This window comes from Abrus precatorius, unplaced genomic scaffold, assembly GCF_003935025.1.
Source record: "Abrus precatorius isolate BTA unplaced genomic scaffold, Abrus_2018 Scaffold3, whole genome shotgun sequence".
NCBI classification, from domain to species: domain Eukaryota; kingdom Viridiplantae; phylum Streptophyta; class Magnoliopsida; order Fabales; family Fabaceae; genus Abrus; species Abrus precatorius.
Window position 1 is genome coordinate 27,263,774 of NW_020874373.1, and position 72,089 is coordinate 27,335,862.

Consider the following 72,089-nt stretch of genomic DNA (forward strand, 5'->3'; position numbering starts at 1 on the left):
ACTTATTGTGAAATTTATTTATTTTAGAAATTAAATTTAAGGTATTACAATAAATCTCTAACAAAAGAGGCTTAGAACAACATTACAAATGAAGAAAGAAAAGTAAGAGATGAAAAAGAAGAGGAGTAGAAGAACATCTTTAAAAATCCAATCTTCAATCCGGTTCTTCAAGGATTGAAGCCTGAAAGTCGCTCCTAATCTCTCTCTCTCTCTAACTCTCCTAAGAAGTAAAAATGAATGAAAATGAAAAAATGGAAAAGGACTCCTCAATTCTGAACTGTAACTGTTTTTTATATTTTTCCTGCCTTTCTTGATGTTGACACTTTAAACACTTGAAGTGTTAACATAGAAGGCCTTCTAGAAGCTTCCTAGGCTGAATTGAGAACTTTAAACGCCTAAAGTGATTACTTGAAAGTGATTTTGCCAAGTCTGTTTGTGCGCATTAACACTTTGAACGCTTAAAGTGTTAACGTGCAAGCCTTCTTGCTGAATTATATCTAGGCGTTAACACTTTGAATGCTTGAAGTTTTAATGCGAAAGCCTTTTCGGGGATTTTGCCTTGCGCGTGTGTTCACTTTAAAACACTTGAAGTTGTGACACAAGCTCTTTTGATAAATCTTGCGTATGTTCACTTTAAACACTTGAAGTTGTAACGTGCAAGCTCCTTTTGGATTTAGCTGCTAAAGTGTTCACTTTGAATACTTGAAATTATAACACACAGGCTCCTCTTAGATTTTCTCCTCCAAAGTGTTAACTTTGAACACTTAAAGTGTTCACTTTAAACTCCAATCTTGCTAAGAACCTCCAAAGTGTTAACTTTATACGCTCAGAGTGATAACTTCCAGCATAAATCAACTGATTCTTCACTTTTTAGCCCATTCTTTCCCTTTCTTCATTTAATTCTCAACTACAAGACCTCCAGCTCAGACTTCTACACAAAATTAACTTTTTTAGTAGATTTATACCAGAATTTATGATAAAATCTAAAATTCTAAGCTATTCACACAACTTTGAATATAAATGCAATTTTTATGATATTTTTAGTGTTATTGAGTATTTAACTACTTATTTACTACTAAAAACTAAACTAAAATACTAGTAAAATGTAGATTTATTACATCTCTTTCAATGTAATTATTCTATTTAAATTTTTTGTCTTTTTCAATTAGACTTATCATTACTTACACATGAAATGAACTATTCAATTTGAGCCTTTTTCTCTCGTAATAAAATTTTTTAAATCTAACAACAATCAATAAAATTAGAAATTATATATTTTAAGTTAAATATTTTATTTATTTATTTGAATTTAAAGAACTTAATTATTAATTTATTCATACATAACAAAATAAAATCACCATGCTAATAATAAATAAATATTTTAATTATATATATATATATATATATATATATATATATTCTTTTAGTTAAATTATGCTATTTGTCTTTAAATCATAGAAAAAGTTACAAATTAGTTCCTGAAGACTTAAAACTTACAAATAGATTTTTGTTCTTTATGATATTATAATCAAGTCCTTCAGTTAAGTTTTCATTAATTGATCATTCTAAATTTTTGAAAATTATTAATAAGTCTTTAAATTTTATTTTATTTTTGTAATTATATCTTACCAATACTATGAATGATCTTTAATATATTCATTGGGCATTCACAAAAGTATTTCCAATGAGTTAAATAAATACTTGTTTATTTGAGTATAAGTAAATATTCACAAAATTTAATATATTATTAAAATTAAAGTTTTAGATAAATAATTTTGTTATAATTTTTAAATTTAATTGATATTTTATTGTATATTATTTGATTTTAGGTGAATAATTAAATTTATTTATTTTTATTTGAATATTTTTTTAAAATAATTTTATAATATTATTTTATTAGTTCATAAAAAAAAAGTATTAAAAGAAATTAAAAACAGACATGAGAATTTGAATACTTAGTAAATATAAAAACAAAGTACAAAGATCAAAGTTGTTATCTAGCCGTAATAGTATAAAGTTAAGTAAAAGTATTAAATTTTAATACTCTTTTCTAACAACATTTCTATATAGTTTAAGGATTGCTAGCATAATTAACTTAAAAATCAATTAATGAAGAGCTCAACACAAGAACTTAATTAATTATAAATGATTATAAAGTTTAAAAATTTATTTGCAAATTTTAAAAGTTCAAAAATTAATTAACAACTTTTTTTTATAATTTGAAAACTATTAATAATTTTTTTTAATACACAAAATTTCACTATTGCTTAACAATAACAATATTTTTAAGTTAAAATATTTTATTTTACAACTTCTTTAATAAATATTTAATTTCTTTATTTTAGTAAATGTTTACTTTAATTCTTGAAATGTACAATGTCGTTAAAATTAATTTTCTAAATTTTAAATTTTAAATCTTAGTCCATAAAATTAAAATTTATTAATTAGTTTTTTTTTGTCATAAAAAAATTAGAATTGAGTAATAAAGTAGATGTTTATTCTAATTTTTGTTGTATTTTACTAAAAATAATAAATCAAATGATAAATTTTTTATATGTATTCCTAAGTTATTTCTAAGAAAACTATAATATAATTGACTTTAATTTCATTCATATTTTTTTTTATAAAAGTATATCTAAATTTGCCAACTTAATATAAGAAATTTTAAATCCATAATATTTAAATACAATATTATAAGTGAAATTGTGTGATGTAATTGATTTTCTTATACGATTTTAACTTCCCTAATCAATCAATTATAAAGTTTTAATTTTACTTCTAAATTTTTTACCTACTTTTTTTTATTTTTTAATTCACTCTTCATTTTTTATTTGAAATTCAAACCTACAATTTTTTTAATTTACATCATTTCCTATAAAAATAACTAAATATAAATAATTTATTCTTTCTAAGATGTTGTGAATTTTAACTCTACAAACAAATGTACTCACTAAATATGGTAAATGGGAGTGTTTTAAACTCTCAATATCGTTCTCACATAGACTATATTGAAAGCACATAGAACTATTATCTTAAGCAAATTTTGAGAATATTTGAATTAAAATAAAATCTAGAATTAAAAAAATTAGAAAGTGAAAAAAATCACAAAGTTGATTCGATATAGATAAAAGTTTAGAGCTTTGGTTTCTTCTTATGATTACATGTATGCACTCTAATTCAATTCTATTAAATTGAGTTAGAGCAATTACCAATTATCTAATGAATTATACCAGTACTTAATGAACATAAAGTAACAATAGTCTCACTCTAGCTTCTTTTTCTCCTTTCTATCTTCATTTTCTTTTGACTCATTTCTATAGTTATTATTTGCATTCAAATGTTGCTTATATTGTAACACTATCATTTTTATTATTGCATATTTAGTTTATTTGTTACTTTATCTTTTTTAAAATAGCAAAATTTAAATTTTTTTAAAATTATAGGTGATCTCGCTCTAGCAAGATATACCTCGCTCAAGCAAGATTGGTCATTCTAGATCACTCACTATAAAGCATTCTTGCTCTAGTGAAAATGAATAATATCACCTTAACTATCTTCTTGCTCATACGAGAAGACATAGAAAAATGAGGAGTTTTCTAGATTAGGTCTCGCCCATGCGAGGAGTCATTTCGCTCAGGCGAGATTATTAAAAACTGAGTAAAATTTTCTATCTAATATTCTCGCTTAAAAGAGAATGGTCTCACTCAAGCAAGAATGCGCTCACTCAATTGAGAAGTTACGAGTGAGAATAATATATAAATAGTTTCAATGTTTTAAAAATTTAGAACCAAAAGCCAGTAACCCTTTCTCCTATCGCTCTCTATTCTCTTACTCCCTTCCCAAATAGAAAACTTCATTACTCTCCAAATCTCCCTTAAATTTGAGCAATCTCTCAATTTTATTTTTTCTTAAAGTTATTTTACTTTGTAATACTTAGGGAGATCTTAGTCTTTCGGACAATATTTTTCATCAAAATGTTGCATCTTTTCTTTGATCTTAAGAATAACTTGTTCTTAGAGGCATTATCCCAAACCCTAAGTCTTATTTATGTATTTTGACTTGAAAAACTCAACTACCTTGTTATGAATAACAAAGCTTAAAGGTTTTTTTTTGAAATTATGATGTTGAAAATAGATTCTTAAAGTATGAAAAATCTATATTTTATTTCCGAAATTACCTAGATACAATTTTATAGTAAAAGTTATGAGTAAAACAAGTTTTAAGAAGTTTTTATGATTTTGCTATTTATCACTATGTCTGTACAGTTAATGTTATAAATATTATTTTGTATAAGATATATACCGAAAATGAAAAATAGGAAATGTTAAACTTTATGATAGATGATTTTTATCAAGACCAAGATAGTGTGATTTTCGGCAATGTATCTATGGTATGTGATTTAATTTCAATGTATTTTTAAACTATACGATTAGGTTAAGTCTGAAGGTGTTAAACTTTCAGCATATTATATTAATTTGTATGATGTGAAATTGATTACATATAAAAGAAAATTATAGAAAGACTATTGGTGTGAATGTTTGAGAATGAGGATTTAAAGTTACTTATTGATGAATTGCTTATCATAGATTGCAAAAGATTTGTCAATAATCTTCATTAAAATATGCAAAAAAATTAATGTAGTCTATGATGCAAGCCTAGGTTATCTCTCAGTGACATTGGATGAAAAACATACATCAAACATGTTATAAACATTAACTCAGAAAGCAAGTAAAAGGGAAGGAGGTTTGTGATTTCAAGTTCAATATACTTAAGCAGAAAATTAAATTGTAAGTTCAATCAACGGAATATAGTAACTCCTAATTTGGCCATATAGATTCTATCCCAATTTTTCTTAAAATTTAATACTTTACCCTTTACCCTAAATTAAGTCAATTTAACAAGCAAAATTTAACCTTAAATTTTGATACTAAATTAAACAAATCAATGGGCTCCAATATCTAATCCTTAGGATTAAGCAACTTTAGAATTAATCCCGGAATTAAGCAAACTAAGTTCAGAACTTCCATTAAAAACAAATTAAAAGTTGATTAAGCAACACCCTCTCATGCAATTCTTAACTTAGTTCAAGAGATTAGTGAAAGAAGAAATTTTTAAAGAAGGATTTGTATTAACATTAAAGACCCAGGAATTCAAGAATTAATAGAACTCACTAGGGATTACAAGAAAATTAGCCCTCCATAAGGATAAGTATTACTATTGCAAGATGAGAATCATGCAATTCTTAACTTAGTTCAAGAGATTAAGGAAAGAAGAAATTTTTAAAGAAGGATTTGTATTAACATTAAAGACCCAGTAATTCAAGAATTAATAGAACTCACTAGGTATTACAAGAAAATTAGCCCTCCATAAGGATGAGTCTCACTATTGCAAGATGAGAATCAAGGAAAGTTAATGACATCAAGATAAAAATCAAAGAAAAGTAAGGAGAAATGAAAATTAAACCCTAAGTTGGACCCTTAGCTGTCACCCAAGGTTAACCTAACTCTGTAAAAGTATCCTAAAATAGTAAAAAAATCTATTTATAGTAAACTTGACACCCTTCATAGTAGTTACTATCATTCATAATAGTAATTACATACATGCAACATCCATAAAGTCCCCTCTCTCTGTAGTGATTACTATTGTAAATGAAAGTAATTACGCACAACGTGTAATCACTATGGTGGACAATAGTAAGCATGCGCAATTGCACCTCTCCTTGACTCTATAGTGATCAATATTGCTTCTGAAAGTAGTTGCTTTGGTCTATCTCTTGGAATTTACTTGCTGTAGTGATTACTATGGTGTCTGAAAGTAGTTGCTTTCACCTTATCTTTTTCTAAGAGCAAAAAATTCACAGAATAAGTCTGGAAATTCCTAGACAATTATTCAAGTAACCAAAATTTCAAAATATATTTACAGAAATTAGTGTAAATTAAACAAAAATTAAGAAAGCTATGATATTGTACCTAAATGAGATTTTTATGGTATTTACAATTTCTAAGTCTATTTTTCTATTAAAGAACAATAAAAAGATAAAAAAATTAATAAAATGTGGATTCATCACTTATATTACCAAATTGAAAAGAATTATTGAGATAACATGTGTTACGAAAGAATGACTGATATATGAGTGGAATAAAAGATTTTAGTATAAATTGTCACTGTCAAGTTTCTGTATGGATAATTACAAAGATATATTGAGGGTATAGAATAAAGAGTCAATTTTGGAAATCTGGAGAAAACGAGGGTGGTGAATGCTATTCATCGACGTGTACACGATTGAAAGCGAAAGTATCACATGGTCTCACACTCATTTTCTGACTAACACTCTTGACTATACCTTTGCTACAAGGTTATATAAGGCACATGTTGTATCTGTGTGTGGTAGCTGTCCAACAACTATCCATGTCGGCGTAAGTCCTTCATGACTAGGAAAAACATGTTGGCAGCAGTTTAGGGCTGTGAATATTGAAAGCACTAATAAATGATGGATCCATCAGAGTTGAAATGATTAAAGTGGTAAAAATTCAAAAATTATAATTATCGGATTTGGTTGAGTGTAAAAATTTAGTGTTTGAGTGACTTTTGGATAAAAATTTATAAATGAATTGTTCTTATTTTTGTGCATACTACATGAGATAATGTTTTCTATATTATTTAATTATTTTATAAAATAAAGATTTAGCGGGATAAAAAATACTCACCCTTATAATTATTTGTCAGGAAGTAAAAATAAAAAAATAAAAAAATATTCATCTGTCTTATGATCAAATTTTCAACTGTATTGTAAAGAATGATTTCTATTAAGATTTAATTTATTTTGAGAATTATAATAATTTGGATTAAATTTTCACTTAAAATTGATAAAATTATGTAAATATTTTAATATCAATTTTAAAATATATAATATTTTGATAAACCTTGTTGTAAATAATAAATTGAGATTTATTTATAATATTTAATAGGTTATTATTTAATTATAATATACATTTGACTTAGTTAAACTTTTGAACTACTAATATGAAGTTTTTGTTTATATTTTAAACTTTTATATATATATATATATATATATATATATATATATATATATAACATGAAGTAAGTTAATTATTTAAAAATGTAATTTCAATCTTTATTTTGATAAAAATTTATATTGCAGAGATTAACTTTTATCTCTTGTATGTAATATGATGAGACATATGTATAGAGTTTTAAATTTTTTATCAATTTCTATCATTTTGAGATTTACATAATTATAAATTTTATTTTATTGTTTTACAATTTGTACTTAATTCAACAAATTTTATTAAAACTTATTTATAAATAAAAGAAAAATAGTTAATAAATTAAGAGTGTTACATCTATCACTAAATTTTTTTTGTAATAGTAAATTTAATTTATATTAATATAATAAAATAAATAATTTAATTTAAAATTTTTAGATTTGTTAATTTTAAAATTTGAAAAATAAAAAATAAATATCACATAGGTAAGTACAAAATTAATAATAATACGAATACACATAATTTTGTTAAAAATTTTATAATAAGTACAATATAATATAATGAGAAATACTATTATTTCCTGTCTTTAGTTTAAAAATGATAATTTTACAAAGAATTTTTTTTTATACCTGATGCTCGTATATATAAAATAAACTTCTCTCTAATAAGTTTATTATTATCCATCATTTTTATTATTAATTTTTTAGATAAAGATATTCTATTAAAATTAAAGAAAAATTTTACCTTTCTAATCAATATCATGTTATTTACGGTGAAAAATGACAATTTGTAAAGAAATAATCTAAAGATCAATCTGGAGACTGGATTAGGTCCTCTTTGGATTCTTTTAAGTGTGTTATTAACGTAACAGTAAAATGAATGTTTCAGAATAAATAATTTAGCAAGAATAGTGAATATGAAAAGAGCAAAACTGAATCACAACATAGAGGTTCTTTGCAGTAAATGCTAAATATGAAACTAAATTACAGAAAGGAAATAAGCAACAAACTGGAATTAAAATGCGGAAGGGTAAATGTGCAGGAATGTAAATATGCTGAAATGTAAATGTACGACTCTTTACAACAGCGAACAACGGTCACCATGGGTCTCCTTGTAGCTGGTGTCTGCCGCGATGCAGAGTTTCAGCATTTCAGAGAATTTTGGTGCAGTGTCAGGGTGCAAAAAGTCGTCATCAGTAAAATGATGCTTTGGAGTATTTATAGACATGAAGACCACCACCTTTCTCCTCCTTTTGCGGCCACTTCTTAGTAACTACCTTCAACTGTTGATGCTCATTATCCACGATTGCTTGTGATCGTGTTGTTGGTTGGGGCTTCTTTCATAACCGCTATCGTCCACGATCTCCTTTGTGTAGTAGTGAATGTTGATAACTGGTGGTAACCGCTTTTGGATTTTGTAATGACTTGACCTATCAAGACTCTTGTTTTTCTATCTTTTGAGTATTTCTGGGAGAAACCTAAGAGACTCATTTAGTGCTATGGCCTTAAAATAGTTTCTTCTTGACTTCTCTTTTCAAGCCATTCTGGAGTTTTGAGAGCTTGTCTTGGTCTTGTGGACTTAGAATATTTTCTTTGCTCATTTATATTTCTCAAGCAATTTCTGGAGTTTTGAGAGCTTGTCTTGATCTTGTGGACTTAAAATCTTTTCTTTGCTCATTTCTATTTTTCGAGCAATTCTGGAGGGACTCTGAAGCTCAACTAGACTGGCAGACTTAGAATATTTTCTGACCACTTCTTGTTTTTTGAGCAGCTTTGGGTGTTAGGAACTTGGAAACTCCTCAAAACTCCTCGAAAAGGCCATCAGTTTTGTGGACTTAGAATATTTTCTGACCACGTTCTATTTTTCGAGTAGTTTTAGGTGTCAGGGACTTAGAGACTCCTCAAAACTCCTCGAAAAACCATTAGTTTTTTGTGGTCTTAGAATATTTTCTTGTCAGTCCTGTTTTTCGAGCAGTTTTGGATGTCAGTAACTTGGAAACTCCTCAAAACTCCTCGAAAAAGCCTTTAGTTTTGCGGACTTAGAATATTTTCTTGTCTTTCAAGCAGCTTTAGAGAAAAATCAACAATATGACAAAAATCTCCTAAAATAGCTCGAAATGTGTCTCTTTAAAGGTCTTAGATAATCTTTCAATATTCTCTTATGTTCAGGCTTATTTTTTGTCTCTTTCTTGACCCTCAAAACTTGTTGAAATGTAGTTTCCTTCAGGATGATTTTTAACTTAAAAATTTTTTCTTATCCCAAATACATGTTAATTTTAATTAAGTAATGAGTTTAAATTTGTTGTTAATAAGTTATAATCTAAAATGATGAAATAACTTTTTTATAAAATATATTATTAGATAATGCCTTCTAATTGTTATTCCATGACGAAGCATTGTAACAAATAATTCTACCGGTTGAGAAGGTATAGGGTTAAGGGTTTATTGTTATTATACCAGTCTATCGCGAGATTTAATAGCACATCCGGAGTTTCGCTGCGACCCTCTTCCTTCGACTTTTAAGGACTGTAACAAACACATTAACTTGAGTGATCACAGTCCCAAATAGGGCGACAAAATCACTTCCACTTTCTAACCCTTTCGTTCTAAAACGCCACCCTTTTCAGTGTTCTTTCAAGTTTTCGCCATAAAAAATGCTTCGCATCGCAGCAAAATTGTCATCAAGGGCTTCTTCAACTGCAAAGTCATTCCCCATTTCCTGCACCAGAATTTCCCCTCTTCCCTCTCCATCCTTCAGGTCATTCACCATTGGTTTGGAATTGGAAGCAAACATGGTAGTCCCAGATGCTATTAGAATGATCAACTACGCATTGAAACAAGCCAGAACTGAAAGATCACGTCAGAAAAATTATACCTCATTAAAATTGCTTCTTTTCTCGATGACCCTTTTGTGTTTTTTGTCCAAAGTTAACATCTTTTTGGTTTTTTGGTTGCGAACAGTTGGAGCGTACCGTATGGGTTTGACTGTGTTGAAGCACTGCATTACTACTGAGTTAACTGAAGGCAAAGACCCAGTGCGTGAGAATTCAAAAGGAATGGCCTTGCTTGCTATGTCCACCTTGTTATCTGAGAGGTTTCTTCTTTGTGATTATTTAGTGTTGTTGATTGTTCTTTTTTAATTCTGATGTGTTGGAGTTCAATTTTGTGGTTGATAGTTTAAACTCATTTGAGTTTGCTTTTATGTTAACTTTTTTTAGAGGAGAATACGGTGAAGCAATAGAGAAGCTCGATGGTGTTCAAGACTTAACCAATTCTTACTTGGGTGTTAGAGGTAATTAATTTTCTGCACCTCTTTGGTTAGTGCTTTTGTTGTGTTTACTATTTTCTTTTAACATGAATTTTTGTCAATGAGTTTGGGTTTCATTTTGGTTTCATGTTATAGTTGCTGCATTTGAAGCTCAGGCTGGCTTTCATCTAGAGTTGGGGAAGGTTGGTGTTTGTGCAATATGATCTCATTGTAAACTATTTTCCTGGCACCATTCGCTTTTATAAAGAGGAAAATTTGTATGTAGGATGATTTGGCATCGGTGGTGGCTGACAAATGCATTGATCTTGTGGAGAAGCAACCGCAAGCAAGAGATCATGAGGCTCAATATGTTCGTGCCAAAGCACTAAAAGGGCTGATTGAACTTGTCAATGGCAATATTGAGTCAGGTTGCGCCTAAGGTTTATTTGTTCATCACTGTTAGCCTGTTACTATTGATGAGTGCTTATTATATGCGTTGTGCAGCTGAAGCTTTCTTTGACAAATCTCTCTGTGACAAGCACGGCGATGGTATCTTTCTGTCTGTAGGTACTGTAGCTGGCATTCTTCGACACCAAATTGAAGTCTGGTTTTGTAGGTACTGCTGCTGTATCATATGCGGAATTCCTACAAATAAAACAGGACTATTCATTGGCAAGACAGGTTTACCGTAATGTCTTACAAGGTGCTATTGAAATAAAAAAGGCTGGGAGACCATACCTAGGAGCAGGTAACCTGAACTTGGAGGGTTTAACGATTGGGGCCATGTGTTCTTTAGGACAGCTTGAATCATATATGGGGTAGGCTTAATGATTTTTGTTTGGTTTTCCATAGACATGCTACAACCTTTTTTTTTCGCTTCCCTAGGTGATATATCACTAATAACTGTTGTTTCAGTAACTTCCGAAATGCAGAGATTTATTTGACACAGGCATTAGAGAAGGCAGAGGAAAACTATGGTGACTTATCGATTCTTTTTATCTGTTACCTAAACTCAATTTACTACCTTTATCACTATGCTTGGTAATGACATATGTTACTAATGTTTTGTGGCTCTATCTATTTGGTGAAGACCCTCATCATCCCAAGGTGGGGATTGTCTTAACAAGCATAGCTTTTATGTATGGGCGTAAAGCAATTCAGGAAGGCTCAAGTGCGCTCTTGATTCAAGAGGTTGTAACTCTAATTGCTGAATTGTTACCTGTAGAATTTGATTTTTGTAACTTATAGCAATGTCACATTTGTTTTATCATCTCTTTATTCCCATAATGAAAAAGAATAATCATTGGTTAAGTAATAAGTAAGATGCACCAAGCTGCCTTGTTTCTGGTTTAGTTCTCATTCTAAAGCTTTGGTGCTATGAAACTGATATTTTTTGCTGCAGCTTTTTATGCAAATAATATTTTTAACTTTCTTATGTTATGTAGAGAAGTGGACTCTGGATATAACAAATTGGTTTTCCATGCTTTATCTTATGTGATGTGCAAGTGACTTTTTTTTCTGTGAAAAAAATTTGAAATATTTTAGAATGAGCAGTGAGGCTACAATTTTAGATGTAGATATAACTTCCCTGACTAGTATAATCTGCCAATATATAACTTATTTACTGCTTAAATTGTTTAGCAATGCTTCACTTCTGTTTGATGCCTAATTGGTTACCAAAAATTGTTTTCGTAATTCAATAATTATAATAAGAAAATCATTGACATTGACAGGGTCTCTACAGAAAAGTGATTGATATTTTGAAGGTTCCACCAATGGAAACTAAGTCTGAGGAAGGTAATGATGTGTCATTTGATTCCACACTCCATTTATTGCCTATACAATATCTACCTACACATAATAAATGCATATTGAAACCAAACTTTAATGGTGTAGGTGCTGCACCATCGGTAGATAGAAGTGATATAGCGGCTTTTGCAAGAGGTATGACAGGTTCTTTGATCCATTATAGTTGATATATGATAGGGCAACCTGCTCAAGGAGTGTTGGGAGGATTAGAAAATACTAGTATTTTAAAAAGAATAAGTCTGACATTCCTAGGAGAAAAGTCCTTGAAGAGTAAGTTAACTTTTTGTATTGATCTTGTAGAGAGCTTGAGAGATAGATAGGCTTCCACATATAGGCTTGGGCAAAATGGCCTATATCACAAATCCAGTGGGTTTGCTCACATGTGCATGATACACTGGGCCTAGCAATCATTTTTGTTCGTGCTGAAATTATTTAATATTAAAATTCAATATTACCTTATCTAGTATTGTTTAATTTTGGCAGAGCATTGAAATTTTCTTATCTCATAGAGGTCCTTGTGTCTGGAATGCTGTCTTCCTCTTTCAAACAAATTCGATGATTGATAACTGATTTAGGTCCAATACACTTCTCTGATTTCCTTCCAGTATTGATGACGTGTTCTATGTCTACCTGTACATACTACATAATAACCTTCCCCCTCACTTTTCAGCATTTTGATTATAACATAACCTTCAAGGATACCATAGTTATTACTTATTGACAAGGCCAGGTCTCCCCTAATGTCATACAACACCCATATACCATTGCCTAAATGGTCAATTCTTTGAAATTAGCTTTAACTTCTTCAATGTCTTCTAGCTAGTCAAACCCCAAGCACTATATCTGCCCATGTTAGATCAAAGAAACACTTTGCACCCCTACCAATTCTGGCAAACTCAATTGGACCTGTCATTGCCAACACATTCCCGGCTTCTTATTCCGTTTCCCAGCTCAACTGATTACATAAGCTCCTCTGACTGTAACTTTGATTCTCCAACCAAATCATGTGTGATAAGTTATGAAAGCTCTAGAATGCATTAGCACAATAATCTGTTTTCCATTGATTGTGGCTCTTACTTCAGAGATTTCTTAGAAGTTATCCATGATATACTTTTGGTTCCCATGCCTATTAGCTTAACTGGAGTTTTAGATTCATTCTTCCATGTTTCTCACTCTCCATCCTTTTCCTTCTTCATGTCCGCATCAAGCCTAAAAATTAACAAATTAAAGCAACAATTTCAAAAAAACATGTCCAGGACCAAAGTATTTATTGCAGCAAAAGCAAAGCCTTGCTACAACTCCTCGTTGAGTAGGCAGTGGAATCCCACCAGTTCAATCTTTTTGTCTGCTCGAGTCAACAAATGATGGTGGTGATGTAAGAAAGGGTGTTGGTTGCGTTAATATGATGATGCACCCCTTGAACTCTAAATGTGTTGTTACATCCACAGCTGGGTTTGCCCTCAGTGTTATATTCCTGAGCCCCCCCATCAGAAGCAAGCCTATTCTTGTTGGGGCCAAGCCAACTCAAGCTGAAGGTTGCTCTGCAACCCAGCCCATTAAAGCTGTCAGTACCTCAACATGGCAGTGGTGCCAAGAGCAACTTACACCCACACTTCCCTCTGCTTAAGACCCATGAGAATTGCAGACATTCTTAGATGAGAAAATGTGAAATTGCTGCAACAAGGCTGCTTGAAGCATCCCCCATGAGATGTTCTTTATCCTGGCTTCTTACCATTGTAACTTATTGAGTCATTTCTTTTGAAGCAAACCGCAACAGCAATCAGTAATCACCCTCTTCCTCCTGGTACTTGATTGGTGTGGAAGTACATCTCCATTATAAGTTCAACTATAGTATAATGAATCTTGTCAGTGAAATATGAATTATGAAACTTCCAATCTCCTAAACCATGCATCTCCATGGTCTCCCCCCTTTGCCAGTCCAGTAGACCATCTCCATGGCCACTCTCAATTTGAATGCAATTGTCTCCATCCTCTCCTGACCAACTATTCTCAACAACTCGGCTAAGATGTCTTCAATCCTATGGAATTGTTCATTTGTCTCCTCCAGCCCCCTATCTATTGCCTCAACATTTCCTTCCTTCTGTGTTGATGATGATACCATTCAGGCTCCCATGATAATAAGCTCTAATAAAATTTGATAGGAACTGTATTGAATCTATTGATTGACTAGATAGGAAAATAGAGATAAGCACCTTATAACCTGTTAGAAACCAGAAAATGCACTGTATTGTTTAATGTCAGCAACAAGTGACAGTGATTACAATACCAGAGCCTAGGGTTCCTACAGAGATTCCTTACAAGAGAAATTCTGCTCTTAAGAAGAAAAGAAACAAACTCATTCCTGCCTTCTGCTCTACTACCATCCTTCCTGATATCCAGCTCTACTCTAACTAATGCCAAGAATTACACATTTTCCCCCTTACTTTTCTTCTTTCTCACATATACCCTCCATATTTTGGGCCTATCATTTGAGCCTAATAACTGATCCCCTTTTATAATATGCATAATATGTACACATGAAACACAGGGTGAACGCTTGAATTAGGAGGCAATTGGAGCTTATATGAACTTCCCATATTTCTCCAAAATCTGAAATGGTCTGTAGTAGCAAGGAGCTAACCTAGAATAAATTCTCTGAGATAGAAGATTGCCTATGGGGTTGCAGTTTAAGAAAAACCCAATGCCCCAGCATTATCTCCATATTCTTCCTCTTGTCTGCATAATGCTTCATTTGATCTTGTGCTTTCCTCAGGTTAAATTTTAATTGCTTCAATGCTTCATCCCTATTCTTGAGCTCCATAGCCACGGCTTCTACCTTGTTTCACCCTCTAAACCTCACCACTGATGGAGGTTTATGGCCACTCACTACTTTGAAAGGAGTGAACTCAGTAGGATGTAGTTATATGAAATGTGGTGTTATACCACAGCTCCATCCATGGTTATTAAATATACCAGTTTCTAGGCTGTCCTGATGCAAAACAGTGCCAGTATGACTCCAAAGACCTATTTACCTCTTCTGTTTGTCTATTTGATTCTGGATGATATGCTTTTCCCATCTTAAACACTGTCCCCTGTAGCTTAAAATGCTTTGTTCAGAATACACTAATAAAAATAGGATCCTATCACTAAGATTGACATAGGAATTCCATGGAGCTGCACCACCTCAGTCACAAGATTGCAGTGATGGTTTTTGCTGAATAAAGATACTTTATCAAGATAAAGTGTGCATATTTTGCTAGCCTGTCAACAACCACTAAAATAGCATGATACCCTATCAACAACCATGTGTCACCTTGTTACTTCTCCTGGAATATACCTTCCAAGGGTGGCATCTCAGTTTACTTGCTGATCCAATAGCTCCATTCTTGAGTTAGTAGTTTCACTGGTCTCCTCACTCGCCACCACTTGAGAAGCCATCTTGTCCTCAAGATTTAAGGAAGGAAATTGGTTGTGTATGAAAAACATCTCTTCCCAAGTAGCCTCCTCAGCTGGGCATCCTTTCCACTTTATTAATCATTGAGCTACTGAAATACCTTTATGCAATTTAGTTTGAGCATCAAGGACCGTTTCTGGTGCAATTAAATCAGATGAATCTCCTTCCAATCCAAGGGGCAAGGCAGATTCCAAGCTTGGTTGCCAATCACCTTCATCAACTGTGAAACATGAAAAACTGAGTGGATTTTCGATGCTCGAGGCAAAGCCAATTGATGTGCCATAGGGCCTATGCGCTTGATCACTATGAAAGGACCATAGAATTGAGCAAAAAGTTTTTGATTAATCCGTTGGGCCACAGGTTGTTCTCTATGGGGCCAGAGTTTAAGATAAACTTGCTGCCCGTCCTGAGTTTAAGATATCCCTCCGATGCAGATCCTCCTAAGCCTGAGACAAATGGTACTTGAGCTACTTTAAGGCCTCATCCCTCTCAGCCAACCCACTGCCTCCTCTCTTATCTTGTTGGGCATGAAACTCAATATAGTAGGTGGCTTTCTTCCATACACCACCTCAAATGGAGTCGTGTTAGTAGTTGCATGCCAAGTAGTATTATAACACAATTCAACCCAAGGTAATCAAAATGACCACTCTTTAGATTGCTCTCTTGCGAACCAGCTTAAATAGGTCTCGAGGCATCAATTCGTGACTTCTATTTGTCCATCTGATTGTGGATGGTAAGAAGAGCTCATCTTAAGTTTGGTGCCATAAAAGCTTGAATAACTCTATCCAGAAATGGCTCATAAAAATGGGGTCCCAGTCACTGACAATTGACTTTGGGATTCCATGAAACCTTACCACCTGCCTCACGAACACTTCAGCTACCCCTTCTTTAGGTGTATACAGATGTTTCAAGGGAACAAAATGAGCATACTTTGAAAGCCTATCTATCCAAAACCACAAATATGACTTCAATCCCCTTAGACTTGGAAAAGAGTTAATTAGGCTTAACTCGACCACTTCATCCCTCCTAGATAATGCATCTACAGTCATATTCTCCTTACCAGGCTTATACTTAACATCAAATTGATATTCCAACAGCTTTGCAATCCAACACTGTTGGTCAGTTGTAATCCTTTGTTGCAAGAGACATTTTAGACTTCTATGATCTGAATATACCACAAAGGGTCTACCTAAAAGGTAAGGGCGCCAATGTTGAATATCCAACACTGACACCATAATTTCCTTCTCATATGTAGATTTGGACAGACTGCTTTCAGTTAAGGCCTTGCTAAAGTAAGCAATAGGCTTTCAGTCTTGCATGAGCATGGCTCTCACCCCCCTGGCCAAAGCATCACATTCCACTTAAAACTTCTGAAAAATCTGGTAAAGCCAATTGAAAGTCTTGTGCTGTGATAGTCCATTTAAATCCCTCTTTTAGTGAACAATGTTAAAGGTTGAGCTACCTTGCCATACGCTTGCTTAAATTTCTTGTAAGCCCCAAGAAGCCCCTTAATTCCTTGACATTAGTAGGAATTGGCCAATCCAAGACTGCCTTGATCCTTTGTTGGGTCCATAGAGACTCTGGTTCCAAAATATTGTGGCCCAAGTACTCCAGCTCCTTCTGGCCAAAATGACATTTCTTGTGATTAGCATAAAGTTGATTCTCATGTAACACTTTGAGGACAACTTTTAAGTGTGAAAGATGGGATTCCCAATCTCAACTATATATCAGAATATCATCAAGTAAAATCAACACAAACTTGTGAGGCAGTATTGGTGAGGCCAAATAATATTACCAAATATTCATGATGGCCCTTGTGAGTTTGGAATGTAGTCTTTTTCATGTCCACTTCTCGCATTCGGATTTGATGAACCAAATTTGACGTCTAGTTTAGTAAAGTAAATTGCTTCATGCAACTCATTCAACAGTTCCTCCACAATGAGAATAGGAAATTTATCTGGAATTGTCACTTTTTTGAGTGTTCGGTAATCTACACACATATGCCAAGTACATTCTTCTTTACTAGTAAAACTGGGCTAGACGGTAGGCACTAGTACTGGGTCTTATGATCCCCATTTGAAGTATGTCGTACACTTGCCTTTCAATTTCATTCTTCTGAAAATGAGGATACCTATATGGACTCACAGAAACTGGTCCTTATCCGATTATCTAATCAATAGCATGATCAAATGGTCATTTAGGGGGTAGACTTGTAGGCTCACAAAATACTACCTCTAATTTGACAGTAGTTGCAGCAATAGCTCTTGTCATGCATCTAATGTAAAAGCTCCTATCTGTTTTTCTGCTGTAGGCAAGCATTGGGTTTGAGTGATGTCACAATAAAAGATGTTAACAAACTACGCAACGAAACCACTTGGTTTGGCTTAACTGTTCCTTGAAGCCTGAATTCTTGTCTAGAGGCTTGGAATTTCATAGTCATTGTCTTCCAATTTGTTCTTCTTCCATATTTGAAGCCAAGCAACACCCAAAATGAGGTCTAGTTCACAATATCTTAAGCTAGTGATACACTCCCTGAGATAACACCTGATACCCATTACCCAATTTAATACTCATCCTTCAAGTCTCATGGACAGTTAAACCCAGTGATTTAATTAACTATGGATGTAAGTATAGAAATTCTACCATCTTGACCTTCAATCTTCATCAAAGACTATTTATTCCCCTTTGTACTTTCCGTGGGAATGAAAAAATTCAACCACGCCCATATATTCTATCATCTTACACCTCCCTCCTCTGGTATATCTTCAGTTTCAGGATGAATCTCCTCCGCTAGTAATACTTTCCATTTTCACTAATCATCTCATTCTCCTCTAGTAAAACTATTCTCACCTTCAGATCAGAACACTTATCATCTGAAACATAACCCTTTTTTTCTCATCTCCTCCCAGTCTTGGGTTGTCAAATGGCATGCTCCCTTTGTCCTCTGGTTCTACCTGTGCGAGTGTTAGCCTCCCAATTATTTTGGTTCCATGACTGGTGATGTAAATTAAGTCGTAGATTTGAGAACATTCCTCCATCTCTTCGAATGAATCCTTGTTGTCCTCCGACATGAACATGAAGTCCAGCACCCTTCTTTATGGTCAATTTGACATTTCTAGCAAGCTGCATCGGCTGTATCCTCATGCAATTCCTCATATGGGTTCCGTATTTCAAGCTCGCTAAATCACTCCATTAATTCTTCCTTGACGACAGCCCACTTCAAATTTGAATGCAGCTCTGTCAATATTGTGAACCGGTGGATAGCAGTTCCCTCCATACACACTTGAGCTAAAGTTATCTTTGACTCTTCCAGAGTTTGATTAACCTGAAAGTATAGCTCAACCCTTGTCAACCACCCCCTCAAGTCAGTATCATTGAACACAGGAAATTTGACTCTTTTTGCCACTAAATAAATCATCCGGAGTTTCAACAAGAGTTGACATTGTAAGGATGTCCTTGCCTTGTGTATCCTTGTATACGGTCACCTCCTCACAGTTTCCCAACCCTAATGAATTTGGAGATTCACGCTCCCCTTTATTTAGCGTTTTTTGCCAAGAGTGCACTAAATTTGCAATGTACTTGCGAAATTCAGCCTGTTTCTTCATTACTTGATCCAACTTCTGTTGTCCTTGAGTTTCGACACCCATCGCCCCAAATAGCTCCAAAAGCATTGTTTCAATCACTGTGCCATGCCTTCAATCTGAACTTGTGTTTGGGCTCCATTCTCTCTCAAATCTGGCAGGTCGGACCAAATGATACAGTTACTCAGCCAAAAAGAGAGAGCAAATATCAAATAGTATTGTCTCTAATGTATCTCTCTTGAACGAAAATGGTAACAGGGTCTAAATAGAGGAACAAAGGAGAACGTAAAAGGGAAAAACAACACGAGAATATCTCACCCTCTTGCCTGACCCTCAGGCTGAATTCTTGCTGCAACTCTTCTCTCTCCTGCTCATCTTTCCTTCTCTCTCTTATAACCAACTTCCCAATATGTTGTCCACTCAGCATAACTAACTCTCCCCCAAGTCCTTCACCATGTTACCTCTTGTGGAATATACCTTCCAAGTAGTACCATCTCAGTTTACCTGTTGTTCCAATAACTGTCTATTCTTGAGTTAGTAGGCTCACGGGTCTCATCAGGGTAACAGCATATTTCAATTTTGGCAAACTTCACAAGATTGGAGTCGTCATCAGCAATAACAGCTTCTTTCAAAGCTCATTCGAGACACCCAATTTGATTGGTGCCCTAGACAAGTCAAACCCAACTAAGATGATAAATGGAAAATTTAAAATTCTTCACGTTTTGTAGTTCATTTTTATCATGTGAGATTCATCCATGACACTGATTACTATTATGCTGTAATCTTCAATTTTAAGGCTCATTCCTTGGATGCTTATTGTTACAGTTGCGTATGCAGAAGTACTTGGTGTCCAAGAAAATAGAAAGGCTGAAGGAGAGGAGATGAAAAAGTTGGCTGAGGCTATTTGGAAAAACCGCAGGTTGTCTCTGGCTGATGCTCTAGGAAACAATGACTCGAATAAAACTATGGTCATAGATGCTCGAATTAGCAGGCTTCTGTAAAGGTGGTCAATTTTCTGCTGCTTCTCTTGCTAGGTTCAGGTTGGACTATGATTCTTGATGACAAGAAAATGGATTAATTATGTGCAGAAGTTAGTCTATAATTTTGCATGGAGTAGAAATTAGTCCATATTTAGGGTTGTTCAGAATGTATATTTAGCTTTTTAGCAAATGTTAAGATATGGTACTTTTAAATTAAATAGAATAATTCTTTATAAAGTTATTATAATTTTTTTTGAAGTTTATGTTAACACGTGGAATGTGAAACTAGTTATGAAATTATCGTATCTATTTTTTTTATATATTTTTAATTGATTATAAAGTTAATTCATTTGATCTTTGTTGAGATGTTAATTTTAGATAAGATTGTATCATTTTGGTTTTGTAAATCTTTCTTATGCTGAAACAAAATAGAAATTACAAAAATACTAATTAGTTTGAAAGCAATACGCACGAATTCACATATGTCGGTTTGGTTGAAAATAGTTTGATATTCTTCACAGCATTGTGTTACCTTTCCATTTCAACGATTAGCTCTGAAATTGCACCTTTAATATTTGATATTGTATTATACAGCAGTTCTGTTGAAATTATGAAACATTTTTCTATAAGCAATATACGTATTTTATAAAAAATGCAATGTTAAAAAAAATAGTAGCCTGTCATTCAGAAGTTAAATTGATAGATAATAAGAAAATAAGGATTTAATGTGAATTTGATAAATATAGATATCATGCGATAGTTTGAAATTGAATCTGAATAATTGATTCAAAGGGATAATTAAGGAAAGAAAATGGAGACAATCGTTTGAATTAATAATAAACGATGAGATAACTAAAGAAATGAGAGAGGTGACGGTGAACCTCTCCATATAATATTCCTTATGGATATAATGAATGTGAGATGACATCTTCATCTTTTAAGTTCAACTTTGCTTTGTATTTCGGCTAGAGATACTTAAATTGTTGGAGGTTTTTGTTTTCTTTGTTTTTTCTGAAATTTGATCCGTTGTTATCAATCAAAGCTTTTATTTTAGTTTGTTGATCTAAAAGAACATGCAGAGTTAAATGGGTTATGTCATGGTTGCAAATGCATAAAATAGAACTGAACATGGCATTGAATGATATACGTACCTTTTATTTTCAAAGCATTTCACGCTGAAGGAGGTTATATATAATCTTTTTATTTATTAATCGAATTCTCTTTTATTTTAAGTTAAGTGTATAATTGAGAAAAAAAAATATTAATATTATCATAAACTTTAAAAGTATGTTTGGATGAGATTTTCGAAAGAGAAAAAAAGAGAGAAAATATTTTTTAATTTTAAATTGAAAGACTTATATATTATTTATGATAACAAATAAGTTATTAATAAATTAAATTTGTAGTAATATATTAATTTATATATTTTATTTTAAAATATTTATTGAAAATATAAATTTTTCTCTTTCTTCCCAATCAACTCCTAAAAAAACACAATAAATAAATAAAAAATATTAAAATATGAAATAAAAAAATTGAGATTAATATTTCAAATCCTTCTTCAATCTAGATTAAAAAGAATGATACTATCTTCTAATGCACTAATTCATCTATAATTTTTGGATCCAGATTTAGTCCCATTTAGGCGAGAATTGGACGATCTAATCAAATAAAATTTTACACTCTCGCTTAAACAAAAAAAATTTCGCTTAAGAGATAGTACAAAATACACTGACTGCATGATCCAGTTACGGGCCATATAATTACATTTGATTATACCTTATATTTTGGAACTCATGCTTTGATTGTGTTACTTCACACATAAGTGTGACATGACGTTTTTCTTTTATTTAAATACTGTGAGATAGAGAAATATTGAAAATAATATTTATAATTTAGTAGGATGGGAGTTTATTAGCCTTTTCTTGGATATACTTGACTTGAAACAAAGTAGCTAAGTATGAAATATAAGAAAATAAAAAGGATTATACAGAAAAATTTCTTATGAATTATTATTAGTGTACTTATTTTATGATATATTTTATAAGTTTAAAATGTTGTCACTATTTATTTAATTTACACAAGTAAAATTTTTTAATTATAAATTAAGTTTATCAATAAGACATTATTTGTATTGAATATATATATATATATATATAATAAAATTAAGTTCTTTTATTTTTATTTATTTATTATAATTTTATATTAATTTTACAGTAGTATTTTGTATTTGTGTCACAACCTATGCTGACATAAGTTTTGGTTTTAGATCTCCAAGTTTTTTTATAAGTTTATTTTAGTCCCTTAACTATTTTATAATCAATCATAATAGTCATTTAATTTAATACTGAAATTACAACTTAGTCTTGTATTTTTTGTTGCAAGATGGTTTGGTGAATATAATTTTGAAGTCAGACATATCAATATAGTTGGAGATAAATTTGTTGGAGATAAATTTGTTGGAGATAAATTTGTGGTAAATCTTAAAGCAAAAAATTGTTCTTACATATTATGGATGCTCACTGGAATACCTTATTCTTATTTTATTGCTTGCATGAACCATGTTAATCTCAATTTAAAAAATTTTATTTCAACTTATTACATAAAACAACATCATGCAGAGGCCTATCAACACCAATAAGGAAACAATCATGAGAAGTTAAAGAAATCAATAAATAAAGATGCAACTGGGAAGATGAGGGAAATGCAATGAGTAGGAAAGGAATGACTATGAAATGCAACAAATATGGATTATGTAATCATAACAAAAGCTACTTGCAAAGTTAGACAACCTATTGTAATAGAGACACCAATAATTTAGACTCAAGCTTCAAGTACTTCTTAGGTTTCAATTGATGGTCAAACAAAGAAGATGTATACCCAAAGGCATCAACATACTCATAATATTAGGATTTATATTTTGTGAGAAAAATATATTTTGTGCTTTTGGTTGGACAATATATTTTGTGGGGCTTGTATTTTGTCCTTATGGTTTTTTATTATGAACGCATTATGTTTCTTACTGGTATATTTTAATCAAAGCTCTAATTCTCATTGTACTTTCTTATTCTCATGTCCATGTTCAAAGATAAAACACATATTAAGGAAATATTTTCATTAGAGATAGAACAATCTATATTCAATATAAAACATTATTTCTTAATCAAAATACTAGTTCAAAGTGCATTTATATAAATTATATTCCTAAAATACAATGATTTTCTGCTAAACAAAATGAACCACAGTAGCAACATAACTTAATCAAAACATTATTTCAAAGTGCATTTACAGAAATTACATGCCTAAAAGACATGATCTTCTACTAAACAATATAAACCACAACAACACCATAACTAAACATATGAACCACAATGTTGATGCTCAAAATACAACTTTAATTCTTAATCTTTTTTCTTGAAAATTGAGTGAATTTTGAAGATGAAATTTTTTTCTTTGCCTCAATTTTATTATCTTTAATTTCATCATTTCCCTCCACTTCAAAAACTCACAACTCTAATCAAACTGAAAAATGATACAATTAATTAGTAACTCAAAATTAAATAACTTATTTATACACCATAATAAAACTCATTTATCCTTACAAAATTACTTCATAGTTTTTATATTTCCCAGAACTCTTCAACTTGTTGTTATTAATAGGCAATAAACACTCTTTATGTCACTGTAACAAAATAGATATCCAACAACTCTGACGTCATCGTTGAAGATTACAAGTCCATGGGAGTGAAAGCTTCACCATTTGTTTTGTTGTTTGAAAGACAATGCAGTATAAGTCTTAATTGGTATGTAAAGAAAATACATAATTATAACTATTTTTAATATTTTTTCAAATAAAAAAGTTCAAGTTAGATTAAATAAATAGTGTTTAGGCCTTTTCAATGCTATATAAGATGTCTCAATTAAGTCATATAACAGGCTTAATGAAAAAAGACTAACGTTGAGAAAAATAAAACTTTTAAGATGAAAATGAATAGAAAAAAGTTAATGGACAAAATTGAAACTTACCTTGAAGACTAATTTTAGCTTAAAATGATCGATCATTAAATATATAGAAGATTAAAATAATATTTAGTTTAGTTTAATGCCTATTTTGATAAATTTTAGAAATAATAAAAACTAAAATTAATAACTATTACATGCAAAAATAACAAATAATATTTTATTTAAAACACAATTATTTTACCAAAATTTAAAACTAATTAAGATTGCAGTGATAATTACTCATCCGCCAAAACTATCAGCTGGAAGCTAGCAAAGATATTTATTATTGGCACTATGCTTGGAAGTTGCTTATCAAAGATGATAGTCATATACTCATATTCTTTTGGGCAGCATACAAAACAAATTTCTTCTTAACCAGACTTCAATCACAAATCTGAATTTGACATCCACGTGTGTTGTTTCATCCCTCATGGAAGCAATGTTAACAGTCATTACTTTTATACTTTTAAGATCTAATGATTCTTAGTTATGTGAAGCAATGTGTTTACAGTGAAAAATGACAATTGTAAACAAATAATCCAAAGATCAATCTGGGAACTGGATTTAGGTCCTCTTTAGGTTCTTTTAAGTGTGTTGTTAACGTGATGCTCAAATTAACGGCGTAAAAGAGTATTAAGCAAGGATAGGGAATAGTAATTGTGCAGAATTGAATCAAACGTAGATGCTTTTACAAAAATGTAGTAAACAGGAAACAAACAGCGTACAAAGATATAAACAACAAGTACTGAAATTAAAATGCAGAAAGATAAATGTGGGAATATAAAGGTGTTGGAATATAAACGTACGACTCCTCACAATGGCAAACAACGGCCACCATGGGTCTCTTTGTAGCTGGTGTCTGGCGCGGTGCAGGGTTTCAGCGTCTCAGAGAGTTTAGGTGCGGTGTCTGGGTGCAAAAAGTCGTCCTTTGTAAAATAGTGTTTTGGAGTATTTATAGACATGAAGACCACCACCGTTTTCCTCCTTTCGCGGCCACTTCTTAATAACTACCTTCAACTGTTGATGCTCATTATCCACGATTACTTGTGATCGTGTTGTTGGTTGGGGCTTCTTTTGTAACCACTATTGCCCATGATCTCCTTTGCGTAGTGGTGAATGTTGATAACTACTGGTAACCGCTTTTAGATTTTTCAAGACTCTTGTTTTTCTATCTTTCGAGTATTTCTGAGAGAAACCTAGGAGACTCCTTTAATGTTATGGCCTTAGAATAGTTTCTTCTTGACTTCTCTTTTCGAGCCATTCTGGAGTTTTGAGAGCTTGTCTTGGTCTTGTGGACTTAGAACATTTTCTTTGCTCATTTCTGTTTTTCGAGCAATTTCTGGAGTTTTGAGAGCTCAACCAGGTTTGTGGACTTAGAATCTTTTCTGACCACTTCCTATTTTTCGAGCAATTTTGGAGGAAATCTGGAGCTCAGCCAGGTTTGTGGACTTAGAATATTTTCTAACCACTTCCTGTTTTTTGAGCAATTTTAGGTGTCGGGGACTTGAAAACTCCTCGACAAGCCATCAATTTTTGTGGACTTAGAATATTTTCTTGTTAGTCCTATTTTTCGAGCAGTTTTTGAGTGTTAGGGACTTGAAAACTCCTTAAAACTCCTCGAAAAGCTATCAGTTTTGTGGATTTGGAATATTTTCTTGCCAGTTCTATTTTTCGAGTAGTTTTGGGTGTCAGTGACTTGAAAACTCCTCAAAACTCCACGAAAAAGCCTTCAGTTTTGTGGATTTAGAATATTTTTTTGTCTTTCAAGCAGTTTCGAGAAAAATCAACAATGTGACAAAAATTTCCTAAAATAGCTCGAAATGTATCCCTTTTAATTAAAACTAAAGGTCTTAGATAATCTTCCAATATTCTCTTATGTTCCAGCTTATTTTTGTCTCCTTCTTGACCCTCAAAATTTTTTCGAAATGTAATTTCCTTTAAGATGATTTTTAACTGAAAATTTTCCTTATCCCAAACATAATGTCAGTTTATGTCTATTACAGATTCTGCTTTTGGTCCATGATTGTTTTGAATGGTTCATTGAAATGTTTCTAGAAAGTGCTCGGGTCTCAACACTACCAAAAACACGCCAGTTACATACGGATATACGGATTTATAGACAAATTTTTAAAAATTATCATAAAGAAGTTCTATTTACTATGACATAAAATTTTGTTGAATACAAACATTCATCTCAGACCTTGATTCAAGCTTGTGTACATAAACATTTTACTTTGAATATTATAGTTAGTTTGTATATATAATAATCTTTAAGAAAATCATTTAAGTGCTCTAATGATTAACATTTAGAAAGTTAAAATCTTTGTTGAATTCAATTAAAATCAAGATTTACATGTTCAACTACTAAATTGAGTAATTAATTATCAATCTATTCTGTTGGCTTAAAAATTAAATTCTTCAATATAAAATTATTCAATAATTGATTACTAAACATGTCTTTTTGTTAAAAAAAATTTTTTTTTTTTGGCACAGAACAACTCAATAATCAATTATCAAGATCAGTAATCTATTACTAATTAAGTCTATTTAGTAATAATTTAATGGTTTGTTGTATAAAAACATCTAGTAATTAATTAACAAAAGCAATAATTGGTTATTGTGTGACTCTATTGTGTATTTTAACTGATCTTGTTATTAAAACTTACCAACCACTTCTTAAATAACTAACTTTCATTTTTCGCTCCTCTCACATTCATTCGTTCGAGCTGCTTTGCTCCTCTGCATCCCAAAGTGCGCTGCCCTCCTAAGCGCGCAACACTAAGTAATCCAAGCTAACCAACATTTCTGACTAACGGTGGATAATCATATTTCTTAGAGGTACTAATACAACTCCATGAATGAGCAAAATGGAGGTTGCATTAATGATAAAGATCTCTGGAGAAACTGCTAAAAAAAGATTGAACATGTGGGAGGAAAAATTGAAAATCTATTAATTCTATTTTATAAATGAGTGAAAAAATTTATTAAAGATATAAAAAGAGTTTTTTCTAGCACATTTTATTACACACTAAGTTGTTTTTATGAGAGCATTTTGATTATTCTCTTTGAGAACTCTTGTTCTGAATCCATTTTCCTATAAAAGAGTTTGAGTTCTTATATTGTTATCTCTTGTAGTTCTTGTATTTTGTTAAAGAGTGTGAATTCTTGTGAGTGAAAGATCTCATAAGATTTGTAAAACAAGAAAGGTATTCTTGCTAACCGAAAGTCGATTATCTTGAAACAATTGTTATATCAAACTCATTGGTTATAGTGAAGAAATTCCCAAAAGTGTTTTGAAGACTAAATGTAGCTCTTAAGTAGTGAGAGTGAATCAATATAAATTCCTTGTGTGATCATCTTTAACTCTAACTCTTTTAAATTTATATTCTGAATTATCAATAATTCATTGTATGAATGATTTTTAACTATTTTCTTGATTAAAAATTTGTGACACATCTCATGTTAATTCATCAACTTCATAAATCTTGAATTGCATTTCTTCAATTAACTATTGTAATTGAAAAAATTTATTAGTATTCACTTTTACAATCTAAAAAATCGTTAAAATCTAATTCATCTTCTTCTCTTAGACTTAGAAGCCATTGAAGCTATTAAGAAAAAATTTGTACTTCTCTATTTTTTTTGTTTTGAAAAGTTCTTTTATATAAATTTCTCTAAAATTTTAAAAAAATAAATTATTTTTAACATAATTTTTTTTATATTAATTTTTTTCTTTTATAAAGATTTGTGTACAATTTTCCTTAAACTTAATTTTAAAAAATTGACACATTATTAAAGATGAAAAATATATATAATTCATTAAGTAATTATAATATTTTATCTTATAGTGACACACATGTATTGAATGACGAATTAGATTAAAATTAAAATAAAAAAATCGAGACAGTATTTGTACGTATTACATGATAGTGCATGTGCAAGATACTCTTATTACAAAATGGCTTTGCCTTGACATTGACTTTTCTGTGATATCGCTGAAAAATAATTGTAGCCTCTTTATCGCCTGCTTAGCATATATAAACTGGGACAATTAATAATTCCAATCAGTGAGAAGAAATTGTGTAATGAAACAAATTCCAATATATCCATTATAAAACACAAGCATCAAATAACACAGTATTTGACTACTTTTGAGATACAGGCATTTATTTCAATCCATTTCCAAGAATATAATACAAAAACAAAACTGATCAGCAAACTAAGCATAAGATAAGATCAAATGCAAGAAACAGATCATGCCCTAGTGAAATCAACGACCACCAGAGAGAAGTGATTCAGCAACGGTAGAAGTTTGGGTAGAGTGGGAGAATGGCTTATCCGTAGAAGATGTATAAGACATTGAGAAGTCCCCGAAATCCACATGGTGCCCAAAAGTTAAGCCAGTGGAAGATAAACTAAGCAAAGACAAATCTGGCAAAGGTACATCCATCTCCAAGTACTGCACAACTTGGCGCATGCTTGGCCTCACTAAGGATTCTGAATGTGAGCACAACAAACCAAGTTTCAACACCAACTCCACCTCCTCTGGCCTATAATTTGACCCCAAATTTGGGTCCTTTGCCTCAAGAATCTTACCCCTTTGCCAGCAATCAAACACCCTATCAACAAGAATTATGGTCTCACATTCCCCTACATGTTCTATAGGCCTCCTTCCACAAGCAACCTCTAACAAAAATGCACCAAAAGCAAACACATCAGAGCTTGTAGTTGCCTTACCAGTTCTAGTATGCTCAGGTGCAAGATACCCAAGAGTTCCAACCACATGGGTGGTTTGAGGATCAGTTCCATGGTCATACAACCTTGCAAGACCAAAGTCCCCTAATCTACCATTCAATTCTGCATCTAATAGTACATTGCTAGCCTTAATGTCCCTGTGGATCACGACTTGCTCCCATTCTTCATGTAGATAAAACAGACCTGAAGCAACCCCTTTAATGATTCTAAATCTCTGGCTCCAATTAAGGGTCACTTTTGGTTGGTTATAAAGATAATTGTCTAGGCTTCCATTTGGCATGTAGTCATAGACCAGAAGCAACTCTCCTTTGCGTCTGCAATAGCCCAAAAGGGGAACCAAATTCCTGTGGCGAAGACGACCAATACTTACAATCTCTGACACGAATTCCCTCATCCCTTGTCTGGATTCATGAGACACCTTCTTCACTGCAACCTCAAGTTTGGAAATTGGCATCACACCCTTGTAGACTCTACCAAATCCACCAGTTCCTAGTAGCTCCTTCTCCTTGAAACCCTTTGTGGCAAAGTACAAATCTTTGTACTTGAACCTATGAGGACCATATTCCTGTTCCCAATCTTCTAGCAGCTCAGCAAACTTCCTCTGCCTTTTGATGAGATAAGCCACGGCTAGACTCAACATAAAAACCAAAGTTAGTGAAATCAAAGGCAACCCAACAGTGAGAAACTTAGCCTCCTTTTTACCACCAAGTCTAGGAAGCTTGGGAAGTTGAGAGATTGTAAGCTGTTGAGCCTGGCCATTGACCTTAAAGCTCCAACCAAGAATATAATGGGAAGTATGGACTGACCCAGTAGATGATGAGAATCCAACATACATGCTATCGTCCAGGATTGGAGAAAGATCCTTGGTCAATGCTAACAAAGGGCGTTGTGGCTTATCCATGTTGATTGGAGCTAAAGTAACATCAATCTGCTTCTTCGCGCCATCATATTCCACCCATAGCTGCATCGGGTAGCCACTGAAAAGGGTCAAATTTTGAAACCGACCACTACTATAATACCCTGCAGAAGTTGAGTTGGCTGACTTCAAGTCATTGATATCAATTCCAACATGGTTGTCATTGATATCAGCAAACTCCTTGCTCTGAATGGTGTCAAGTTCAACACCAAACACATGGTTACTACTGTTGCCATTGTTGGTGTCATTGAAAAGGCCAAGGTACTGACTTGGTAGAGAATTTGGAAGCCCTTTTGTTGGAGCAACTACAAAAACAATCCCATGGCCACTCAAAGCTGCATATTCGGGTCTTATGGCAAACACAAAAGTTGTCGAGAAAGAAGACACGGTTCCATTTGAGGTGTTCTTGAAAACTATAGGATTTGGGTAGAAAGCATGACCCTTTTGTTGCTTTGTGTCATTGGTCAGTCTGAGTAAGCCATTTGGAGTCAACTCAGCAATACCATCGACATATAAATGGGATGATTGGAACCCGTTATAGATGAAACTGGTATCTTCACTGGCTACCACTGTCACCAACAAAAACACCACCAACACAAGCTTGAAGGACATGGCTGGCTATACTTTGCAATATGCTTCTTCTGCAAAATATTTCTTGGTTCTATGATTTTTTTGGGAGCCTAAAGACGTGAATCACGAACTCTAACAAGTGATACAATATTCATAAATACCCTGTGACCTTCATTCTAAATTGCTGAATGGCACCACGCCAAATTCGCTTGTGTAAAAAGAAAAAAGAAGAGACGCATCACTTTCTATAGGGTCTAATTTGGCTGTTTCTCCAACCTGTGCTGTACATTAATATTATTTCGGAAAAGATAATTGTACTTGTAACGTGTGTATACAGTTTTTATTAAATATTAAAATGAGATTGTATTCAAAATTACGAGTAGTAAAGCTTTATTTATTAAACCTAAATTACTTATCTAAGAACTCATTATTATTTTTGATATATAGTTTAAAAGAAAAATTTTATTATATGTAATTCAGTTCTCAACACATACAGGTCTAGTTTAAATAAATAAATTATGGTCATCTCGCTCTATGGGTCTAAATTTAAAAGAGCTATATCTTTTCGATCTGTGTTCTCTTGGTATATATCCTCTATTTTTTATATATCAAGATTATCTTTATGATTTTATTTTCGCTTGACTGTTTTGAAAAGTCATTGTTAACTATTAAATGGGTCCAACATCAGCTTGTGCGTAAAAAAAGATGAACGAAGACGTAGAGGAAGAAGAAGGGAGGAAGGTGAGACTCTTATCAATTTTAATATTTCCAAGTGTTCGATCGGTTCATACATTTCGTCTTGCGTTGTTTTTTTTGGTTGACTTAAAAACCAGTGCAGACACGCCATTTATTCTTTTCTCACTCGTTTATATAGATTTTTGGTTGGACATAGATATTCTTTATTCATTCTCAAAATATTTAAAAATAGCTGCTTTCACTGAAACTCTGACCAGTCATATATTACAGCAATATTAAAACATCATATTCAAATTTAATGATTCAGTAAAGGGAAATAAGACAGATTCTCATCACATCATATCATATCATACTATACTCTTAGAGAGGAGTGGGTGGGGTGGCTAGAGCACGGAGCAGCCACAGATCGTTGCCTTAGTCTCGAGTCGTTTTATAGTCGTCACTGGTCCACAAGGTTGAACTTCCCTTTAATTTTGGGTGCTACATTGTATTACTGAGATAATGAGAAATTAAAGAATATTTATGTATTTTTTAAAGTACTTTTTAAACTAGTGTATTATTTTTCTCTCCTCAAAATCTTAAGCAAGCTCCATTGAGAAAACTAAATTCAAATGACCGTATATTTGTCAACCAGTTAAGAATTTAATGTATTCACTGGATAAAAAAAAAATCATATATTTAACTTTTATATGTCGTATATTTTTTTAATTTGGTTCATATATATAATTACAATTTATTTTTTGAATTAGTCCTATAGTTTAAAAACATGTTAACAATATTAAATAAAATGACTAAATAAAAAAATACTTCATATAAAGATTAAAAATATAAATTTTAATTATAAAAATTAATTTATAAATATAAAAAAGTAATAAGAATGAAAAATAAAAATAAAAAGTTTATCTTATTCAAAATCCCAATTATGAAATTCTTGCGTCCTTGAATCGATAACCATCTTTCGGCTAACCTAACCTCCTCCGTCCCTCAGGACCAACAAGGGGTAGTATAAGAATATTTACTTGATGTTCATCCATTATGCCTTTGGGCTTGATCTTAGACCCTGACTTACCCTTCGTTGACGAACTTTCCAGAGGAACCCTTAGGTTTTCGAGGCATTAGATTCTCACCAACGTTTTTGTTACTTAAGCCAACATTCTTGTTTCCGCTTCGTTCACCACTGCTCGTGCAGGTCTTTCCCTCTAAGGCGGAACACTCCCCTACCGATTTATTTTTACATCACACAACTTCAACAGATCACTTAGCCCCGTTCATCTTCGACGCAAGAGTGCTCGATCAGTGAGCTATTATGCACTCTTTCAAGGGTGACTGCTTCTAAGCAAACCTTCTGGCTGTCTCTGCACTCCTACCTCCTTTATCACTAAGCGGTCACTTAGGGGCCTTAGCCAGTGATTCGGGCTGTTTCCCTCTCAATGATGAAGCTTATTCCCTATCGTCTCACTGGTCGACCTTGATCCTTGTTATTTTGAGGTCATATCTAGTATTCAGAGTTTGCCTCAATTTGGTACCGCTCTCACGGCCTACACCAAAATAGTGCTTTACCCCTAAATGTTTAGTCAACTATTGCACCTTAACGCATTTTAAGGAGAACCAGCTAGCTCTAGGTTCGAGTGGTATTTCACCCCTAACCACAACTCATCTGCTGATTCTTCAACATCAGTCGATTCGGACCTCCACTTAATTTCATCCAAGCTTCATCCTAGTCAGGGATAGATCACCTAGCCGTAAACGATGAATATTAGGCGCTCTGCGTATCGACTTGTGCAATGATGTAGCTAACGAGTTAAGTATCCCACCTGGAAAAAGGAGGCCTTCTTCGCCCTCCACCTAAGGTGTGCAAGAAAAGCCCAAAGCCAATATTTAACTATATTATATTAATATTATTATATTAATTACGAATAATTCGTTTATTCAGTAGAGGGAACAAGAGAAAGAATGAAAAATGTGATTTTATTATATTTCTGACCAGAAACAAAATCCACCACAATAGGGCAATTGTCACCGCTTATAAACCCGAACCTGGGCGATCTATCCATGACCAGGATGAAACTGACGCCTCCTAGTGCCGGAAGGTCAAGGAAGTTGGTGACCTGATGACAGGAAAACCAACGACTGAAGCCCCAATGCTGCCAAGCTCTTTCCCTTTATTAATTAAACCAAACTTGATTTTTTTGTTCTAAGTTTATAAAAATTAATTTATAAATAAGTACCTGCTAAAAAGATTAAATAAATATTTTAATTAAAAGTAAAAAAAAATGTAAATTTATTTAAAAATAAAACGAAATATGAAATAAAACATTATAAAATTTATATCTTTAAGTAAATTTATATATAGCGTAGTTTCATGTCTCAAAATAATAATTGAGTTTATTTAAGAGTTGATTGGGTTTATTAATTTTGTTAAGCTTGTTAACGAGGTATGAAGAGGACAAATGCTGAACAATTGAATTCAGAAATATGAGAAGAGCCAACCCAAGAATATCAGCAATTTACTTCCATACAAACGATAGTTTACAGAAGATTGCCAAATGTCACTGGAGTTGAAAATTTGTTCTGGAAAGAACAAAGAAAAGTTAAACTTGACTTTATAACGAGCACAGCAAAAATGAATGTTCAGAGAGGAAGATTAAGGCCTTTGCCAACATCGACTCCAATCACTTGAAGTACTCCCTTGTTTATTATCTGCATAAAACACCACAATCACACAATAACCTTAAACATGCATAAATTCAATTTTCTCATAATTCATAAATTCAATTTCAGTTATGTCATCAATTTGCAAAATAAGAGAACGAGAAATTATAAATGGCGTTGATGATTCTTTGTGGAAGTTAAATGGATAACTGTATAGTGATAAAAATAAACATATAGAATACTCACAAACTCTACAATGAAAACTCCAATGATTCCAATCATGCAAGCTCTAGAGTTCCATATTTCTGCTGTCTTTGTGAACCCAATAAGCGGAGCTTCAAATTGCGGCTCCACTTTTGGAAATTCCAGCTGAAGAAAGAAAAATACCCAATTGCTTCATACCCAAAAACATCTAAGAAAGTAAAATAAATAAAAAGAAACAAAGGGTGAAGTGATCATACACCAGCAGGGGGCTTGGCTGCTTTGATAACGAAGGAAGCTCTCTTCCTGAGAGATGCAGACTTATTCAAAGAACGATTTTGAAGCAACAAAACTTGTTGGTTTCGAGAGTTAATTGATGGGGTGCTTCCTGCGACGAGTGATGATAGCAATGTAGTCGATGAAGTAGCCATGGCTATGCTTGGCATCCACAACCATTCCTTCTTCCTAAGCCTTATCTAATTCATTTCTTTTTCTTTAACTTTTTTGTGTGGTTCAGATTTTAAGAAGGTGGGGTTGAGTGGTTCACAAAACTGCCTACGTGTTATCATAACTATGGTAGGTATAATAATATTTTTTTCAGATAATGTTACTCATGTATAAATTTTATATAATATTTTCTAATATATTTATAAATTCCTATCTATTAAAGTTAGTAAACTATTTTTAAATATTTTTAATCAATTTTTCTAATGGGTGTTAAGGAAAATATTAAGAAGTTAAAATTATTATTTTTTAAATGAGATCATTTATTATTTAAAATAATAAAAAGTCTTTTTAATATGCTTTTATAGTAATTTAAAATATTTAATAAGATATATTTAATATTTTTTAATACGTGTTCTTAAACAATTTTTAAAATAACTATTTTTTAATAAATATTATTTGCATAATTAACAGTCATGTTATGTTAAGAAGTTGTTTAACAAAATTTGCGAAAGATAAATTTTAAAGTAGTCAAATTATTATACAAATATGTTCATGTAGAAGTTGTTAAAATATTTGAAATAAATAAGGTATTTATAATAAAGAACTGAAATTATAATATTAATAAAAAATTTATTCATCAATTTATTTTGATAATTTTAGAGAATGCAAAATATTTTGTTATTCTTTATATTTGTTTTAATATAATGTTTTTTTTTATGTATACATAATCCATTTTTTGTATAAGGATTAAAGAATTAGTAGCGCATATATGTAAGTGATAGGAAAAAAAATGAGTTATATTTATTCGTAGTGTACTTTAATGGTGAACAATATTTTTAAAAAGTATAATATTACTAAAAAAATTGGTCAAAATTATTTTGATATATTTTATTGAATGAAAAATATATTAATAATTTCATTTATTTAATTTTAAATTTTGGTATATATGTATAGTATAAATATGATCACTATATTTATTTTATAAGCAGATGTTAAATGATTTAATAAAAAATGTGACAATAATTTGCAGTAATATTATGAAAAAGTGTTTCTTAAATTGATATTAGATATTTGTAATTTTTTGAACATATACATGATATATTAAAAGTATATATATTTATAATAATGAAGTAAACGAAATTTTATTGTAAATACTATTTAAAGTAAATATGATTGTTGAGTTACAAAAATTAAATATTTTAAAAGTAGTTAGACATTTAAAATAATGTGTGCTTAGTGTAAATATAATATTATTTCAGAAAAAAAATATAATATATATAATAAAATTATATTGGTGTGTTGTAATATATATAATGTGTTATTCTAATATAAAATATGTATTTTGTAATTCTTAATTTTTAATTACTATAAATTGTTGTTTAATAAATATTTTTATCCAATTTTATTCTTGTAGGGTGTGTTATTTGTCACACTTACAAGATATTAGGTTTGATTTAAATAAATTTTTATTATTAAAATTTCAAAGTATACAGTTATTGGAGCACATATAGAATGATGCTTCTGAGAAAAATTTATTTTATCAAAATATACCTCCCATAAAAGCAAGTAGGGTTTTTAATTGTTTCTTAATTATTTCTTTTTTAAATTAAACATTATTTAATTTTTTGTTATTGGTTTGAGTGTTATTTTCTTTCAAATCAAGTATTTTTAGATGTTGCTATTTAATTTATGGTGTACACTTATTCAATAATTATTGGGTGTATTTCCTGCAAGAAAATGACATGGCTAATGGCTATTATGTCACTTTGATAATTTTAATAGTCATCTTCGTTCTAATGAACAAATAATAAAAAAATTATTAGAAGATACATTTTCAAATTAATTTAAGATAATTTTCACTTACCATTTCAGTAATAGGGTACACATTAATATGTTTTTTTTTAATGAGTCTAGGTGAGTCTAACGTCCTTCCTTAAATTTGATAAGTAAGAGCATTTTTTACTTTTCATAGAGTTATGGAACGTTGAATCTAACGGTTAATAATACTGTAAAAAAAAAAAATACTACTGAAGGATAATTTTGTAATTTTTTTGCTTTTTTTCTTTTATTCTTTGGTGCTCTTGATGTTGTGTGGTGAAAATCTCCACCACGATTAAGGTCTCGTAATAAAAAAAAAAAGTAAGAGAGAGAGGTAGCTTGCTTCTAAGTCAACCCAACAATCAAGAGAACTTTGTCAATGCTAATTTGAATCTCCGGTGACAAAATAAGGCACCCAGAAGCAATAAGCAGTGGCATGAGAGAATGTTGCCGAAAAAGATGGAATGTTATCGAAGAGAGGCGGAAGCATGGTGGTTGAGGCATATACCTATGTCCAGCAATGGAGAAAAAATGTGTTGCTTTCATCAAGTAAGTGATCCAAAGGCATCCACAAGTGTTTGAGATTAAAAGGGATCTGGATGGGAAAGGAAATGAATTCTATTTATTCATATTATCGCCTAGTGAGTCTCTTCCTTTATCCCGAGGGAAAGCATGGGTCGGGGAACACCGGGTGGTCTCAACCGGCAAGGTCTTCCAAGTGACCGGAAACTCGACTGCAGGGATAAGAAGAAGAAGTTCAACTCGACAACTCTGCTGCACATGTGGGATGGAAGCAATGAAAACAGAAGGGTCAAGAGACAAGGCGCGGTTGTTAACAGTGATGCCGCTATCAAAGTCTAAGCTAAGACTGTTGAAATTGGAACACATAAAGGACTCTCTGTTGATGGAGGAGGAGTTTGTAGCAAATCAGGAGCAGCTCAAGCCTCAGGAAGAGAAAGCTAAAGAAAACAAATCCAAAGTTGATGACCTTAAGTGTTCTCTTATTAGCACTAGTTATTTCGAAGAACTCATTGATGAGAATCATGCAATTGTTTAGTCATTAGTGGAACCTAAATAATGTTGGCATCTTGATTTTTGTCGATAAGGTTCAACTCGAGTCTATATGCAAGAAGAAAGGAAGAAAGAAAGATGAAGAAATTAGAAACATTTTACATATTTACCCTTTACTTGTTAAAAAGTTTCTCATACTTATCAAATTTAAGGAAGGACATTAGACTCACCTTTTAGGCTGCATTTGGTAGCAGTGTCTTTATATCTAAAGACATGGACACTGGTGGGTGTGATGGACAGGACACAGATACTAGTATGCGTATTGTGTTTGGGAGTTTATAGACATGTCCATTAAGTTGTGTGCTTGTATGTTGTTTGGTTGTTTTAGATATAGGGACAGAAAATATAAATTGACACAATTACCTTTTGATTTGAAATTTTATTCATTTGTTGTTTATTACAATTTTCTCATCAACTGAAAATTTGATTATATTTTTAGGTTGAAATTGGGAAAGTTATGCAAACATTTCACTCATCGTCTTTAGCAAAGATCCTTGGACTTCATCATTAGCCATCTTTCAAAGCATTTGTGAGTCATTTTCAACTCGATTTAGTCCTATCTCGCGCGATTAAAGTTGTGTGTGCCAGTCAATGACCGTGTTTATCTTCTCCAGCACGATTTTCATGCAATCCTTTCTGTGCCATCGTCCCATCTGCCATGGTTGCCCTCATGTAAAATCCTTCATCTTAATCTATGTTTTTATCAATTTGGGATAATGTGTGTGTAAGGTATTTGTCTGTGGACTACAGTAGCCCAATTTGATATTTTCTAACCTATTTTTTTAATATTTCCCTCACTTCTATACTATCCACAAACTCATATTTTGTACTAATACTCTTACATACTTTCTGTATCAATATCTTCTTCTATCTCAACTTGATACACTAACATCTGTATCATATTTTTAATTGTATGATTTCCTTTCTTTATATGTATGATCTAATTCTTTTAAAATCTTAGTAGCAAGATATTTGGATGTTTGTAATTAGGATTCGATATTACATTCTTTCCATATTAGATAATGAAATCTATGATTTTATATTGTACCAGAATACCGATGTATAGGCATTTCACTGAATGTTATTCCTGTCTTTAGTTTTCTCCCTCACGAAACCTAATTCTGAAATATAACAAAAGCAGCTAATAGAAAGTTAGTTTGGAAGTTTTCAAAATTTTGGATTTGAGATATCTTTATCAAAGCAGAATAATTTTATTGTATGTTCTAACTTCATTCTCACTATAGTGTGTTTGATTGAGGAGAAAAATTGTCAATAAAAGTTATTGTTGTATGCTGTGCAACTAAAAGCATACAATCCATATAAAATTTTCAGCTTAAAGTGGTTATTGGTTGTCCCTATGTAGAAATAAAATAACATGCTAGAGACATGTCTTGTGATAATCCTTTGTTAGATCAACTTCAAATTGTACATCGTAATATGAACCTTTTACCACCTATTTGCAGGTGTAGACCATCATCCTTGATGGCGTCTAACACAATTGGCATGTGTCGATGCGAAATGACGTAAGTTAATGGTTTCCAACAAAGTCGAATCTTTTGGAAGCAGATTTTGGTGATGCCCCGTCTGGAATATGAGTATGTTTGACCTTTTAGTTGCCTATTATTTCAACATATCGTTCTAGTTTTCTATTTGTTAATGTTATAATTCATTGTATTATTTTTTAGAAGGAGTGCATTTATGGCTTCTTTGACTGGTATGATCGTGAAGAGGAGTTTGACAGCACTACATCTTCCGCTATGATGACACTCCACCCTATAGGGATTGAAGTAAAAGATCTACGACTAAAGCTTTCAAGAATAAAGAAGAAGTTGTGTGATTCAAGGAATCAGTACCACTGCCTTATGGTTGCTCTTGTTATGTGTTTGTGTGTGATTGTTCTATTGATAATGTATTGTATTAGGCCATAGAAGGTAGAAGGTAGTTAGTTTGGCAAATTTGTAATATGGCAATTTTGTTGACAAGATAATGAAAGGAGCAAAGTTACATATGAAATTAGGCCACACAAAACAACAAAACATACCTCACTGGCTAAGACAAAATCATTAGGCCACACAAAATAAAACTAATGACAAGGAATTTTGTAGATTCAAGTGTTCTTAGTACTACATCAACATTAGATAATTAAATACATCATTAGTTGCTTATATTACATCATCATAAGTGTTCTTAGTACTACATCAACATAACTACTACAATAGCATAACATTAAACATGACAATATTAAAATGACATTAAACATAAGTACTACAACATCACAGAATTAAAAATGACAGTGTTCCTATGACTAACCCTAATACATCATCATAAGCACTATTATAGTTACTACTATCATAAAAAAAGGGAAATATAGAGACTGTCCCACCACCTAACTATCTAAGACGTCTCTCATAAATTGTTCTCTTTCATCGTCCAAACTCTAGAACATGTCCCGCATTTTCTTGTTTTGCATGAATTTTCTTGCCACCCTCAGCCTCTCCTCGAATGTGAACCTAAGGCTCTTTAGAGTCCTTCCAAGGTTCACTTCAACATTAACTCTTGACATGGCATTTGCAACGACCTGCACATTTTTTCCATATCTCTCCATGATGGACTTCATTGTTTCAACTATATCCTTAAGCATCTCTTTAGACTCGCGACCCCTCTTCTGTCTAAGATGACCCTAGTTCCTGTTGTTGATTGAATCCACAAATTGTTGGGGTTGGAGAGGACTTTGTGACAGGGTAGGATTGGTGTCCTGCATTTTGAAGTTTGGTTGGGGCACTGGTGGTGCCGACTCACTTTGTATGTCTTCATCCATATTTGTACCGCTCATCGCAAAGTTGCCATTGGCTCTGTCCTTACCAAATATGGCCCCTAACCACTCATACAACGAAGTTCATATCCCTATTATCCTAGAATTTGATGTTGATCCTTACCATCCACTAAGCATATATACAAAGTTCATATCCCTGTTGCACACTCCTAAGACATTGGTCGAGATTCAACCTTTTCTTGTTTGAAATTGAGGTTTATCCGCTACAGGTACAGTCACGTCTATGTAAGTACCATCTAATGCTCCTAAACAACCTTATCATAAACCAAAGAATTGTTATTACATATATTACAAGGACATTACAACACATTACTAATATGCGTAACCAATGTTGTTAAGATCGGGATCTTACCTAGGATCGAGAGGGGGGTCAAAAATTGTAAATTGTGATATCGTAAGATTCTACCAAACACGTAAAACTATACTTAAACATATATATAAGCATAAAAAATAACATACATAAGGAAATTAACATCTGAATCACATAATTTAATTAAACATAACTTAAAAGTCATAGATTCTAGATTCAATACAACACATAATTAATCAAACTAGTACTAATTTATTACAACAAATTTTGCAAGCCCCAATTAGGATAATCATATTCTAAATAGTCATCTTTATCAATATTATCCACATTAGCCTCATTATCATCAGCAGGTGGAAGGTCCAAATCATCCATAGGTGTACTTGTACTACCAACACCACTGCTTGCTTCTCCATCTTGAATCAAGTTTTCATCTAAATACATATATGATATTAGCTCATTCTTCTCCTCTACAATTCAATCATCATTAGAAGCAACATCCTCAACGTCAAAGTTAGACTCTTTCCTCCTCTTGATACTATTGCCTAATTTTAAGTTTGTCATGACAAATACAACATCATTCATCTTTTTTTGCTTAAAATGATTTGTTTTTTTGGTGTGAACCTAAATATAAACAACATTAATTAATAATTTAACACAATAATTAAAGTAGTCCACTTGATAGTTTTAAGAAATAATTTACCATTTCAAAAGCACTTTAATTACGCTCACAACTAGATGAGTTGCATGTCAAGTTCAATACACGAATGACAAATTTTTGTAACTCTTGATGTTCTCCACTAAAAGATTTCCACCATTGTACTGGATTTTCACTTTCATTTCAGTAATTGCTAATTTTGTACCAAAATATCCTTTTTTAGCTTTGAAATACTCCAGCTGACTATCAATCTTATTCACTTCATCCATATTTTCTACCATTCTTTCTAAACACTCATATAATACATGCTTAACTTCAAAATCAGTTTCAAAATCTGAAGCATAATATAAAATTGGGTTAAGGTAGTAGCCTGCAACATGTAAAGGTCTATGCAATTTATTGTCCCATCTTTCATTAATTATCTCCCATAGTGGCATGAAACTAGAGATTAAAGAATATAAAAAAATGAGTTTTCAAACCAAAGCTATAAATTGTCAAATTAAACTAGAGTCTAATATACCTTTTTTTAACACCATTGAAATTTGTTTGAATCTTCTCCTTGACTCGATCCATTTCCTCATAAATGAAACTTATGATTGGCTTGTCCTCTGAATCCACCAAATGCAACACCTAATTAAAGGATAAGCACCCCTTAAACAATTCAGAATATCTTTCCAAAACTTCTTCCTTATTTATGACTAGATTTTCTACAATTATTTCATCTTTCATTCTAGTAAACTTACTATCCTTCCATTCTTTGGATGTAAATATTCTCAATAATGATCCTTTATTATCATTCAAGCATCCCAAAGTCAAGTAAGAAGTTGCAAAACGTGTAGCTGTAGGTCTAATTAAATTTGTATCTTGAGTAAAGCTATGCAACAAAGATATAAAATCAGTTGTAGAATAGATGTAAGTTGGATGTTTGCAATAGCTTCTTTATGTAATGATATCTTCTTCTCAAAATCCTCCAATATAAGATCAATGCAATGTGCAACACAAGGTGTCTAATAAAGCCTTTTCCTCTTCTCCATCAGTATTTCTCCTACTGCCTTATAATTTGCAGCATTATCCATCACAATTTGTATCACATTTGCTTCTCCAACTTCTTCAACAACATCATCTATCATCTTAAAAATTTTGCCTGTTATTTTGCATATGTCAAATGCATCAATAGACATAAAAAAAAAACAGTTCTTACTGAACTATTTACCAAAATATTAAGTATAGTCCTCCTCTTTTTGTCGATCCATCCATCGGTCATTATAGTGCATTTGGTTTTTTTTTCCATATAGCTTTGTACTCTTTTAAAATGCTATTGGTTTCCTCAACTTTTTACTTCAAATATTTTACCTGAATCTCATGGTAGGATGGTGGCTTAAATCCAATATCATGTCGAGTAATCCTCTTACACATCTTTCTAAATTCCTCACTCTTCATAACATTGAAGGAAATTGCATTATTGTAAAAAAAATGAAGTAATTTCTAAACATGCATCTTCTCGCAAACTTTGCTTAAAAATTGAATTAATTGTAAATTGGATGATCACTCCCTTTTTCTTGAAAAGAGTTGTTGGACTCTCAACATCACATTGCATTTTTCTTTTGATCATATTTTCAAATTCACCAACATCACCTTCTATTCCCTTTCCTTCAAGCTCTTGCTATGTGTTTGTTTTTTTTTTTATAAATTTTTCTTGTAATTTAACAATAATGTCCCACATTTGTTTTCAAATATCATCAGGGACAGCCATGTAAGCTCCAATATTTTGCTTTGTACCTGCCAAATAATGTTTGAAACGATAAACTCCTCCAACATATTCATTCTCACAATACTTGCATTTGATTCTTCTAACATCTCCAAAAACAGAAATGCCATGGTTCCACGCCACATCATTTCTTGTTCCAATAGTATTGTTTAATTTTGATCTTAAACTTCCACTTCCACTTCCACCAACAATACCACCCCTGCAGCTCCACTTAACTGAATCCCCTTTCCTTTTTCATAGCCACCAACTTCCTTCCTTATACTATCTGCCGTGCAGCAATGAAAAGAACAAAAACAGAAGGAAAATATACAAATGAGACCCCTACAAAATTGAGATAGACTCAACCACGTAGAACCCGCTACCAAACAACACATAACCAATTGGAAGAAGAAATCAAAACAGCAAACACCAACAAAAATCAACCAACCAAACCTAAAACCCATACTATAGACGTTCCAAAATCAAAACTCAAATAGAGAGAAGATGCGAGATTGGGTGTCGAGAAGTTCTCCATTGGTGGCACAAGAAGCACGGTTAAATGTAGAGAAGATGGGAGGATGGGTGTCGCAGAAGAGAGAACAAGAGAGAATGGGAAAAAAAATTGGGGAAAATAACCCTAGATAGGTTCGTGCAAATGATTAAAGATCATAAAATTATACGATCTCACAATTCTAACAACATTGTGTGTAACCATTACCTTAAACCATTTCCATCTAGGATCTAGACAATCTTTAGGGATAGGTTCAGCACTTGCAAGTAGCAAGCTCTACACATAAATGACTGACAATAATATCCTATTAAAATACCTACTAATAGTTTCACTAGATCCATGAACCTTACTTGTACAATGCGATTTTTGGTATGGTACGCGAGTATCATTAGAAACGTAGCTACTTGCTTCACTATGCCAACATGTCCCTCATTCGTTAAACCACCCCCAACATTCAAGGAATTCGCACGGAGATGCGAATGCATTTAAACTCATCCTTAACTCCCATATGCAATTTCTATCACCCACACTCCTGATGATACTTTTCAATGCCTCTCGCCTAACTGGACTAATTTTTATTCTTCGACCAATCAAAGAATCGCCTCTCCTTCTATTCCTAATGAGCAGATAAAGAGTAACTAACATCATCAACATTAGCCTATCAATTTCCGTTGTCATGATCCAGTAATACTCAAGAACAGAAAACACGACTTAGTAGTCGTTCTTAAGTCAAACAAACTTCTTAGATAGTACAATATATATTTTTGTAAATCAAATATGTAACAAGTAAATATATTCCTAAGTCAAATATATAACAAGAGTTTAGTACCATTTATATATTTTCCTAAATCAAAGTAGATAACAATGAAGCCCTATTTATATATTCACTAAATAGTCAACTAAAAACTTGTGATTTGGTAGAGATTAGTTGTTTCAGATAATTCATTTGCCTTGTTACTTATGTTAAAGGTCAAATACATAAAAAAATACCAATGATAAATGATTTCAGTGTACTTTACCATTACAGCATTCAATGAATTATAATTGAATTACAAAGTGATACACTGGATATATAATAATAGTATGTTACATCTTTAATAAAGAGCAATTGGAGATAGGAAAGAGAACTAAATACAGCTCAGAAAAAAATAACAAACCAACTACACTTTATCTTTACCTGGAGTTGCAGAGCAGGGTATGCTTGAATATGGTTTCTAGACGAAGGTGGCAACAAAGCTTCGCAAGGATGACAGAGAATCTTTGGTAGGATGGGAGGATGCCTTCGGGAGGATGGCTGTGTAACTTTTGTGCTCCATGAAGGTGATGACTACAGAGATCTCAAGTTAGGAGACAATATTTGAAGTTAGGGTTCAAAGGCATTTTTTGTCAATTTAGTAAACTAGTGAGGGCATTTTAGTCATTGTTTTCTCTGTCTTTCGTCCACCAAACGACACCTGTGGGTGTGAGTGTTTGTGTCCCTATCTCAGGAATAGGGACAATAACACCAAATGTACGCTTAGAGTTGATAAGAGTGTGCAGTCTTTAACAAAGATCATAGATCAACTGTAACAATATAAAGTAAAATAAATATCTAACCACTTAAAAAGAAATGTTCACTTTCCTCACAAAATAACTTATTTTAATAAAAATTTGAAAAAATTGCTCTTACTTGACCAAAAGTACTTTTAATTTATATTTACATAATAAATGTAAAGTTTAGTTGTATTTACAATTTTAACTATAAATAAGATCATTCATGTGTAGAGGCACTAAGCTAATAAATACTTTCAAACAATAATATTCTTTATTCACTTGTTTATTTCACTTTTTTTTATATACTTTTTAAGTTAATGAATCTCTTTTTTTTATAAAAAAAATTCATTCTAAAACATTGAGTTAGAGAAAGAAGAAGGTAAAAAGAAAAAGATACTAACTCTTGTAACTCTAACTTTAAAGGAGTATTTTATGTTCGTTTTAAATGAATAGCAAATATACTTTTATATTTATTATTTTATCATTATTTTTAATTACCAAACTGAATTGTAAAAATGAATAACATCAAAATCTAATTCTAACTTTTCCCAAAAATTAGTAACCTCGTGAAAGATGCAGTCCAATTTAGAGTAAGACTGAGAAGAACCGAAGGAGAGTCTTTCTTCCTTGCCAAAGTCATGGCGAGATAAAGTGTTGTTTGAAGATATAAAATTTAATGAACTAGCATGTTGACAACTTGATTAGAGTACCGAATAAATTTAATGAAATATGTATATGAATAATGAAGATTGATTATTAGTTAGTAAAAGTCAAAGGAAACTTTATTGCTTTCTCAAAATGCATTGAAATTTGGTGCAAAATGATGTTTTGAGTGAAAATACGAAACCATGTTGGAAGAGAAGAATATGATTTCCATCACATCAGTTTGGCTAGTTGCGAGTTGATGGACGAAAACGTGGACGAAGATGATGTTAATTGTGTCATATTATTATTGATATTGACATATATGTTTATTCTTTTCTTCTTCCATCTATTATCCTGTTTCACGTGCACTCATGCTTTGAAAATGGTTGAATTGCTGTATGAAAAAGGAATGCTACAAATTCAAAATTAAAACTTATTAATATTCGACTCAAAATTAAAACTTTATTGTTGATATTATTCTTTTAATTAGCATTATTATAATTATTTCTATTATTAAATTTATTACAATTTAATCGGGATACATAATCGCTATAATTATTCACTGTATTTAAAAAAACATGATTTAGCGTACTTTATTATATTATTTTATATTTTATCCTAAGTTATAATACACTACAGAGGAATATCTGATTTCAAAAGAATAGGTATACCTTTTTACTGTATTATAAATATGTTTCTTTTATTTTTTAATAAGTTTGGCCAATATCATATCAGAATATTACATTTTATATCACCAAATTTCTTACTATTTTTATTATAAAAAATAAGGTAATGTTATACTATTTTTGTCAAGTCAAAATTTAAGGTTATTTTGGCAATATTTTTTTTTATATAGAAAATCTACTTACAACTGGTCCTTTTAATAACTCTTCATATTGAATCTTGTCAATCAACATTATTAAAAAAATATGGGTTTATATTGACCATCATATTAAATTTTAGATAAATCAAAATTTCATAGATATATAATTTTATAATCAATAGTTATTTATATTTTAAGAAAATGTATTAAATATTAAAATAAATTATTTTAATAAATTATTATTTAATCTTTTATTTGTATATTTTTTATAAATTTGATTTATTTATATAAAATTAATTTAATGATTTAAATATTAAATAAAATAACTCTTGTTTGAATTACTCTAAAAGTAATTTGATTGTAGCTTTTTCTATTAATTTCTTAAAATCTAGTAACATTAATTACGGAATGCATACGCTGATAAAAAAAACTAAAAATAAAAAAAAATATTTAAATTTAAATTATTTAAAATGTAACGTAACCCAATTAAACTACATAAATAATTGTCAACATTACTTACAATAATACTTATCAACAACTGAGTATAAAATTGTACATTAGACATTGGAGTTAAGTTTCAAAATTTTAATCATCATGTTTAGATTTCTATTTAGAATTGAGATTATAATTTCATATATCAATCTCATAGAATTCTGTAATAACTAAATTTGGCCCATTTCAATTAATAATCTGTATGGTAAGAATTTAAATTCCTAATATCATAATTCATAAATACACTTTCACATATCATGTCTTTTTGTCTATGCAGTTCATTGTCTCTGTAGTTCTTATTCTTCTGCATGTACTTTTTGCTTCTCTCTTCCTTTATTCTCTCTTTCTCTACATCTTTCTTCCTCCTCTTATATTTTTCTGTATTATCTTATCTTTTTAACTCCACTTTTATGTTAATTATGTATATCACTTTATTTATGTTAATTATATAATAAATTATTTAACTTTTTAAAAAATTATTAGATGTCAAAAGAAATATTAGAAAGAACTATTGAGAGTACAAAAGAAACCAAAAAAAAAGCTAGTATTAGATGCAATAGTTATTACAATAATTACAATAACTTTATGGTATAAATATACTTAGAGAGCCAATAGAGAAGAGTGATAAAGAGATAAGAAGAAATATACTTGTGAGGGGATTATATCATATGACTGATAAAAATTATTATAATCAATTATTTTTTATTAAATAAGTTTTTTTTTTAAACTTTGTAACATTTTACGTGAATATTTTTTATTTTGAGTTTATAGTTTAGGTTTTAAAGATCTTACTATTTTATATTTTAAGGATGATATTTTAATTTACATTTTAAATTTAGAGAATTAAATTATATGGGTGAGTATTCGTATGTTTTCATCTAATGTAAAAGAAAGATAGTTTATGATATAATATTAAAATTTAATAATAAATTAAATATAAAAAAATAAATTTACTATGTCATAATTTTTTAAAAATAAATATTAAATTATTATTTAATTATATCATCTTTAATAATTTATTTAATAATTATTTTTATATTTTTAATTGACACATTATTTTTTAAAAATTTATTAAGTAAAATTTTAATACAAAATTAAATTATTTTTAAAAATTTTAAATCTTACATATGTACTATAAAATTTAATTTCAACTTAAAATTTTAATTCTACCTTCTAATTCTTTAAATATGTCAAACATAAAATTATAATTTTAAACTAATTCTAATTATTATGAAATTAGAATTATAATTTTAAACTCCAATCTAATTTTATGTACTAAATAAATCTTAAAATGTTTAATTTCTTAATGAAATAGTAAGCATTCACTTTCCACATTTTTCTTTATGGTCTCCTCTATTCCTTTTTCTTTAATCTTTGTTAGTAAAGTATATTTACTATTTTTTTTTCTTTTTTTTTAATCTCTATATTCATCTGTGTATTTATTCAAAAATTGGTGAAACTATTTTTTTTAATTTCTCTTTTTTACAAGTAGATATGCACAAATATTTTAAAGTTTGAGACTTCACATCTTTTACGGTAACTCTAAGCATGGAGAATGTTATAACTTGCTTTTGTGTACTAATTAAATTTTTGTCGCAGTCCTTAATAATAGTTTTTTTTGAGTACTTATGTATAAAAAATAAATTGTATCTTCGTACCAAGAGGATCCTACATGCTTTCCAGCATTCTAGGAATATAACATTTGAATAACAAGAGCTTAAAAGGATAGGTATTGGAAGAACTCCAAAACAAAATTTGATTGATGGTTGAAGAGAAATGCTAGAACTCTATGCGTATAGTTTCTATGCATATAATTTTACTGTGTTGGTTGTCAAAACTCATGCTAGAACTAAGCGGAAGAAAAAAACAAGAGAGACACATCTTTAAAAACCGTATATTTCATTCACGAAAGTAATGACTCCTAGCATTGTTTTACTTATTTTTATTTTTTATTTAACAAAAAACCGTATATTTCAATTATTAAATAAAAATTAATAATATGTTCTTTTTGTGATTTTAAAAAATTGAAAAAAATAAAACTTGAATAAAGGTTAATTTTCAAAATGTCATATTTTGAAAAATATATTTAATTAAGTAAATAATTTTATTAAAAATATGATATAAATATATCAACAACATTAAATATTATTTTTATATAAAAATATATTTTAAATATTTGATCGTGTGCCAAGACATCAATTAGTGTGTTTCCTTATAAGTAGACTTTGTGTCCCCAATCTAATTTTAAGAGTGATCCAATAAGGTGGAATGGAGAGTTGGACTCCTAAGACATAACACGGCCCTTAATATGTTCAATTTGGGTGAATTTCTTTTGTCAACTCAATTTGAGCTTTAGATTTTTGGTCCTTTAGCAAAATTCTTTCTTTAATCAAAGTCAATTTTTTTTCCTATTATTATTATTTATTGTTAACATTATTTTCCAAATTGATAAATTAACTAATTTTTTTTCTAATTAGTTCATATAAAAGTCTTTTATCTCTTGTGCTAAAACTTAAAAAGCATTTTGTGATCCTTCATCTTCTTTCAACTAAATCTACGGTCCATGGCTGCCGCTACCTTCAATTCCATCATTGCAACAACACAACTAATTTGAAGAGAGAGAAAGAATAAGTATCAAGTTTCTTGATGACGTGCGTTCCAAACTAAGCACTTTGCGTTCTACGTAAGCATTGATTTAATTTGGATTTGATTTAGGTATCCATTGATTTATGATAAGTATTTGAAGTTATTTGTATTTTAATACTCAGAAAAGACATATATTCTCCTACTTATTATTTAATAATTTTTTGTTTTATAAAGTAAATATTAAAAAAAATACACATAATTATTATTTTGAAAATATGGAAATTATTTAACAATTTTTCGTTTAATAATTTAAAAAATTAGAGACACAAGCATATCGAAGGATTTATAATTTTTCTTTAAATAATGTTGGAATCCACTTAGATTTTCTGATAGATGGCTGAATAACTGTAGCTTCTTTCGCCTGCTATAGAGTCAAGAAATACAATCTCAAACAACAAATCTGTTCTAATTAAAAAAATGAAATAATGTAATGAGACAAGACTCCAAACTTTGATTTTGTTCTTTTTCTTACTCGTCAATTCATTTCATTTTAGAATATAATACAGAATCATGATAATAAATAGACCAATTATGAATGAGACGAAACCAAAAAGAACGAAAGAAACCATGCCCCATTTAACGTGTCTTCTAAAATCAACGACCCCCAGAGAGAAGTGATTCAGCAACAGATGAAGTATGGGAGAGTGGCCTATCCATAGAAGATGGATAAGACATAGGACAATCCTGAAAGTTTTCATGGTGCCCAAAAGTTAAGCCAGTGGGAGATAAACTAAGCAGAGACATATCTGGCAGGGGCACATCCCTCTCCAAGTATTGCACAACTTGGCGAATAGTTGGCCTAGCCAAAGGCTCTGAATGTGAGCACAACAAACCAAGTTTCAACACCAACTCAACTTCATCTGGCCTATAACCTGGTCCCAAGTTTGGATCCTTTGCCTCTAGAATTTCACCTCCTTTCCAACAATCAAACACCCTATCAACCAGAATTACACTCTCCGATTCTCCTACTTGCTCTATGGGCCTCCTTCCACAAGTAACCTCTAGCAAAAAAGCACCAAAAGCGAACACATCAGAGCTTGTAGTTGCCTTACCAGTTCTGGTATGCTCAGGTGCAAGATACCCAAGAGTTCCAACCACATGGGTAGTTTGAGGATCAGTTCCATGGTTATACAACCTTGCAAGACCAAAGTCCCCTAATCTACCATTCAATTCTGCATCTAGTAATACATTGCTAGCCTTAATGTCTCTGTGGACCACAACTTTCTCACATTCTTCATGTAGATAGAACAGACTTGAAGCAACCCCTTTGATGATTCTGAATCTCTGGCTCCAATTAAGGGTCACTCTTGGTTGGTTATAAAGATAATTGTCTAGGCTTCCATTTGGCATGTAGTCATAAACCAAAAGCAACTCTCCCTTGCGCCTGCAATAGCCCAAAAGGGGAACCAAATTCCTGTGGCGAAGACGGCCAATGCTAACAATTTCTGCCACAAATTCCCTCATCCCTTGTCTGGATTCATGGGATACCCTCTTCACTGCAACCTCAAGTTTGGAAATTGGCATCACACCCTTGTAGACTCTACCAAATCCTCCACTTCCCAATAGCTCCTTTTCCCCGAACCCCTTTGTTGCCAAGTTAAGATCTTTGTACTTGAATCTATGTGGACCATAGTCCTGCTCCCAATCTTCAAGCAACTCAGCAAATTTCTTCCTTTTGATGACATGAACCACTGCTAGAGCTACCATAAGAACCAAACTGAGTGATATCAAAGGCAACCCAACAATTAAAACCCTAGACTCTTCTTTATTACCTAGTCTTGGTAGCTGAGGGAGTTCACAGGTTACAAGTTGTTGAGCTTGGCCATTGACCTTAAAGCTCCAACCAAGAACATAATGGGAAGTTAGGACTGACCCAGTTGAGGATGAGAATCCAACATACATGCTACTGTTCAGAATTGGAGAAAGATCTTTAGTCAATGATAACAGAGGACTTTGTGGTTTATCCATGTTGATTGGAGCTAAAGTAACATCAATCTGTTTTTTTATCCCATCATATTCCACCCATACTTGCATGGGGTAGCCACTAATAAGGCTCAAATTCTTAAACGCACCATTACTATAATACCCTGCAGCAGCTGATTTAGTTGACTGCAATCCATTGATGTCAATTCCAACATGGTTGTCATTGATATCAGAAAACTCGCTGTTCAGAATGGTATCAAGTTCAACACCAAACACATTGTTGCTGCTGTTACCGTTGTTAGTCTCATTGAATAGACCAAGGTACTGGCTTTGCAGAGAATCTGGAAGTCCTTTTGTTGGGGAAACCACAAAAACAATCCCATGACCACCCAAATTGGGATACTCTGATCTTATGGCAAACACAAAAGTAGAGGAGAATGAAGACACAATTCCATTTGAGGTGTTTTTGAAAACTATAGGATTTGGGTAGAAAGCATGACCCTTTTGTTGCTTGGTGGCATTGGTGAGTTTAAGCAAGCCATTGGTGGTGAGCTCAGAATTACCATCAAGATACAAATGAGATGATTGGAACCCATCATAGGTGAAACTGGTATCTTCACAAGCTATCACTGTTACCAGCAAAAATACCATTGCTACAAACTTGAAAGACATGGTTTGAAATATTTTGCAATCTGCCTCTGCACAATGTTACTTGTTTCTATGATTTTCTCGGGCGACCAAAACGTGAAGCACACCTTTGAACTTTCAGTTGAGTCCTTCGAGGAAAGATCCTTGCACTTTCACTGTTAAAAAAACGAACTTCCTCGCAGTTACCTCTCTAGGTGTTAAATGAGGAAAGTGACCATGCAAGAGTTGTGATTACAAAAGAGCATAGCGAAGTTACATCACTTTCATCTTATCTATTCACACTTTACTTTTTCAAAATTGCATGTCACTCTTTTAATTTAGAAACAAAGTTTTCCTTCGGTAAAGAAACTAAATGGACTAAAATGCTATTTTATTAGCATTTTGTAAGTGATATGAATAACAAGAGGGAAATAGGATACAGTGGAAATAATATTTTACTAGTCATATTTTCCAAGTACAATTTCCAATTCAGTTAGATAAGTGTCCATATTCTATCGCCATGACAATCATTATTTAAGAGACACTTGTTGCAAGGGGAGAAAATAACGGGAACTTGAGAATTTGTGTTTAGGGAAGGTTCCTAATTATTGAAGTTTGCAACTACGGTCAAATAGAACATGACAAAGAGGTAAATCGGGGGGCCTTTCTTAACCAGGTGATATACCACATTCAACAATTTGCCAGAAAAAAGGAGACAAAAGAAAAGGAAAAAGAGAAAGAGAAAAAGAGAAAATGAGAAACAGGAATAAAGCCTGTTTTAACTCTTGCTTCATATCTTGTTTATGCTTTGTCAAAGAAACGTAGTACAAAATTGGCGCTTTATTGTGATTTTAATTTGGTGTCTTCCCCATTGGAATAATAGTTATTGGGGCTTGTGAGACGAATAAAGTGGTTTTCTCTTTCGTGTGATTTAGCCTTAACATCATAGATTTTGTCCGATCGAATGGTCGTGTTTGGCTTGTGACATGGCGCTAGATACATTTCAAATCAAAGTTTAGTTTTCAAGTATGAGGAAACAAAAGTGACGAAAATTGAAATTTTAATATGAACGAAAGATTTGAGCTTACCATGAATGGATGAAATAACATATTATAATTTATTCATAATATAACATAAAAAATAAAAATTAACCTTTTTACTAAAACTAATTTATCTTTCGCACTTTTAATTGCAAATTTTATACATTTAAGTATTAAGACAAGGTTAAATATTTCTATACGTGTTATCTATATATGTTTAAAAATTTACTTTTATTACTCATGTGGTAAATGGATACACAGCATCAAACGGTGAATTCATACATTCATTAGTCTTTTAATAATAAGGAATTATAATATGTGTGTGTTTAGATTAGCTAAAAAAATAAATTTTAATAATCGATTATATCTATTATCGATTATTATGGTAGTTGATTGTATAAAATAAACTTTGTGTATGGATATATTAAAAGAAAAAGTGTTGAGTTTGAATAGTATAAAATAAAGTAAAGTTACTAAAAAAAGACATGAAGTTAGTTATAGTTTATTTTTATTTAAAATAATAAATTATTGAGAATAAAGTAAAAAAAAAAAAAGTTAACTAGAAAATAAGTTGATAAATTTAATCATAGGATTTAAAATTTTGCTTATGCTGTACTAATTATTTCCTTTGTAAAAGGATTAATTAAAGATTATAAATTAACTTTTTAAAATTTACCAAACAAAAATAGATAATTTATTCGGATTTAATAAGTAAAACTCATCTCATCCTAACACCCCCTAAGTTCCTTAGGCTCACGTTTTGTGCAGAGAATAATGATTTTAATGTCACTATGTCACATGCCTTAAATTCATAAGAAATATTAATAAACTTTTAGAGCCCAAAATAGCTGCTAAGAAAAATAGTAAGGGTGTATTTGGGATATAATAATAATATTAATAAGCTTTTAGGGATCGAAGTAATATTTCCACTCTTAACCTCCAAAACCCAACTCTAAGAAAACTAATTAATCAAAACTCATGCTAAACCACGTCTATTATATCTATAGTTTAAGAATCATATTTTAATATATTTTGACTTGATTAAACATAGCAAATTATATAATAAAAAACTACTAAATCAATCAATCAGTTTTTTTTAAGGCTTCTTTCAAAACTTCTTCATCTAGCATTATCACATCTTTTTGTGTAGATGTAAGCTTTGATTAACAACTTTGTTTCTTCTAACGCTAACTCACATTCTTATTGTATGAAAAAAATTAAGTATTTTTACTTGCTACAAATTAAAGTTAGTAAAATTTTCAATGTAAACTTCACAAATACCTTGATACTATTTTGTTGTGATACTAGTAGGATCTTCTATTGTAAGGATGAAAAAATTAGAGATATAAAAAACTTCTCAATACATTGTAGGAGAGAATTGATGAAAGAATAATTGCTTTTTTTTATTATATTACTTTAATGGAGAACAAGTATTTATAAAGAAGTAGAAGAAAGTTAACAGGATATAGAACTACTTAACTGAATTACAATAGATTTAGCTGAATTACACTTAAAATTATATTATATCGGTAACAGATCTAGGCAGTGTGGGGCGAAGGATGGTGAAAGGTGCACTTTGTGTCCCATTCAACTCTTCCTATGCTTTCCTTTGGTCTCTCTCTGAGTGTTATACTTACAAATTAAAATGATTTAAACTAGAAAATATACATATAATCAATTGAGGCTCTTGCAAATGAGATCTTTTTCAAAAGATTTTGCAGCTCTGGAAGTATTTATCCTTCGCATGTTTAAAATGGATTTTTGGCACGAGACAACGCATGGATAAGGGAACAACTGAGTATAGAGTCAATGTTGAGGGTAGTGCCTTTTCAATCCTGTTTACAGCCTCGGAACAAGCAACTGAAATTTGAATGTTAATTTTGAGTTTATGCTGACTTCATTGTTTTTTTAGTTTTCTCTTAATATTTATGCTCTTGCCACTTATTTTAAAGTTTAAATGATTATACATTGCTTCTCAAAATTATTTATTATTGAGTTTGCTATTAGAACTAATATATTAAGTTTTAGTTGCAACAACATTTTGTTCTTTTAAATATTCACAATTTTTGTATTGCATTTGGTTTCAGAACTTCTCATGGCAGCTGCAATTCGATTTGCTTGCATCACAAATACACTGTAAGAGTAACTTTTAATTCTCCAAGCTCAACATCAAAACGAAAAATGAGAGAAGTGAATAACATCAAGCACAACGTTAAGAATTCGACATAATGAAGCATTGAAAAAGTAGTGGCTCTCAAGGTTAAGAGTAATGGCCTAATATTTTATTTTATTTTTAAATTTTGCTAATGGATGATTTATAAGAATAATGGTCCAAAAGTTTGTGGCAGTTTAAACCAACAGAAATAGCATATCATATTTTATTTTTAAACATCTAATAGAAAATATTGTAGCTATTTTTTACAGCTATAAAGTATACTTTTTACATCAATTCTAATTTATAATTGATTGAATTTTGCATTGTCTTTGCAATCAATGTAAAAAGTTACTAAATTGTATATTGATTATGTATAAATAGGTTCTTGAACCAATATAAAAAGTTAATTATAAATATGATATTACAGGGTCGTACAATAATTAGCTTATGGGAAGCAAGAAGCATGAATACAATACATATATAAATTCGAAATAGTGATACAATAAAAGTTTAAAATCTTAAAACAAGATTATAATGTGATATCTAAAATATTTAATTATTGTGGTATTTTAATCAATAATAATATTAAATTAAGATAATAAAAGAAAAGGTATACAATGAATTAAAGTCTCAAAATATTACATAGGGTTCTAAGATAAATACATGTTTAACATAGTTATGACAAGGATATTATCTAGAAGTGTGCGTGCTTCTTAGCTGGAAAGAAGGTTAATTTGTCACCACAGATTTCAAGCCCCGGAAAGTTCGATTGGATTAATTCGAGAAAGTCACCTACTCCATCCACAAAATCCCAACATAATATCACCTGTGATGGGTCGTTTTGCTATTTCCCATTTTTTGTTTTTGGTTGTTATTATTTTCTGTTGAGGCGCTGTCGTTTGGGCCTGGTTCGTGGGCCTGGACCATTGCAACAGTATCTTTTATTTTGGACCTTGGGCTAAAATTTGACTTGGAGAGCCTCCCACCACCACCCAATCTGTATTTTGCTGTGCTTATTGGTTATCAATCTATTTTGGACTGTTAACCAAAAAAAATAGTTTGGGACCAAAAAGAAAGTTAAAAAATATTTAAAGTTTGTTTGTTTTCTATTATTAAAAATATTTTTTTTAAATAAAAAATAAAATTTGTTTGTAAATATAAATTTTATTTCATTTTCTTCTTAAAATTAATTTTTAAAAAATGTTTTAAAATATAATCTTTAAAAATTAAATCAGAAATAAACACTCTTATTCTATGTCTTTTATTTTTAGTTCCTATTTTTATTTATAATCCTTATCTTTTCATTTCGGTCACTAACTTTTCTATAATATGTAATAGTAAATAGAGATTAAAAAGCTAACATAATAAAGTAAGGACTAAAAACAATAAACAGAAGCTAAGAAGTAAGAAGAAAAGGAACTAAAATCAGTAGACCAAAACTAAAAGATAAAACAAAAGAAAAAGGTCATGTTGAGAAAAATAATAATAACTATTCTAAAACATATAGTCCCTCTAGTTTCAAATATAAGCGAAAAATAACTTAACTGTTGTTAATAAAAAAATTTAATTAATTATATTTAATGTTCTTAATTTTATAAAAAAAAACTATAGTTTCTAATATATTCTTCACAATATTTATTGCACTAAATAATAAATCACTTAAGGATAATTTAAATTTTAAATTAGCATTAAATTCTATTGGATGATGGTACGTATAAGTTGTTATGCTGAATGTGAATGTCAAAGATTAAAAAAACACAACTTTCAAGAAGAAACTTAAATTACAAGTGTTTTAAATAATTTTCTTTCACTCTAAAAGTTGAATATCATGTCTTGAAAATTAGAAAAATAAGTCATTGAAAATAAAATCTAATGATAAAGAATATTGTGAGAAGAAATTGATTAAATTATATAAAATTAATTAAAATTTATTTATATTTTGGACTTTCACGTCTTAATTTGTATTTGTTTATATTTGAGACTAAGAAGGATATTATTTAACTTGTTATGAAATTAAACGGGACCAATGCTCCTCTTTCCACTCTTCTTTCAATTGACTTTGATTCAAATAAGTGATTACAATTAATGTCTCATTTTTTACTATTTTCAATCCTATTTATACAAAATAAATACATAATTTATCGTATCAATTAAAAAATAATCAAAATAATAAATTTATACTCTATTTTAAGAATACTTATAATATTAAGTAGTCAAATTTATTTATTTTTTGCTAGAATTAAGTAGTCAAATTAGTGTATTATATATTAAATGAATGTATAAGTAAAGGATGGATACGTGGTCAACATAATTCTTATAATAAAGAAGTGTATAAATTTTTTTTAATAATTAATAAATTTAAAAGAGTCGTTATTTTTTATATTTATAACAAAAAACTTTAATGATAGAGAGGGAATATATTTTATCACTTTAAAATACTCAAATAATATATATTTTATTACGGTATATTTCGAGAGAATTTGAAGTGTGTATATGTAACTTCTCCATGTTGTAATCACAGCTTCACAGGTAAGGCCAAACTCTTTACCAAGATGAGTTGTTATAATCTTTGCACATTGCTGGCTTGAAACAGACGACAACAATACCATTCCCAGAGTCAGTTGCAATTGAAAGCAATCTTAAAATGGCAAGTGGATTGTTTGCAATTTTAAAAGCAAAATTTACATCAAAGTATGTGCATTATCCTTTTTCTTAACCACTGAAACCCACCTTTATTTTGCACATTTTAAGAATGATGTGTTTCCATTCAAAAAGCTATTATCTTTCAATAATGGGCATCACAGCTGGGATCTCTTCCATTCAAGGCAATCATGTCTGAAAATTAATTTTATATAGCTACATTGCTTTTAGTGACAAGTTGGTGCTCATTGATAATGAGTATTTTCTAGCTACGTTTCAAAAGAATGTAAACCAAGAGGAAGCAACGACCAAATCTCAGCCAATCAAATTACGTTATCTCTATCCCTTTCGGCTATGCATTTCCGTAGTTGACATGAATGGGAAAAATAGCAACTCTTTTTTCATAATTCCTTTTCTTTTGTGTGTGTTGAAGCCACAATTTTCACGAATAAAATGTTCAAAATAAAAAGTGAACAGATGACTGAAAAAAGCAATACAACAATAGCAAGTTTTACGCAAGTTAAATAATTTTTTTTAAATTTCAATAAAAAAATAAAAAAGCATTTAAGAGATAAGAATATTATTATTATTATTATGAATCCTACTTCCAAAAACATTATTGTAACGAATGAGTATCTGTTTAATTCTTCGTAATTAAAAAATTTAAACTTGAAATTTAATTTCTAGATTTCAGCGTCTAGAAATTAACTTGATTAATAGGAAAAAAAAATAGTATATGCAGGAAGATGAAGATGTTTAACACCTCTTTTACTTCTTCAGTAGAACCTGCAGACATTAGCATCTTTGTTTTTTAATGCCAAACTGGCCCCGCAACCAGATCTTACGTACATTGATGCATTGATTTAGGTTCGGTTTCTGTTTCTATACATAAAATTCAACTAAATCAAAATAACATCATAAATGTATTTATATTATTTTTATTATATTTTTACATAAAAATTATTATCATAGTAACAAGTTACTCTTTAGTGTAAATAAAAAAAATTAAAAATACCATAAAATAATTATATTTAAAATAACAAATATTTAAAAATATAAAATAAAAATGTTTCAAAAAAATTAAAAAGGAAAATCAATATAGTTTATTTTAATTTCCATACTACACTAAAATTAATCAATTTATTTCTGTCTTATTTTAAATAAAAGTTGAACTAAATCAAATCATGTATTATTTTTGTTTTGATTTAGATTTTTAAGTAAAAACAAAATTGAAGTAAATAAAAATGTGGGCGCTCCGAGGAACCATAGTGTTACAAGACACGTCGCGTCGCAACTAACCTAAAAGAAAGGATCTTTCCTTTTCAATACGAAGGCAGATAGGATTGTGGGGTTGGGAGGAAGTAATAACAGGTGGACCCTTTCTGTCACTTCTTTGTGTCTACACACTTCTATCTGCTTCCTTTCTTTTTTTATTTTATGTAATTTTTTGTTTTTATAAATATCATATGACGGAGTCTCTCTTAATTTAAAAATAAAAACTTTATCTTCCCCTTTCTGTGGACGGAAATTAGTTGAATTTTTGTTAATAGATTGATTAGATTCTGTGATGAATCATTACGTAGTTCTTACTCTAAAAAACACAAAAATCCTTTACAATCATTACGTAGTTCTAGCAGAGGTGGAATTTTGGTAATCCGTGCAAGGCAAGGTTCTTGAATATGGAATTTTAGATATGGAACTTGTAACTTCATTGTGGAGTTGAACATCTTTCCTTGATTTTCAAACCATTATTAAATCCTCCAACTTCAATTGCGGCTCTAATAATGATGTAAATTTTTATGTTTTTACAACCACATTGCGGCCATTGCAACTGCATTGATTTAATTGGTCTGTAACTTCAGTCACTACTGTAATGCAATCGAAGTTTAAAAATATGGTTTATAAAAAATTAAATAATTAATAATTAATTTAAAAGTAGGTTATGTTTTTTATATTTTAGGGTTTAATAATTAAGTAGGTTAGGTAATTTAAAAATAATTAATTTAATAATTAATATCTATCCATTCACAAGGCACACAAAAATACATAACCAAGCAAAAGATGATTATCTAATAGGTAGGAAGATTTGCCTAGCTATGTGAAGAAATGAGGGAGGAGAGACAACAAAAATTGTAACTCAATGATTTTTCCAGTTCATTCATCATGTCCAAAACTTTCTATAATTGAAACATCATGTTAAAACAAACTAAATTTCTATAATGTAGGATCACCTTGTTTCTCCTCTACCATGGAGAAGGGAATGAGGTGAATTAGCAAATGAAAGAAAACTAGTATCCATGTCTCTATTTCCAAAATTGGAGCTTGAACTCATCTTATCAAAGGAAGAAGATGCAAGTGAGTGCAAGAATTCATCAAAGCCCTCCTGGTGGCTTATATCTCCTGGCTTTCTCAAGTCCTCTGGCAACTCAACTTCCCCATCCAAATACCTCAAAACTTGTCTCATGCTAGGCCTAGCAGAAGGCACATCATTGGAGCATATCAACCCCAATTTCAACACCATGAGCACCTCCTTTTCATCAAAATTGCCATTCAGTTTAGGATCCACCACATCAAGTATTCTCCCCTCTTTGTACCTCTCCCACACCCAATCCACCAAAACCAACTCTTCTGGCAATGCCTTAGGCTCAATAGGCCTGCGCCCACAAGCCACCTCTAACAAAAGTGCCCCAAATGCAAACACATCAGAACTTGTTGTTGCCTTTCCTGTTCTAGGCAACTCTGGTGCCAAATAGCCTAAGGTGCCCACCACCCTTGTGGTGCTTGGATTTGCCCCATGTTCATACAATCTTGCCAAACCAAAATCACCTAGTTTTCCATTCAGTTCAAAATCTAGCAGCACATTACTAGCCTTCACATCTCTGTGTATCACCACCTGCTCATACCCCTCATGTAGATACAAAAGAGCTGAAGCAACCCCCTTTATTATCTTGAACCTTTGCTCCCAACTTAGGACAATCTTTGGTTCATCAAACAAGTACTTGTCCAAGCTCCCATTAGCCATGAAATCATACACAAGAAGCAGGTCACCGCGGCGGCGACACCAGCCAAGTAACTGAACCAAATTCCGGTGGCGAAGCCGGCCTATACTGGCTATTTCCGACACAAATTCCCTCAGGCCTTGTTTAGATTCGTGTGAAACTCGCTTAACAGCAACTTGTATCTTTGAAATAGGCAATGTTCCCTTGTAAACTCTGCCAAAACCACCCTGCCCGAGTAGCTCTTTGTCCTTGAAACCTCTCGTAGCTTTCTTTAGCTCTTGATATGAGTACCTATGAGGCCCAATTTCAAGTTCCCATGCTTCTATCACATCAGCGTTCTTGATCTTTCTAAACAAGTAAATAGCAATGGATACAGCACCTAACACAATAACAACAACACTGACTGAAACCCCTATTACCAAAGATGTCTCTTTCTTCTTCGGTTGTGGAAGTTGTGGGAGAGAAGAGAGATCAAGGGGTGGTGCTGGTCCATTGATTTTAAAGCTCCAACCCAAGATGTAATGGGAGCTAGCAAGCAAACCCGTTGATGCAGAGAACCCAACATACATAGTATCATTAAAAATGGGTTTGAGATCCACATGAAAGGACAAGATTGGTTTTTTGGGTTTTGTTGAAGTTGGAGAAATTGTAACATTGACAAGATTTTGTGCAGAATCATAATCAACCCAAGCTAGAATGGGTTTCCCACTTTTCAGATTTAGACCCTCATTGGTTGAATCACTAGTGTAGTAACTGGCATTAACAGATGCATTGGACTGCAAGCTATTGATGTCGATTCCAACATGGTTATCATTAATATCCCCGAACTCAAAGTCTTGGACAGTGTCAAACTCAGCAGCAAAGAGATGGTTGGAGAAATTACCAACATCGTTGGAGTTAAGGAGACCCAGGTACTGACTAGGTAGAGCATTGAGATCCTTAGAGCGTGCTATCGTGAAGGCCAAGCCATGGCCACCAAGTTTGGGATACTCAGGGACAATAGCCAGAGCAAATGATGAAGAAAAGGAGAAAACTTCACCAGTTGTGGAGTTTTTGAACTGAAAAGGTAATGGGTAAAAAGCATGACCCATTAATCTGCTTGTTTCATTTGTCAATTTCAGTATCCCATTTTCCTCTATCTTTGCCACCCCATTCAAGGTTAGGTTGTTGGCACCCACATCCTTAAATCCAGCATACAGAAGCTGGTCAATCTGAGATGAAACTGGGATCAAAAGGAAAACCAAAAAAGTTAAGAGTTTGAAAAGGTTGGCCATGATGAACAAGAGAAGATATAGAAATGAGAAGGACAAGAGCTTGAGTTATGAAAAGGTTGATGAAAGTAGAATGTAAAAGTTTATGCGTAGTTGAATTGAGGAAAGTTGGGTGAGGTAGATCTTGGAGGAGGAGATAGGAGGTGACCAAAGAGAATGATATGAAGAAAGGATACAAATTAATGGTTCACATGGGCCAGCAGTTATTATAGATCACAGAGTGAAAGTAAAAGCTTTAGAGGTTGGGCTTCGCAAGAATTCAAAATGTCTTAACCTCATTGAAAATAGATATTTTAAGTATTTTATTTTATACTTGTTGAAAAAAAGAGTGTTTTTTTTTTATATTTGTGGTATATTTTTGAAATAGGTATATAATAATAATAATAATAATAATAATAATAATATATTTTTTGAAATATTTATGTTTGATCATCAAAATTTTTATAAAATTTGAGAAATTATCTTATTGTTAAAAAGTCCAAAAATTGGACACGAAGCTTGACTAGACAGGACAGGGAACACCCATCCCCCGCTTTACCCCCATGATCCCATCAAACAGAAGGGGGAACGAGATGGGAGTGACCGGTGACGTGTGCATTTTTTACGCTTTTCCATTTTTGTATATCTGTGTGTAGCCGATTTTGTAGAAAATCCAGAATGAAGAACACCAAAAAAAGAGAGCAAATAAATTGGTCACCACTCACTTGGCTGCTGCTTATAGTTTTTCCTCCTCTATTTCCTACTGTCATTTTCAAGGGTGAAAATACTAAAGATTCTAATGAACGCTGACTTGGCTGCTTCTTATATTTTTCCCTCTCTAATCCGTATTGTGTCCTCTTTTATGGTTACAAAGCTGCTAACATCTTTGTACTTGGCCTATTCGTTTGATGTAATGTTAGAAAAATGAACTCATCTAATGATATCAACGCTCCCAGCGTTGATAAAAGATTTGTTTGGTAGTATTCCGTTGATTTTATAAGTTTATTTATTTTTACATAATTTATAATTTTCGGTAAATTGGTAAAAAAAAATTATAAATTTACAGAAAAACATTTTTTTATTTAAGCTATTAATTGAAATAAACTGTAGTCTATATGAAACTGACGAAATTATCAGCTTTTCTCCTTACAAATATAATAAAATTTAATTTTAGTTCTTTTTAAAAAATTATTCTCACAAATATTAATGTTCTAATAAAATTACTCAATGATAGCATGATATGAGTTTAAGCATATTATATTTACAACTATAATTAAAACATGTATTTTACCTTATTCTACCGTTGTCGTGGTAATGGACTAATGGGAAACAACTTTGTGTAAACCAAAGAGCAATTAAGGAACAGGGTCCATCTTCCGACTAACTTTTTTTTTTCTGGGCCAAGGTTAACAGATGAATGGAATTATATAAACCCAAATGATTCCTAAAGCATGTAAAAAATGCAGACATCTTTGATTCAATTGGTGGGGAGTGGTAAGGGAAGAATAATAGAATAGAAGGTGATGTGAGCCCCATTCTGAAAAACGCTTCTTGTTTTTTATGGTGGGTGGCGGTTGGTATTTGAGAATCTTAAATTACACACAGGAAATTTCGAGTTATCCACATCTTGCTCTGTCTAGTTAGTCTAAGCTTTGAAAAGCCACACAAAATACCAGCATAGTGCTCTAAATCCACTTGCCAAATTCTCATTAAACAATTGTGATGTTCAGTTTCTAGGAATGTGAATTGGGGGCAAGACCTCTGTGCCTCGAAATTATTTTAATCGAAAACAACTAATGCTGCTTAATTTTGGTATTTGGAATAAGAGGAATAGAAAGGTAAAATGTTAATAATAAGCCACGCATCATAGATCATGCCAATGTCATCATGATTGGGTCTTTGGTTGAGAAAGCTTGAAGACGTAAAAGAGCAGTGTTTTTCTAAGTCATGTTGACTGACTGGCTTGTTACATATCCTTAGGTTTAGGCGACAAATGGTGAAACTGAAACGAGTAGTGATATATTTATATTTATTACATGGCCGACCAAAGGGAGGGGCGTCCCAAACATATTTCATTGCGTCAATTGTGTTTCGAGACCGAGTTTAAGAAGGGATTTTGTAAGCTTAAACAATATAAAAGAAAGAAATAATATAGTACGATAATTATTAAAGAGGCTATGTTACATGGTGATCTTATTTATAATTAATGATGTAAATATAAATAAAATTTATATTTAATGCCCAAATATAAAGAAGGGCATTGTTATATAAGAGTGATAATTTTTAAGCTTTATCTAAAATATGTTATTTTAGGAAGAATGCAGACATTTTTCTTAAGCAACTTTTGTTGTATGTTGATGAAATTGGTGCATTAATTTTTGCACTCTCATTAAGTCTACAAGTCTTAAGTTATGCTATCTTGTGATGAACGATGTTAGCGATATCGTATCTCATAGGAATCTACGTCTCTTTCTTTTAGTGTTTAGACTTGTATCACATTCGTTGCATGTTTTGTGGAGGAATTTGTGCACTTTGTCTTTTTCTATTTTTTTTTATTTAGACTTTTCTAGTTTTTTTTTTCTAAGGCTCCAATAATAGTTATGTTATAATTAAATCAGGTCGTAATCTTGATTTGGATGAATTATTTGGGCTATACATCCCAAAAAATGTATAAAGTTGTTCTTGTATGAGTTTGCACTTTTAAAGTTATTTTTGTCTATTTTTTCTTACGTATCAAAATTTTTTAAATTAATTAAAATAGGTCAAAAAGATAATTAAAAATTTATATTATTAAAATATATATTAATTAAAATTTATTAAATTTATATAAAATTAGTCTTTTTTCCTTAACTTTAGAAAATTTTCAATTTTATTCTCTAATACTTCTTTTTTTTGTCCTTGAAGTTTTTTTTTTCTCATGTCAGTCATTTCTCTTAATTTTATTACCTAACTTAATAAAGATATCATATGTGGTGTTGAAATGACATTAATGTCATTAACTAGTTTTATCTAAACTTTTTAATTTGAAAGTCGTTGATACAAGTGGAGAGGTGGTCCCACCTCAACATCCTTTTTTTAGTCCTTGATGACAATCCTCACCTAGATCTGGTGACCACAACCTAGTAAAAGGATAAAGTAAAGCATTCCTGCATGAGAAAATAGTGAAGGATATAATAGGTTCGTTGTAGTTTTGGACAACATGAAGCTAGTAGAAGAAGACTCGTGAGGAGCAATCACATTCAAACCCATGAAGGAAATTATAAGAGTAATAGTGACTTGTGAAGATGTGGAATTGAGTTGTTCTAAATCATTACTAGGTTTTTTAGCATTTAAAATAGTTCTTGTGAAAAAGAATGACAGCAGAGTGAAAGATTTAGTTGTTTAAGAGATTGAGAGTTAATAAAACCTTTCTTCCAAGAAAATATTTGAAGAAACCGATGCGATGGTCTCTCTATATTAAGAATGAACTTCCAATTCAAAAATTTAGATGAAACTAGTTAACGAAATTAATGACACCTCAATACCACAGAAGAAGTCTTTGTTAAAATATCTAATAGAGCTAACAAAAATTGCTAATGTAAAAATAAAAAACCAAAATTTTAAAAACAAAAATAAATAAATAAAAGTTAAAGAACAAAAATAAAACTTACTCTAAAGTAAGAGGACAAAAAGACCATTCCTTAAATTTATAATGACTAATTATAATTATTAATATAAAAATAATTATAAATATTTAATCACAAAATAATACTTTCATTTTAATTATTAATACTAATTATTGGCGTCATTTTTACAAGTTAATTTTTAAATTAGTCTTAAAAGATCTATGGTCAAGCATTATAGTTTCTTAAAGTTTTATTTTTATTTTTAGTTTTTAAAAGTTTTAGTCTTACCAATTTAATCGTCGATGTCATTGATTGCACGACAACTATGATTAAATGTAAAGATATCATATTAAATAACATGTAAATTATATATATAAAAAAAATAATATTGTGAATTCATTAATTGTTTAATAAGTTATGTTATGCTTTAAATTTTATAATTTTTTTTATTTTTAATTTTTTAATATTGCTTTACTTTCTTTCTTTTTTTCTTGATGGTTTAGTGTATTGATATATTTTTTAATTACAATGAATGATAATAAAAATATGTTTGTAAGTTTATTTTCACTTTCTTTTTTTTATTTCCCTTTTGATTTTCTATTGTAATATTTGTCTTTTTACAACTTATTTTTGTTTGTTTGTGGCTTGTTTCTTAAAAAAGGTAGAAGTTACAAATCTTTAAAAGCTATAAAAAAAAAAGGCAAAAGCTATAAATACTTAATTATTAAATAAAAACTTCACTCATTACTTAACTAGCTAGTAAAAACAAAGATTAACATCAACAATAAAAAAAGGCTTAACTAATCAAATAGACGATATCATAATTTCTTAACCATTAATCAGAAGTCAGAAAGTATAAGCAAAAAAGAAACAATTGAAAAATCAAATCACTAAATACTTGGTGTGCAAAAGAAGAAAATGCATCAAGGTCTTTGAATATCTATGGTAGGATATAGACATGATTAGGTTTCGTCATGATCCGTCCAATAATTTTAACTTGATAAATACTGCTACTTATAATTGTGCTTCAAATAATCCAATTATAAACAAAACTGCCCAAATTTCAATCTAAATTTTCAATCTTTTCCTAACAATAATCTTTACAACTTGTGTATGAAACCCAGTTTCCCACTTACTCTAAAGACCCAATAACAATAAATACTGAAATCAAGTAAGAGACACAAGTGAAAATCACATCAACAAGACAAGCCCAAAGAAAAGTCAAGTTCCAAAAAGAAAAATGTATTGACCCAAACTCACTCATCTACATGGTTTTAATCTTTGAAATCATAATAAGAGACATTAATACAAAAAGAAACAACTGCAAGAGAAATGGCAACTTGTCCAACAATTGTAAAACCAATGTACTTGAGAAAAGAGAGAGCAAGCACTGACCCAATGAAGGCAAAATAGGGGTAAGGCTATTGGAGAGACATATAAAGTTTCAATAGTTAAGACCGAGGCAAAACAAAGAAGAAAGGTAGTTACTCATTCAATCCTTTATGTTATTATTTTGTTTAATTCTAAATCTGATTTTTTTATGATTATCAACTATTCATACAAATACTATCAATAGTCAAGGATCATGCAATATTAATATTTTTTTTCTCTAAACTAACATTTACATTGGTCATGCAAGATATCAATTTATGAAAGTGTAAAACACCTATGAACTTGTTTATTTAATAACAATTGGAATAAAAAGATTTGTTTGGTTCACTTAATCATTTGTCTAATTTTATCCTATAGACCCATTAACTAATTGCGGTATGATCACTTGAGGATATAATTAATTAGAGTTATGTTATGAGTGGTTAATTTGCAATATGCATTTATGCACAATAGAATAAATACTAATCATGGACAAAAATTAAACTTAAATTCAAACAAAATCTCATAAATTCATGAATAAAAATTCTTATTACCCTAGCTATGGACTTAATTACTCATGCCAAAGAAAAGAACTAAAACAATCATAAACAAAGTCATAATCAAAAAGAAAAAAGCAAACTAGATTATCTCCAAAAATTTGGGATGAAAAGAGTTTCCAATCTTCAAGTACGATCGTTCAAAGCTTCAAGTTTTACCAAAAATATGCCAAAGATCCAGTCAGAAGAGATAGGCAAAAGATTAGATGGAAAGATGTATTCAAAGATGTCCCAGCCACTGCCTTCAAGGCTACTTTAATAGAGTTTAAAAACCCTAAAGATATTGGATTACTGTAGGTAAGTACGGTCGTGCAAGCCCATATGCATGGCCATGCATAGGCTCAAAGCACTCTTGTGCTTGCTTTTAAGGTCTGGGTATACTAACTGCTAGAATGCTCTATTTTTTTTGACCAATTTGTACCCAAATGCCCAAAAATCTAACTGTAGTCTCTTTATGCTTATATACATGAATTAGTACAAAACTTAAATAAAATAAAGGTCAAATATAAATATATAGACTATAAAAACGGGGCAAAATACAAACTTATTAGGTTGATAATATTATAGGTGTGTGTTGCACAAGAAAATAAATCTCAATATAATAGGAATCCAAGATATTAATTCACCTTCCATAATGGTAGAGTGTGAGTGACATTTTTGTCTGTGAGAAAGAAAACTAGAACACTAGTTTAGATAAAATTGTGAGATTCTTTTAGCTTGTGTGGATGTTTTGTGAACGCGAAATACTAAAATAAAAAACATGAAAGCTATCAATGATCCTTGAGTTCTATACAGCAGAAGTGATGTTTCTTTCATAGTGGGTGCCACCTCTCTGATACCATGTTAGAAAACATGATTTTAAGAAAGAAAGAAATAAAGTTTCAACAAAATATAAAAATATATATTAATTATAATGATAAGCAAAAGAATTTTTTTTTACAAAGTTGAATAGCATGACTTATATAGACAACTAATTTTCTATCTTTCACATAATCGCTAACTAACTTCTATATTTTTCTCTGTCTCTATTGTTTTCTTCTTCTCTTTTTTGTTTTTTCACTTCACCATCTTCATCTGAAAGTCTCCTCCTACGAGGAGTTTGAGGCTAAAATTAGAAAGGAAGCAAGCAGGTGTGGGGAGACTAAGAGAGTGGAAGGGGAGTGATGTAGGGAGTTAGGCTGAAAAAGGAAAACGAGTGAGTATGAGGAGGCTAAAAAGATAGAAAGAGAGCGATTCGGGGTTGAGAGGGGGAGGGGGAGTGAGAGTGGGGAGGCTGAGAGGGTAAAACTGAGCAAGGGGAATAGGAAGGGGTGAGAAGGGTGGAAAGAAAGAGTAAAAAAAGGGGAAAGGGTGAGTGAAATTGCGTACAATAAATCTACCTTTTTTTAAGCAAAAATAGAATTGAAAATCAAGTTTTCATTACAACTAAAAAAAATACAGACCATCTTTAGATTAATCTATCTCTTTGTCACACCTACCATCTTGTCACTTAATATGATATCTTAACTTTCTATCATTGTTATCTACTAAAAATAATGTTAATAGCTAAATTAATAAATAATTATAGTTTTAAAAAATAATTAATTAAAAATATTTTAAAATTTAAGAGACTAAAGTATTCAACCCTAATTATTTCAAAGATTAATTTGAAAATTTACTTATTTTTTAACAAGAGATCGAGTGTCAGCAGAAGTCGAAAGCTTGAATAAGTATTCACAAATAAAAGACTGCAAGTCGTTGATGTGAGAAATGGTAAAGCCTCTTTTGTAGCACTTGAAAAGGCCAAGTAAAATGAATAAAGAAAGGTAGTTAAACAAATCTCATTTTTGTTACTTTAAGAACTTGAGAGACGAAGAAGTCTGATGCTTCTTCAATGGAATTATAAGTTGCAATTTATGAATTTCTATTATAGATTCAAGTGTCTTTCGGTGTAATTATCTCATTTTCAAATAAAAAAATTTAGAGAAAATTCAATTTCTTTTCTCTTTTGCTATTGTATTCTCTTATTAGTAAGAGTGTTATTTTTCTCTTTTTATAACGAGAGAGAAATTATATAATTCTTCAATTCAAAAAAAGTTTTAATTTCAAAATTTCTCAACATTAATTTATTTTGTAAAATTTATTTATAGTCTTGTATTCGACTATTGCCGGAAATCATAATTAGCCATACCTAACTTTGTGAGGCACATATTCTACTGGCCATTTTGTATTAGTTTCGATGCTCCGTTTACACTTTTTTACGAAATACGTTTGCTGAGAAGAAAAAAGAAATATTCATTCAGGATGGAGTTTGCATTTTAAAATTTTATAAAATATCATTTATTTAAAATAGACATAATTCTATAATTTTTAAGTAAAATTATCAATTTTTTATATTTTATTTTTAATAATTAATTATTTTTAATATAAAAATTATTATACATAATTCTATATTTTTTTGTTATCGCATCTTAAAAAAATATGATTTTATATAATTCAAATAAAATAAATTATTAGTGATTAAACTAATTGTTACGCAATAAATTATTTGTCAGGAAATGTTAAAATAACATATACGTGATAGTATATTTTATTTTATAATTTTTATCTTAAACGAACACTAAAAACTTATAATACTAGATAACACATTGATGGTTCACTAATTTACCTATCTCTCTTATCCTTCAGTTGAAAATAAATTAAAAAAGGGCAAATATAAATAAAGGCCCAACTATTATACTTTATATTTATTTATTTATTATTTATTAATCTCCTTTTTCCCTTCTTATCCATCATATCCATAACTTTCCATCGTGCTCCGTAATTGAATAGGGTTTAAATAAGATATTAAAATATTTGTATTTACACTTGTGTTTGAAAAAAGGATTTCGTACTCAGTTTTGTATGAATAACAATTTTAACATCTGCATGTACTTCTACTTAATTTACATATTTAGATGTATTAACTATATTTTATTTAAAGAGGGGGATGGGATATTATATATGGTAAGTAAATGTCCATATAGCTGTCAAAATTTTGTAGGTAAATTACCTAAATTTGGACCTGAAATCATTTAATAAGTAAAATTGTACGCATTACTATAATTAAGTTTTGTGAACATTCATTAATTTTAAATGTAATTGTCATCCTTAATCTTAAAGGTTATATTTGTATAAAAAAGACTGACTCACGATAGTAATATTTAAATGATATCGCTGAATCTTGTGCACCATGAGATCTTGAGATGTGAGAACAAAGTTTTTAGCTACGCTTATAAACATCCAACGGATTATTTGCTTCTTTCTTGATTGACATGATTATTCTTAGCACCCACTAATGTTCCAAATAGACATGCCCTGAGTCAAATCTTATGATGCTAATCTAAAACATGTCACAAAGGTTCCAACTATTTTCAACTGTCATCACAATGAGAAAGACGTTGTGCACACGGAGTAGAAATTAGGGAATGGAGCTTTATCTTATTATTTATTCTCTCTCTTGGATAGGATTAACAACGACTTGAGCTATACCCAAATAATTTTATTCATAAAACTAAAACTTTCTTTGATCCAATCAATGAGTGAGGTTCCAAGGGATGAATAGAAATGCAATATAAGCCACATTCTGAAAAGGATTATTCTTATTATGGGGTGAGTCATGAGTGGCAGTGGGTAAGGGAATCTTAAAATAAGATACAGAAAGAGTCTCTAAGACAACCACATCTCACATTCTTACTCCCTGTTTAGTCTAGTCTCAGCTTTGAAAGACAACTCCAAAATATTAGCATATAAACAGATCTATAAAATTTCCACTAAAAATGCATGTAGGTCTCTCGCTTAAGCTTTAAAAGACGATTCAACAGCATACGAGCATAATACTCTAAGCATAATACTCTAAACCCACTTTTGCTAACTTCGCATTAAAGAGATATAAAGCTTGGTTTATATGAATGTAAAATTGAGGGCAAAACCTTGGGTTCTTTGCCTCAAAATTAATTTTTTTAATCTCTAAACTATGCATAATCTTTGCTTTCCATTTAGTGTAATTAAATGGAACACACTTTAAAAAATTAATATTTATTAACGATTTAATGTTAGAATAATTTTTTAGTATAGATTTTTTTACACAAATTAAATTGTCAGTATAAATATTTAAATTTATACAAATATTATGATATATTATACTAACATAATTTCATAAGTATAAAACATTAATATATATTTTCAGTGCACAATATTAATATAAATCTTCAAATTCTTTATTAATAATTTAATTATTTTAGTGAAAGTCCATACTAACTTATGTTATCTTAACACTTAGATAATATTTTGTGTTAATGAATGATAATTTTTTTTTAGTAATAAAATCGAAAATAATGTTGAAGCCACACTTTTGATATCATGTTCTCCATGTTATTTTAATCATAACACATTTATAAGAACTGTGGATAATTTATAAAAAATAGTTATAATTTTATAATATTTTTAACTTAAGAAATAATTCATATTTAAGAATATATTAAATAAGAGCGTAATTAAATAC

The 72,089-nt window shown here is 30.9% G+C and overlaps 5 protein-coding genes and 1 pseudogene across 7 annotated transcripts; 1 reads left to right on the forward strand and 5 right to left on the reverse strand.

Annotated features, from left to right (window-relative positions):
• The first annotated feature begins 9,487 nt into the window (after window positions 1-9,487).
• On the forward strand, window positions 9,488-20,180 carry LOC113862862. Of its 3 annotated transcripts, none has more exons than XM_027496121.1 (12): window positions 9,488-9,865; window positions 9,968-10,100; window positions 10,225-10,298; window positions 10,410-10,456; window positions 10,540-10,681; window positions 10,758-10,802; window positions 10,870-11,071; window positions 11,169-11,230; window positions 11,344-11,444; window positions 11,987-12,050; window positions 12,150-12,197; window positions 19,935-20,180. In XM_027496121.1, exons 1-12 carry the CDS (start codon window positions 9,661-9,663, stop codon window positions 20,096-20,098), a joined length of 1,287 nt encoding a protein of 428 aa, XP_027351922.1. In that variant the 5' UTR covers window positions 9,488-9,660; the 3' UTR covers window positions 20,099-20,180. The 3 variants fall into 3 exon arrangements, with proteins under 3 accessions (XP_027351922.1, XP_027351919.1, XP_027351920.1); XM_027496118.1 differs by having other exon boundaries at window positions 9,546-9,865; window positions 19,923-20,180; XM_027496119.1 differs by having other exon boundaries at window positions 9,549-9,865; window positions 11,987-12,045; window positions 12,148-12,197; window positions 19,923-20,180.
• An 8,169-nt stretch (window positions 20,181-28,349) lies between these two features.
• On the reverse strand, window positions 28,350-30,601 carry LOC113861520 (L-type lectin-domain containing receptor kinase IV.1). The gene is made up of 2 exons (XM_027494383.1): window positions 30,477-30,601; window positions 28,350-30,414 (listed from the first exon to the last, which is right to left on the reverse strand). The coding sequence occupies exon 2, from the start codon at window positions 30,360-30,362 to the stop codon at window positions 28,350-28,352; it is 2,013 nt and encodes a 670-aa protein (XP_027350184.1). The 5' UTR covers window positions 30,363-30,414; window positions 30,477-30,601.
• Window positions 30,602-33,506: 2,905 nt separating this feature from the next.
• On the reverse strand, window positions 33,507-34,355 carry LOC113861521 (light-harvesting complex-like protein OHP1, chloroplastic). The gene is made up of 3 exons (XM_027494384.1): window positions 34,130-34,355; window positions 33,915-34,037; window positions 33,507-33,716 (listed from the first exon to the last, which is right to left on the reverse strand). The coding sequence occupies exons 1-3, from the start codon at window positions 34,313-34,315 to the stop codon at window positions 33,648-33,650; spliced, it is 378 nt and encodes a 125-aa protein (XP_027350185.1). The 5' UTR covers window positions 34,316-34,355; the 3' UTR covers window positions 33,507-33,647.
• A 6,467-nt stretch (window positions 34,356-40,822) lies between these two features.
• Window positions 40,823-42,881, reverse strand: LOC113862405 (annotated as a pseudogene).
• A 7,113-nt stretch (window positions 42,882-49,994) lies between these two features.
• LOC113863448 (L-type lectin-domain containing receptor kinase IV.1-like) lies at window positions 49,995-51,995 on the reverse strand. The gene has a single exon (XM_027497033.1). It carries the CDS (start codon window positions 51,993-51,995, stop codon window positions 49,995-49,997), a length of 2,001 nt encoding a protein of 666 aa, XP_027352834.1.
• Window positions 51,996-60,012: 8,017 nt separating this feature from the next.
• On the reverse strand, window positions 60,013-62,058 carry LOC113862406 (L-type lectin-domain containing receptor kinase S.4-like). Its single transcript, XM_027495493.1, has one exon. The coding sequence runs from the start codon at window positions 62,056-62,058 to the stop codon at window positions 60,013-60,015; it is 2,046 nt and encodes a 681-aa protein (XP_027351294.1).
• Window positions 62,059-72,089: the final 10,031 nt, after the last annotated feature.

Coding starts and splice junctions, on each gene's coding strand:
- LOC113862862 (XM_027496118.1), top strand. CDS start 9,661: ATGCTTCGCATCGCAGCAAAATTGTCATCAAGGGCTTCTTCAACTGCA. Junction 11,072..11,168: donor CAGCTTGAATCATATATGGG/GTAGGCTTAATG, acceptor CTGTTGTTTCAG/TAACTTCCGAAATGCAGAGA. Junction 11,231..11,343: donor GAAGGCAGAGGAAAACTATG/GTGACTTATCGA, acceptor TATTTGGTGAAG/ACCCTCATCATCCCAAGGTG.
- LOC113861520 (XM_027494383.1), bottom strand. CDS start 30,362: ATGTCCTTCAAGCTTGTGTTGGTGGTGTTTTTGTTGGTGACAGTGGTA.
- LOC113861521 (XM_027494384.1), bottom strand. CDS start 34,315: ATGCCAAGCATAGCCATGGCTACTTCATCGACTACATTGCTATCATCA. Junction 34,038..34,129: donor CAGCCAAGCCCCCTGCTGGT/GTATGATCACTT, acceptor TTCTTTCTTCAG/CTGGAATTTCCAAAAGTGGA. Junction 33,717..33,914: donor GAGTTTTCATTGTAGAGTTT/GTGAGTATTCTA, acceptor TGTTTTATGCAG/ATAATAAACAAGGGAGTACT.
- LOC113863448 (XM_027497033.1), bottom strand. CDS start 51,995: ATGTCTTTCAAGTTTGTAGCAATGGTATTTTTGCTGGTAACAGTGATA.
- LOC113862406 (XM_027495493.1), bottom strand. CDS start 62,058: ATGGCCAACCTTTTCAAACTCTTAACTTTTTTGGTTTTCCTTTTGATC.